Below are 72,089 nucleotides of genomic sequence, written 5' to 3'. Positions count from 1 at the left end.
TAACATAAATAATGAATCTCCACAGATAACCAATCTTAGTTGTCTGTTGGATGGAAAATCTTGTTTCTCTGGTTCTGGTGTGTGTTACCTATTTCTTCTTTGTAGTTAATCTCTTTGAGTATTTTCTCTAGCACTGGTTTTGAAGACATAAATTCCTTCAGTTTCTGTTTGTCATGGAAGCTTCTTATTTCTCCATCTAATTTGATAGAAAGTTTTGCTGGGTAGGAAATTTTTGGCTGGAAGTTGTTTTCTTTCAGAGTTTGGAATATGTTACTCCAAGCCCTTCTGGCTCTCATGACTTGGTTTGGGAAGTCTGGAGTGATTCTAATTGGTTTGCCTCTGAAGGTCACTTGGCCCTTTGTTTTTGTTGCCTTTAAGATTCTCTGCTTGGCTTCCACATTGGTCATTTTGACAATTATGTGGCGTGGGGATCCTCTTCTCCAATCCTGTCTAAAGGGAGTTCTATAAGTTTCCTGGACCTGTGTATCAACCTCTTGCTCTATGTTTGGAAAATTTTCTGCTATTTCTTCCTTGAAGAGATTGTTGATCCCTTTGGTTTCACTTTCTTTTCCCTCCTCTATTCCAATTATTCTTAGGTTAGCTCTCTTAAAATGGGCCCATATTTCTTCAATATCAGATTCCTGCTGTCGGATATTTTTTCCTAGATTAGAAACTATGCGTTCATTTTTGGAATGATCATCTTCTAAGAGCAAGATTCTGTTCTCCATGTGGTCTAATTGGTTGTTTGTGCTTTGAATTGAGGCCTTTACTTCATTAATTGCATCCTTTATCTCTTTTTGGCTCTCTCTGAGTTCTTTTCGAAGCACCTCTATTATTTCTACAGTTATTTTCCTGATTTGATATTCTAGAAATCTCTGATTTTCTGTTTTATCGGGTTCTGATGTTGTGGGGTTGTGGGCATTCATTGCTCCAGTATTATTCCTCTTTCCCATGATTTCGGAAGTTTGTGCCTTCTCTGGGTTCTTCCCTTGGGTCACTATGACTTCACTTAAGGTGTTCTGGATCTCGAGTCAGTAGTATCTCAGACCCCACTACTCCTTTACTGGGTTGTATCACAGAGTCTCCGACCCAGAGAGTCGATAGAGGCTGCTTTAGACTGTGGGGGGTGCCATGTTGCACGTTCTCCTATGGTGTGATATCTCTGCCACCGCCCCTCCCCCACTGGGTCAAGTCCCAGGGAGTACAGTACTGGGATTTCTCCTCTGTGGCCCGCAATTTGACTCACTGTTCTTGAGTACGCAGATGTAGCTGTACTGGACTCAGTGAATTCACTGCTGCTGCCGCCGGTGGCAATATGGCGCCGCTGTCACACCCTCGGCCATGAGGCTGGCGTATTTTTTCTTCTCTGGTTTTGAGTTCCACTCTGAGTTCCTGCAGCGTGTGCTGAGCTCAGCCACTGGGAGCTTTAGCTGCTCTCTGCGCCGAAAGATCCCGCCTGGCTGTTCCGCAGCGGCTTACCTCGGCTTGCTGTAGCTGTCCGGTGAACTCGCCGCTGCCGCCGGCAGTATGGCACTGCTGCCGCATCCTCGGGCGTGAGGCCGGTGTATCTCCTCTGTGGCTCTGAGCTCTGTTCTCAGTCCGCTTTCTCTCTGGAGCCTGGTGATTTTTTTGTTTCTCTGGTGATGGTGTTTTCTGGCTATGAAAGGCACTGATTTTGTGGTAATGGAGATTGGTTGTTAGCGGGGCTCTTAAGCCCCGCTTTTCTTGGTCCCAGATATTATTTTGGATCTGCACTCTTGCCTGGGATCTCGTCTAGCCCCGTATTTTTCTTTCTTTTCTTTTCTTTTCTTTTTCTTTTTTTTTTTTTTTTTTTTTTGTAGTACTGGGGATGGAACCCAGAGGCTTTCTACCTCCAGGCTACACTACCAAACCTATTTTTTATATTTTATTTGGTAACAGGGTCTCACTAAGTTGCTGAGAGCCTCACTAAGTAGCTGAGGCTACCTTCAAACCTGTGCGATCCTCCTGTCTCAGTCTCCCAAGCGCGGGGATTACAAGTATGCGCCACCACACTCAGCTAAGCCCTGTAGTTTAAATGCTATTTCTCTGCTAATTATTCTCATAATTCATGTTGCCAGTCATATCCTTTTTGTAAGCTCCAAACTCATATATTTAGCCACCTACTTAAAATCTCCACTTGGATGCCTAGTGAGAATCCCCAAGCTTAACACGGCCAAAACGGAACCATGGATTAGAAAGAAAAGGGATTGAACAGTAGTAAAATAATCAGAGGCATATTCTTTGAGAATTCTTTTTTTTTTTTCAATACTAGGGATGGAACCCAGGGCATCCTACCTCAGAGCTACACCCCCAGCCTAATTCTGATTTGCATCTCCCTGACAGCTCATGATGTAGAACATCTTTTCATGTATCTATTGGCCCTTTGTATCTCTTCTTTTGTGAAGTGTCTATTCAGTTCAGTTGCCCATTTCTTGATTGGGTTGTTTGTTTTGCTAGTGCAGAGTCTTTTGAGCTCTTTGTATATTCTGAATATTAGCCCTCTATCCTGAGTAGTGGCTGTTCATAGCAGCATAATTCGTAATAGCCAAAATATGGAACCAACCCAGGTCTCCATCAACAGATGAATGGATTGCAAAATTATGGGAAATATACACAGTGGAATTCTATTCAGCTATAAAGAAGAATAAAATCATGACATTCGCAAGAAGGTGGAAATATCTGGAGAACATTATGTTAAGTGAGATCAGCCAAGCACAGAAAGATAAGGGACTTATGTTTTCTCTAATATGCCCAAACTAGGGAGCACTGGAGATACCAGAGGGACTCCAGATAATGGAGGGGAAATCTCAGCAAAGCTAGAATGGAAGGATAGGAGAGGAAAAAGGCTTAGGTTGATTAATGGAGGAGCTATACCCGAATATGTGTAAAAGTATACATGTAGCATGGTCAACCTGGACACTCATTGTTGGGAGGGGGAAGGGAAAGTGGGGGGGGGCACCAAGCACAGTCTAAATGTATGCCATTTCCAATATGTTCTACTTATAAATAAAAGTAAAAATATTTTAAAAATAAAAATAAAGAAAATGTGGTTTTTATGCACAACAGAGTTGTACTTAGCCATAAAGAATACAATTATGACATTTTCAGGAAAATGGTTGAAACTTTTGCAAAATTAAGCCAGACTCAGAAAGTCAAGGATTGTATGTTTTCTCTCATATGTGAAAATTGAAAAATGAAAAGAAAGCAAACTCATCAAAATAGAAGAGAGATCAGTACACTAGAACGAGATCAGGGGACAGAGGGAGGGAGGGAAGGAAACAAGGAGATGGAGGAATGGAATAGGCCACATTGTGCATTGTACATGAATGAATACATCACAATGCGTCCCATTATTATAGATAATTATAATGCACTAATAAAAGTGCCAAAAAATAAAATGTAGTATATATCCCCAGCAGAACATTATTTAGCCACAATGAAATTTTGTCATTTTCAGGAAAATGGATGGAAGTGGAAGACACCATGTTATGTAAAATAAGAAACACAGAAAGACAGAAACTAAAAAAAAAAAAAAAAAAAAAAAAAAAATGACCTGGAAGTGGAAGGAAGACTATAAAATACTGAAAAGTAGGTCAGGGAAGGGTGGGGCCACAACACTCAGTACAAGTTCAAACATCTAATAAAATGTTATACAAAAAAAATCATTGTGATGCCTTGTTATGTTAAATTTCACCTTGCAAAAAGTTAACAAGAGAAATTAAAGCTTTTTTTTTTTTTTTTTTTTTTTTTTGGTGGTGGTGGTACTGGGATTCCTGGAAGCCTTTCTACCTCCGGGCTACACTCCCAGACCTATTTTTTTTTTTTAATATTTTTATCTGGAAACAGGGTCTCTTAAGCCAGTGTGGCTGGCTTCGAACCTGCGCGATCCTCCTGTCTCCGCCTCCCAAGCACGGGGATTAAAAGCGTGCGCCACCACGCCCGGCTAAAGCACTCTAAATACTTAGAAACCAAATAGAAAGTGCATTGAATTTAAGAAAAAGATTGTTGTGATTTTGAAATATATACAACTTGTGTTTATATATTTCAAAACAGTCAATTCAGTTCATATACTTAAAAGCAGGTTTTAGTGTCTAAATGTGCCTGTTTCTGGCTTTGCAACTTAGCACATATTGTTCTGAATAATTATTTACGTGTTTGGCCTCAGTTTTCTCAACTAAAGTGGAAGGGTAGTAATACAAGTATCAATTTCATCATCACAATTCTCATCGTGTGCAAGTTCCCAGGAATAACACTCACTTATTAGTTGATATTACTATGCACATTCAAAAAGATTATATCTACGCTGGTCGTAGTGGTGCACACCTGTAATGCCATTACTTGGGAGGCTGAGACAGGAGAATCATAGGTTCAAAGGCAGCCTCAGCCACTTAGCAAGGGCCTTAGCACCTTAGTGAAACCCTGTTTCAAAATAAAAAATAAAATAAAGGCTGGAGGTCTAGCTCACAGGTAGAATGCCCCTGAGTTCAAACCCCACGACCACAATAAATAAATAAATAAATAAATAAATAGCATTATCATTTGTTAGCCATCATGGTTTAAATTGGACATCAGAATAAACTCTGTGCCATTCAAGTTAGGGTTTAGGAAAGAGATAAGGAAAAACAAAACTTGGAAGAAAAGAGAAATTGACCTGATGTCTGGGTATAAAGTATAGAGACTAACAATGCCTTGCATATGACACTTCAATTTCAAAACACTTTCACATGTTTTACCATGATAATCCCCACCTTTACATAAAAAGTAGCTCTCTTTATTGATAAGAAACTTGGGTCCAGAGTAGTTCCATGAATACCCAAGGCCACACAGCAGTCTTAGGTGCAAAGGTGAAGACCTGCCTATAGAGCTCTGGACCCCAGTTCTGCTTTTTCTACATCATAAAAGGAGTTAAGGAGTAGCCAGGCATGGTGGTGCACCCTTGTAATCCCCACACTTGGGAGGCTGAGACAGGAGGATCTCATAGGTTCGGCCTCACTTGGCTTAAGAGACCCTGTTTCCAAATAAAAATATAAGAAATAGAGCTGGGAGTATAGCCCAGAGGTAGAAGACCCCTGGGTTCCACCCCCAGTACCACCACAAAAAAAAAAAAAGTCAAGGAGAATGCAGTATTGATTTTTTAAAAGAAAACAAACAAACAAAATGGCACATATATTCAGGAGATAAAGAGAAGGATTTATCAAATAAATCAAATTTTTTAAGAATTTCATTTTTATTTATTATACTAAGATTTCTAGCTATTTCCAAAATCAAGCTTTTTTTCCCATGGAATTGCCCTTGTGTTCATCAGAGAGGTTTAATCATTTGTGAAGAATAAAATGGCCCTATCTTTACCCAACGCCATCGTAATCACTTGGGTAAATAGTCTGGAGCCATTTGTATTATTCCTCTGGGATAATGGGTTCAAAGTCATAAAATCTGGAAATATTTTACCTCTAGAATGCTGCTACAGACATTCCTCATTCTGAGTCTCAGCTGTCCCACCCATGGCCACACCTTGCTGGTCACACCGTGCTAGAGCAAGGTGAAGAACCTGTACTCGTGGAACTGTAGGAGATTCTGAAAGTCCGCTTCTCCTTCCCCTCCCAGCCCTGTGGATAGCGACGGCACCGCCCCTTCCCTGGCCGCCTGCTCCACTCATAGAGTGTCCCTCATCCTGACTAGTCACCCTGTCTGTACTTTGTCCTCCTCCACCAGTGGGGAGCCCAACATCAAGAAGTTCACCAGAATGACCCCTCATGGTTACAAGAGAGGGCAGGACAGACCTTCTCGTAAGGCAATTAGAGATCTTAAATGCCATCATGCCAGCTTTGAGAGTCCAGAAAGTTGAACACATTAAAATGCTTTTGTAGCCAGGCATGGTGGCTCAGGCTTGTAATCCCAGCATTCAGGAGGCTGAGACAGGAGGATCCCGGTTGGTGGACAGCCTCAGCTACTTAGTAAAGCTCTTTGCAACTCAGTGAGACCCTGTTTGAAAATAAACAATAAAAAATAGAACTGGGGCTGTAGCTTGGAAGGAGAATGACCCTGAGTTGCATCCCCAGGACAGAAAGAAAGAAAGAAAGAAAGAAAAGAAAGAAAGGAAAGAAAGAAAGAAAGAAAGAAAGAAAGAAAGAAAGAAAGAAAGAAAGAAAGAAAGAAAGAAAAGAAAAGAAATGCATTGTAATGAAGATTAACAGCATTGGTCAACAACATTGATGGCTGTTTTTCCTAATCCTCTCAATCTCCACTGGTCCTAATGCTTTATAGACCAAAACCAAACAAGAGTCACAGAAAGAGTAAGAAATTACTGAGCTAAAACTTAGAGCAGGGGCTGTGTTTATAGCTCAAGGGAAAAGCATCGCTTATTGCACTCCCTGGGATCAGTCTACAAAGACCCAGGGGAAAAACCACAAAAGGACAGTCCCTTTGCTATTTCTCCATCATTTCAATAGCACTTAAGTGACGTGACATGTCCAGAAACACATAATTGGTCAATAGATAACAGTTTCATTTTCAGCATTTGAGGTTTGTCTCCAAAGCCAGGAATTTACATAAGTTCCTCTCAAATGCCAGTCGCTGGCACATAACACTCATATTTGAGCTGAAACCTGTACCACGCACACTGTTTCTGTCAGCAGGAGTGTGGTCTAGTGAGTGGGACCTAGTTCTGAAGTCCAGCAGCTTTGTGGCTGTGGCAGCCTACTTGATCTATGCCTGTTTCTTTATGTTTAAAACAGGGCTAAAGGCCGGGTGTGGTGGCACATGATTGTAATCCCCACGCTTGGGAGGCAGAGACAGCAGGATCTCGCAGGTTCAAAGCCAGCTGTGCTGGCTTAAGAGACCCTGTTTCCAAATAAAAAGTATAAGTCTGGGAGTATAGCCTGGAGTTAGAAGGGCTTCCAGGAACCCCAGTACCACCAAAAAATAAAATAAAATAAAATATGAAACAGGGCTAAAGCTGAGCATATTGGCATATGCCTGTAATCCCAGCACTTGAGAGGCAGAGACGGGAAGATCACAGGTTCCAGGCTAGTCTCAGCAACTTAGAGAGACACTCAACAATTTAGCAAGACCCTGTTTCAAAATAAAGAAGAAAAAGGCTGGGGGTGTAGCTCAGAGATAGAATACCCCTGCATTCAATCCCCAGTACCAAAAAAAAAAAAAAAAAAAAAAAAGCAGTGTCTAAAAAAATAGCACTTACCTAATGGTGTTGTTTTGAGGATTAAGTTAATATATGTAAAGCACTATAGTAAGTGTTCACTGGATTAATGTTAATTCGTTTTATTTTGAAATCAGGCTTTTGATGTGTAATTATGCTTGTAATCCCAGTACTTGGGAGGCTGAGCCTCAGCTACTTAATGAGGCCCTCTGTAACTTAGTGAGACCCTGTTTCAAAATAAAGAATAAGAAAATTGGGCTTAGGGTGTAGCTCGGAAATAGAATGCACCTGGGTTCCATCCCCAGCACCATAACAAAAAGTTTAAAAAAAAAAAAAGAGGAGGTTCTTTGTTTGTTTCTTTAGTAGTATGAGGGGAGGAATTGAACCCAGGCGCACTCTGCCCCTGAGAGCTACTCCAGGCCCTATTTTATTTTTGATTTTGAAAACATCCCCCTAAATTTCTGAGGCTGGCTTTGAACCTATAATTCTCCTGCCTGCCTCAGCCTCCCAAGTCCTTAGGTTACAGATGTGTGACACTGCATTCTACTTCTGAGCTACACCACCACCAGCCCTATTTAATTTTTTTTTTTAATTTTGAAACAGAATTTCACTAAAATAGGGCAGTCCTCAGTAAGTTGCTAAGGCTGGCTGCAAATCTGTGATCTTCCTGTCTCAGCCTTCTAAGTACTGGGATAACAAGTGTGCTTTACTGTGCCTAGCTTTGAGGAGGTTTTTATAATACAACAGTGAAATTACAAGTAATTGTGGAATTACAATAATAAATACACATTATTCAAATAAAAGATGTTCATGTATGTACCCCATGAAATCATTTCTCATCCCTACACCCTACCTCGGGAGCATGACCCTACAACCCAGAGAGAAATACTGAATGTTAAGTATTTAATGTTTGAAGGAAATTATAAAGAAAGTAGTTATAAGGCACTTAGATATATGGAAAATTAGGAAAAGAAAACTAAACAGTGAAGTGGAACATAATGGAGCAGATACCAAAGCCATGGAGGGAGGGAGGGAGGGAGGGAGAGAGAGAGAGAGAGAGAGAGAGAGAGAGAGAGAGAGAGAGAGAGAGATGCCAGCAAGATCTCTAGTTCCATGGATCTAGTGAATTGGCCAGGGAAGGAGATCCTAAAAAACACAAGTGGCTTCAGAATGGACCTTCAGGCTGTCTCCTGACACTGGGGTCAAAGCGTGTGAGGACACCGCCATGAGGACAGGAATCCAGAAAGAACCAAATGCACGATCATGGTGCAATGGGTGTAAAAGGAAAAGAGCCATTGGGCAAATAAGCAAAGCAGAGGAAAGCAAGAGAAGTCACCAAGAATCAAAAGAAAACAACAACAACAAAAAAAAAACCTCTCCCTGTGCCACAGCTGTACAAACACTGGACAGCACAGCAGGAGAAAGAAATATTCAAGACAAGAATAAGACCAAGAAACTCAAAGCATGAACTCAGCAACCTAGGGCACAGGCCAGGGAAGGGCCCTGGAAGCCACCTGGCCCAGCTCCTGCCATTGACAGAGGGAGAAAGGAAAGCTCTGGAAGAAAGACTCCCACAGACTCAAAGCCCAGCTCAGGGCATCTGGCTCCAAACTCAGGTCCCCTGTTCCAAACATTTCAGCAAAACACAAAATCATTCTTTAACTTGAGGATAAAGGAGATACCACCTGAATGATGAAGACAGGCTCAGACCAGACTCCTAAAGAAGCAGTCACTTAATGTTCTTCTTATAACTGTTTGCCTCTCTATGATAGAGTTGACAACAAACTCAATTTAGAACAAGCTGCACAAAGGTTGGAAAGATGGAATGGAAAACCAAAGGAAGGAAAGAAGGAGGAAAGGGGGAAAAGGAGCAGGTGAGGAAGAAAAGAAAGGAGGAAAGAAAAGAAAAAGAGAAGAAGGGAGGAGAGAGAAGGTATGCTGAGAGAGAATGAAGAAAAAACGGAGAACTGTGGAATGGAAAAGATGTTATTAATCAGGCAAAATAAATCCAGGGTTTCTGGCACTTAAGATTTAAAAGATAAGCTGAGTGTGGTGGCACATGCTTGTAATCCCAGGCCTTGAGAGGCTGAGACAGGAGGATCTCAAGTTTCAAGGCCAGCCTCAGCTACTTAGTGAGGCTCTCTGCTATTTAGTGAGACCCTGTTTCAAAATAAAGAATAAGACTTCCGGGAAGATGGCAACTGAGAAAAGCAGTGTTTATGAGTCCTGCTAACACTCAATCTCTATTGCCACAAAATCAGCACTTTTCATAGCCAGAAAACACTATCAGCAGAGAAATAAAAAATGTAAACACAAGGGACAGAGAAAAAGAAGACTAAAAGAACAACCAGAGACCAGAAAATAAACCAGCCTGCATTGTGGAGCCGCACTGACGCCATCATGCCTCACAGCACCAGGCTCCAGAGAGGAAAGGTAAACAAGGAACTGAAGTGAGTAGCTGCGATTCATTCGGGTGTAATTCAGCAGTTCTTTCCAGTGGCCAAGCTCACCATGCCTTCCAGGAACTCAGAATGAAGCTCAAAACCAGAAAAGAGATACACCAGCCTCACAGCCGAGGGCGTGGCAGCGGTGCCATATTGCCAGCAGCGACAGCGAGTTCACCATGCCCGCAACAGCTCCAGATCAGCACACACAATAACCATAAGTGAAATTGCAGCCCCTACAGGAGAAATCCCAGCACTGCACCCCCAGGGACTTACGCAGCTTTGATAAACTCCCTGAGTCTGAGATTTTGCAGTCCAACCCAGTGAAGGAGTAGTGGTGGCAAAGATACCACACCCTAGTTGCAGCTCCCTGTGGGAAAATGCCCAGCTTGGCAAACCCACAGTCTCACACAGCCTTGATTAACTCCCTGGGTCTGAGACTTTACAATACAACCCAGTAAAGGAGTAATGGTAGCTGAGATTACCACAGACTCAAGATCCAGAGCACCATAAGTGAAGTCGTGGTGACCCAGGGAAGAACACAGAGAAGGCACAAACTTCTGAAATCATGGGAAAGAGGAACAACAATAGAGCAATGAACGCCCACAACCCCATAATATCAGAACCTGATAACACAGAAATTCAGAGATCTCCAGAAGATCAAATCAGGAATATAACTGTAGAAATAATACAGGACTTTCTAAAAGAATTTAGAGAGAGTCTAAAAGAAATAAAGAATGAAATCATTGAAGTAAAGGCATCAATTCAAAGTATAAACAATCAATTAGACCACATGGAGAATAGAATCTCGCTCCTAAAAGATGATCACTCCAAAAACGAACGCATAATTTATAACGTAGAAAAAAAATCAGACAGCAAGAATCTGACATTGAAGAAATATGGGCCCATTTTAAGAGAGCTAACCTAAGAATAATTGGAATAGAGGAGGGAAAGAAGGTGAAACCAAAGGGATCAATCATCTCTTCAAAGAAATAATAGCAGAAAAATTTCCAAACATAGAGTAAGAGGTCGGTACACAGGTCCAGGAAACTTACAGAACTCCCTTTAGACAGGATCAGAAAAAAGGTTCCCCACACCACATAATTGTCAAAATGACCATAGTGGAAGCCAAGCAACAAAAAAAAAAAAGGCCAAGTGACATTCAGAGACAAACCAATTAGAATCACTCCAGAATTCCCAAACCAAGTCATGCAAGCCAGAAGGGCTTGAAGTATTCCAAACTCTGAAAGAAAACAACTTCCAGCCAAAAATTTCCTACAGCAAAACTATCTTATCAAATTTGATGGGGAAATAAGAAGCTTCCATGACAAACAGAAACTGAAGATTGAATTTATGTCTTCAAAACCAGCGCTAGAGAAAATACTCAAAGAGATTAACTACAAAGAAGAAATAGGTACCACACACCAGAACCGGAGAAACAAGATTTTCCATCCAGCAGAAAACTAAGCAAAGAAGAATAAACAGTATTTCAAACATAAATAAAATCTTAACATGTTAGGAATTAAAAATTATCTCTCAATAATCACACTGAATGTAAATGGCCTCAATTCCCCAATAAGAAGGCATAAAGTGGCAAAATGGATTAAAAACCAGAATCCATCCATCTGCTGCTTACAAAAAACACACTTTACAATAAAGATAGTAACAAACTCAAGGTAAAGGGCTGGAGCAAGGTAATTCATGTTAAGTAGCCATCCTAACAAATGTGAAGTAGTATTTCACTATAGTTTTTATTTGTATTTCCTTAATGATTAGTTATATTATGATAATGATGAATGATATTCATATGTTCATTGATCATATAAAAATCTTTGGAGATTCATTATCTATTTTAGTCTTTTACCTATTTCTAAATTGTATTCTTTGCTTTTATTGTTGCTAATTTTTAGGATTTCTGTTTGGAATATTAATATACCTTCAGATACAGCATTTGGAAATATTTTAACTAGTTCTATCTTTTAATTCTGTTTACATTGTCTTTGGATATACAATATTTTTCTATTTTTTATGAAGTTTGTTTGTTTATTCTTTCGTTGCCTGTGCCTTTGGAATCATATCCAAGAAATCACTGCCAATTTCAATGTTGTGAAGTTTTATTACCCAGGTTTTCTTCTAAAAATTTATAGTCTTAAGATTGACATTTAGGTCTTTTATCTATTTTGAGTTAATATTTGTATATGGTGTTAGGTAAGGGCCCAATTTTATTCTTTTTCATGAAGTTATTATTTTTCAACAATATTTAGTGAAAAGATTATTATTTCCCTCACCAAATGTTCTTGGAAACCTTGTCAAAAATAACTTGACCATATATGGAAGGAAAAAAAACATATCAAAGTTAATCAGGAAACCAAGCATGGGAAGGAGGGAGGGGGAGGAAGGGGTTAGGGATTGGGTAGGGGCTGATTGGGTGATGTGTATGTGTATATATCTCCACAAGTTTTTTTATCCCATTAAGATGTATGACTACAATGCATCAATAAAAAATTATTTAACAAAAAAAATAAAGTAAATAAAATAAATGATAAGAAAAAATAAAGAATAAAAATTGGGCTGTGGATGGAGCTCAGAGGTAGAATCCCCCTGGGTTTCATCCCCAGTACTGCAAAAAAATAAATAAATAAATAATAATAATAATAATAATAATAATAATTTAAAAGATTAAAAAATACTTCAAAATTCCTAATATAATGCAAATGTTCCACCATTCCCCCAAAGTTTGACTTGCTATAAAAATTATATAGGAAAAATTATCTATTTGAGTTCATGTTTCCTCTGGTGACATGAAATTCTGGTCTCGGCCTCCTTATGTGTCAGACTTTTAGGATAGAATAAGAATTTATACTGATCCAGGCATGGTGGCGCACGCCTGTAATCCCAGTACCCGGGAGGCTGAGACAGGTGGATCACGCAGGTTCTAAGCCAGCCTCAGCTAATTAGTGAGGCTCTCAGCAACTTAGTGAGACCCTGTTTCCAAATAAAATATAAAATAAGTCTGGGAGTAAAAGCCTCTGGGTTCCATCCCCAGCACCAAAAAAAAAAAAAGAATCTACACTGAACATTACGCCCCAAGTTTTTTGTTGTTGTTTTTGTTTTGTTTTGTTTTGTTTTGTTTTGTTTTTGCAGTGCTGGAGTTGGAACCCAAGGACATTCTACCTCTGAGCTACACCCCCAGCTTTATTTTCTTTCTTATTTTGATTCAGGGTCTCGCTATGTTGCTGAGGGTCTTGCTAAGTAGCTGAGGCTGGCCACAGACCCAAATGATGTGTTTTCCCTGGCTGCCTGGGCTTACTGACTCGTCCCACCCCAGGCCCATCAGGCAAGCTTCTGCCACTTAGGCCTGATGCTCCCACCCCACCGGGCCTCCCCTCAGGGAGCCGCTGCACAGCAGTGCTGAGCCACAGTTCTCTGTGCCTTATTTGCCTTTATCTTTCCTAAGATGACCCTGTAAAGGGCTCTCATCCTGCTCTGTCAACTATTTCCCTTCCTTGTTCCTAATACCCAGTTCCTGCTTTTTCCAAATGAATCCCCTAAGAGTTGACATGCATTTCCCACATTCTAGAATCCAGATTCTCCCAGATATTGACAAGGCATACAGAAGTAAGTCTCATGTTACAATTTAATGAGGTGAGAACTTGCAGCTAAAGGTGGTTTGACTACATGCCTAAATACTTAGAGATGCTCAGAAGATGATCAGCCCAGAGAGAGGATCAAGACCACAGCTCTGTCGCCAGGCACGCCTCTAAAAGCACAACTTGCCTTCCAAGGGCTGGAAGACGTCACCTGGACCAAGGGAATAAGCTGCTCAAAAACATTAAAAGCCCAGGGTTAACTGGGTGTGGTGGTACACACTGTAGTCCCAGCTTCTTGGGGAGCAGAGACAGGAGGGTTGCAAGTTCAACACCAGCATGGGTGACTTAGCAAGAACCCTATCTCAAAATAAAACAAGTAAAAAGTCCAGAGTTTTTGCTTCCGTGGCAGTTAATCATGCAAACCCTTTTTATGACTAGGCAATTATGAATTCTAATGAACAATTTTTAGATAAGAGGGATAATTAATGACCATCCATATTTCAATTCCAATCACTAAACCATGATGGTTCTCTGGAAGTCATTCTCTCTGATCTACTGAGCTTCACTCTTTGTTTTATCTTTCTCTCTTTCTTTCTCTCTTTCTTTCTCCCTTTCTTTCTTTCTTTATTTCTCTTTTGGTCTGGAAATTAAACCTAGAGGTGTTTTACCTCTGCATTATACCCAGCCCCTATTTTATTTTTTATTTGGAAACAAGGTTTCACTAAGTTGTGTGTGTTTCTATTTCCAGGAACAATTTCACTGCTCATATTGGCATTTCCCTTTTCCTGTTGCAGTGTCTCAAGGATAGCTGTGCTGAAAAGAATCCAGTTGCTAATACTATAAAGAAAAGAAATATTAGTGGAAACTTAGCCATCAGGTCAAATCTTACAGACTTGATCTTTGAAGAGACAGGCTTGTGGTGCTGACTGGGATATGACTCTCTAGAAAGGATTATTCTCCATCACAGATAAGCAAGCAAGCTTTCATTAAACATATATGTGTGCCAATCCCTGGGCTGGGTGCTTCCCAGATCCTGAAGTAGACATCTCTGAACAGTGAATAGGGTCATGGTGCTGGACTCAAACAGACCTTGTTTCTAATCTCAGATCAACTGCACTCAAGTGAATCATTCAAGCTCTCTGATCTCTTATTTCCCTCATTAGTAAAAGAGGAAACTTACTTTGAAGCGGTTTTATGAGAAATAAATTAGATCATATGAGGCTGAGAGTGTGGCTCAGTAGTAGAGTGCTTGTGCAGCATGTACAAGGCCTCCTGTTCTATCCCCAGCACTGCAAAACATTAGATCATATATACAAGTACAAGGGATATGAAAGAGCTGAGTCAATGTTATTATTATCATTACAATGTAACTATATTCTCACAAAGCATGATGGGGTACACCTGTAATCCAGGTTGAGATAGGAGTATTGCAAGTTCAAGGCCAGCCTGAGCAGTTTTCCAAGACCCTGTTCCAAAATAAAAAATAAAAGGGCTGGGGATGTAGTTCAATGATAAGCCAATTCCCCCATTGCCACAAAAGAAAAAAAATAGATATAGAAAATAAGAGGAAATATAATATATATTTCCTCTAGAAACATTCTATTTACTTAAAGAGACAAAATATTCCAATATTAAATGGTTTAGAAGTAGCAATAATTGTCATTGGAATTCAAAACTGGGGAAAACATTTGTGAGATGAATACTGTTTTTAAATAGCTTATTCCTAATATTATATAAATAACATATACTCAAAAACTTAGGGGCAGTGGGAGCAAAAAGTATAAAGAAGAAATGCTTTAGTGAAATTAAGTCAAAACCCACATGTACTTAAGACACACAAAGTGTCCAAGCTATGCCAATGGTATTGAAAGTTTAGGTGACTTTCTAAAGAAAGTAAAATTATCCAAAGAAAAGCATAGATGGATACAGTTGTGTAATAGAATATTATATAACTGTAAATAAAGATGGGTAGGTCTTTGTGTTTAAAGAAAAAAACTAGTTGAACAAAGCATATGTGATTGTTTTATGAAGCATGTTTTCCTTTGAGGTTTGGAATTCTCCAGGACATCTAGCACATTCCTTCCCTATTTTATTGCTATTTAGTCATTTTAAAATGTTCTAGAAAGGCAAAAGGAATATATAAGAGATGGTGAAAGAAAGCAGGAGACATCTCAAATCCCTAAACAAAACAAAAGGACATTTTCTTATCAAATGAGCAATCCGGCTGAAAACATCTGTTTCCAATTCCATGCCCTGAAATGAATGTGGGTGGGGAGGCTCTGTCCAGGGCAGTGTGAAGAGGAGATAGGACCTCTGTCCCCCACCAGCCGCTGATGTGGGCAGCCACAGATAGCTCGCTCAGAGCGCTCCTGTCATTCGAGTGCTGGTGACTCAGTGAGCAGCGCCTGCCCGGCGGGCTGTGAGCAGAGCTGACCCACACTTCACTCTTGGTTCACTTGTCCATGTGTTCAACAACACTGACTGACGTGTAGACAGCAGGGATTCCTGGGGGCTGGATGGAGCCTCTCAGGTGCTGCGTGAACATCCACAGTGAGTGGCACACGCTCTAGACTCGCTCTGCCTCCTCTTCTAACCCCATCAGAGTGGTAACTGCCACAGAGATGGCTGAAGTGGCAGGACAGTGCTTCCTGTGAGTCTGAAGGAAGAAATACCCTTAGGCTTCTGGAAGGTCTTCTGATCGTGATACTTAAATTGTTTTTAAATAATCCCCTGATGAGCCAAACGTGGTGGCGCACGCTTGTAATCCCAGCATTGGGGAGGCTGAGACCAGAGGATCGTGGTTCGAGGACAGCCTCAGCTACCTAGTGAGGCCCTCTGCAACTCAATGAGACCCGGTTTCAAAATAAAGAATAAGAAATAGGGCAGGGGGTGTAGCTCGGAGGTCGAATGCCCCTGGGTTCCACCCCCAGACCCACCAAAAAAAAAAAAAAGTCCCTTGATGCAAGGATATCAGAGGCCAAATAAAAGCTTGTACTTGTTCATATCCTAAAATCAGAAAGCTGTGGAGGCAGAATTGATATGAAGGAGCTCAACAACAGCTGACTTTTTTTCTTTTTCTTTCTTTATTTTTAATTATTTTATTTTATTTATTTTTATTTATTTATTTTGCGGTACTGGGGATGGAACCCAGGGGCATTCTACCTCCAAGTTACACCCCCAGCCCAATTTTTTAATCTTTATTTTGATGCAGGGTCTCACTGAGTTGCAAAGGGCCTCACTAAGTAGTAGCTGAGGCTATTCTCGAACCACGATCCTCCCGTCTCAGCCTCCTGAATGCTAGGATTACAAGTGTGCGCCACCACGCCCAGCTCTACAGAGTTCCTTCTTAAGTTTCTCTTACTGAGAGACTCATCTTCCCCCAGTGTGAAGTCTCTTTTTGCTGTGTTTGGCTCTAAGCCCCACTTGTTCACCCACAGGTGAGCTTCTTGTGTCTAGCTGGAGAGCATTGACAGAAATGGAGGTGCCCCGGATTCTGCTAAAGTGCTCGCTGAACCCTGGATTCAGTAACTCTTAATGTAGGACTGGTCACAGGTCAAATCACCTGTGTCTGACTGGGAAGTAGGGTCCTTTTGGAACTTAGCCGTGATATTCCTCATAAAGCCCTTCAACATTGCGTTGATCTTGCTCTTCTAGGAATAGAGTCTCTTGGGACTTTTCTGATAGATGATCAGGTCTATATTTTTCCTTGGTAAAGAGATAGAAAATGTCATCTGCCTTCAAGCAGTTGAAAATCTAATTGGAGCTGGGCATGGTGGCACAGGCCCATAATCCCAATATTTAAGAGACTCAGACAGGAGGATCACAGGTTCGTGGCCAGCTTCAGCAACCCAGCAAGGCCTTCCACAATTTGGAAAGACCCTGTTTCAAAATGAAATAGTGCTAGGGGTATATAGCTCAGAGACAGAATGCCCCCAGGTTTAATCCCTGGCACCACTAAATAAATAAATAAATAAATAAATAAATAAATAAATAAATAAAATCTAACTGGGTGTTAGTCTCTACTGCACATTTTGACATTTCCATTGTGAGTAGGAATAATCTGACTGGAATTTTACTTGTTAGCGTTGACATCTTTTAAAAGATTCTGCACTTACAGAGTATTGGCAGATGCAGGCCTTGTGCTGAGCACTCTGCCTTAAGTCTGCACAATAATGTCACGAGGAAGGAACCGTGTCTCACCTCTTTACCGGTGGCACCAGTGAGGCCTGAGACTTTTTATTCCTTCACAACATACTTCCAAGGGTCAAAGAGAATATGGTAGGGTTGGGATGTGAACTCAGACAAAATGTTTAAAACCCTATACTTCATAGCAGGCATTTCATAATGCATATTAATTTTTACAGTAAACATTTCCCTGTAAAGCACATTTCTATGGTCAAGCCTAGGTCATACCATGAAGTAAATCAGGTCTCTCCACTCAGGAAGTGCTATGTAGTACAATTTTTATGACAGAAAGTGAAAGCTATAAAGCAAGAATTAAGCATCGTTTCTTCCCAAACTATTGTATGTGTCCTTTTTTTTTTTTTTTTTTCAGAATGCCTTTGAACATCAGATTACAGCCTCCAACTCATAGTACTCTAGCCTGAGCTTCTTTAGGGCCACAGTCTTCTGAGGTAGATAAGAGACCTGGGTGTTATTATCACCACTACCAGCCTGTATCAAGGCCAGACACTAGGAGACTTTACTTCTTCCCCTCACAGGCCTCCTCCTTCAGGAAAACACAGGCAATTGCCATCCATTTCTTGTGGTCATAAATCCCATGAAAATATACTTCTACATCTCCAAACCCAAAGGAATCAGTGTGCGATGCAGACTATCTTGACGCTAGATTATAGTTCACTCTGATGGCCCTAGCATATCCTTGGCCAAGTGACAAAAACAGAAGGTGGGAAATCCACTTTCTTTCTGCTTCACAGCCAGACAGGAGAGATATGGCTCCCCTCACACACAGGATGTGTTACTATCAGAGTGTATCCTTGAGTCAGGACACCAGAGGCCAAAGGGCCACAGTCTGTAACCCACAGGAAGCTGCCTTTGGTACAAAGTGGCATGCTAACACGGAAGAAGAAGAAATGAGCAAAAAGAAGCCAGAAAGGAAATAACTTGGCAGATGTCATTGAAAATATTAAATGTCTTTTTGAAATGCAAGAAACAGCCAGGCGTGGTGTTTCACACCTATAATCCCAGCACTTGGGAAGCTAAGACGGGAGGATAATGGCTTTGAGGTTAGTGCATGGTAACTTCGAAAGACCTTGTTTCAAAAGAAATAATAAAAAGGACCAGGGTGTATCTCAGTGACAGATTACCCTTGGGTTTAGTTGCCAGTAATACAAAACAAACAGATAGATGGAGAGGGAGAGGGTAAATATATATTACAACTGTGGAATACATATTTCCCAATTCATATAAAACTCCATTTACCAGCCCCACAGAAACCAGCCTGACACCCTCCCACATTCTAAGTCCCACAGGTATCTCTGTGCTTTTCTTATCTGCTGGAGAAGGCAGAGCCTGAGGGCTCGGGTGAAAGGGCCTCAAGGCAGGTGGAAGGGTCACTTTCCCTATAGCAGGAGGGTTGGCAGGAGCAGGTTTAGCAGGGGCAGAGCCTGGCCCCAAAGCCTCTCGAAGGCCCAGGCTAAGTTGCCCAAGTGAAACCTGAGAGATGGAGGCAGGAACAGAAAGGGAAGGGAGCCGTGATGACTGGACAGGAGGGGAGACACCACATGACACAGAGCTGCGAGGTTTGAGCCGCTTTGGAGGGATTCGCTGGGGAGTATGGGCAGGCCGCTCCCACTGAAACCAACAGAGAAGTGTCCACCAACAGCTTTAAAAGTGGGGCAGACCCACAGTGAATCTGGAGCCTGCAGGCAAAGGCGCCCTCTGTCCTTAGCACAGCTAGCCTGGCTCAGGATGCCAGGCACAGCAGGAGACATGCGGCAGACACTCGGGGTGTGGGTGAAATGCTCTGCACAGAGACAGAGTGCGTCAGGGAAGACTGTGCCTAAAACTGCTTTCCAATAATATTTCATTCCTAGCATTGCCCCAGTTCACTCTTGGATTGGCTGCTGAAGAAGGAAGTCCATTTGCAATGCCTCCTCCAGGTCTCTTGACTCACTGAAGTGCTCCCAGGACGCAGTGGGATGCCCTACAGAAGAGCCAGGTGAGAACAAGAAGCGTGTGAATGCCGTGGACATGGCCATCCGTCCTCACAGGCATTACCTGCTTCGGTCCGACAGTCCTGCAAGGTGGGCAGCACAGTTTTTCACCATCAACTTGGTTTATAAATGAGAAAACAGAAACTCAGTTTGAAGTTGTCAAAAGTCTATAACTGTCAAAAGAACAAGAGCTTTATTTAACACAGAACAGCTGATTAGTAGCAGATCCCTCTACTATCCATACACTTTTCTCTTTGCTTTATATGTCCAAGGACGCATGAAAATTGCATTTTCGTGTTCTATAGGTTTATATCATTTTTAAAAAGTACTGGTAAGACCAAGGGTTGAACCTATCATTCCATGGGTGTTTATTGAGCCACTACTATGTGCCAGGTATGATTCCGCATACATGACAGGAGATGACGGTGGTGGGCTATACAAAGCCTTATTCTAGTGGGAGAGACAAGAAATTAACAGATGAGTTCTTAATGATGGTACTCACTGGTTATCCCAGTACTTGGGAGGCTGAGACAGGAGGAGCACAGGTTTGTGGCTGGCCTCAGCAACTTAGCCAGGAAATTTAGTGAGATCTTGTTATAAAATAAAAATAAAATAGGGCCGGGGGTACAGCTCACAGGTAGGATGCTCCTAGGTTCAATCTCCCGTACCATAAACAATATACATATGTGTGTGTGTGTGTGTGTGTGTGTGTGTGTGTGTGTGTGTGTGTATGAAGTGATAGGATTGTGAAGACATATTCTGCAGGGTAGGAGAGAAAGAGTAAACGTCGAGTAATCAGAGATGTGCTTCTTCGTATCCTTGGCTCAGTCATTGGCTCCATTGTGCAGACTCATCGTGGAAAGCAGTGGATAGTCATGAAATGATGTGTAGCCCTCTTCTATTAGAGACACTATCCAGGACTTGTAACATGCACATCTGAGCACCAGAACACACCCCAACACTCACTGCTCCAAATCTCAGGCTATGCATAGCTCCCCTTACACCCCCACAAAGCTGTACTGCCTTACTTTGCTTCACATGTAAACTATAAACTCCTTATAGGGAAGAATTGCTTGCCCACAGTTTATAATAAGTATATGCAGAATAATCAATTGATTGTAAAACAAAAACAATTTTTAAAAAAACCTGAAAGACTGCTCCCCTGATTCAGATACTCATGAAGATTGCAGCCAACTCTACAGAGAGACCACCAAGTTTACATGGCCTCCCCAAAATACACCTAGCCTCTCCATCACTCCCTAAGTCTCAAGAAATTCCCCTTCTATACACACCCTACTGAGTCACTGAGGGACAAATATGTTCCACTAGAAAACCAGACCGGTGTAGCTTACATGAATTTGTGATATTTTTGCCAAGGTAAGGTATTATAGTTTGGGTCTTAAGTGTCCCCCAAAGGCCCATTTGTTAAAGGCTTAGTTCCCAGCTTGGTACTATTGGAAACGCTAAAAGGTAGGGCCGAGCGGGAGGTTTTCCCATCACTGGGGGCCTGCCCTTGATGGGGATAGCAGGACCTCACTCCTTTCTTCTTTCTCTTTTGCTTCATGTCCATGAGACAAGCAACTGTGTGTTTTGCCATGCACTCCCCACCAAGATACACTGCCTCACTAAAGGCCCAAAAGCAGCAGCTCCAACTGGTCATGAACTGAAGCCTCCAAAGCCATGAGCCAAAATATTCCTTTTCTCTTGATAAGTTGATTGTCTCAGATATTTGTTATAGCAACAGAAAGCTGACTACCACAGCAGCCCGGTGACACTGCAGGTGGTTGAAGGTACAGATGGGGTGTGAAGAAGAGACTCCAAAATGGGAAACAAGAATTAGGCCTAAAGTATCAAAACGAAATCAAGGAGTTCCCAAGTCATAGGTAAGTGACAAAGATGAAATTAATTCAGCTACTTCGGGTTATCAATTTGATTTGTACAAACATCTAGGTCACAGTTTTTTTTAATTTTTTATTTACAGCACCACTGAACATTTTTTACCTTCAAAAGGTATTCATACATACATACATACATTGTTGGGGAATTCACATGCAATTAGTAATGAGTTATTTAAACTCTGTATCTTAAAGTTTTCACAATCCCTCCAGATAGATGCAATGATCACACTTTGGCAAAAATTGCCAGTGAAGACAGAAGAGGGCTTTAAGCAACAAAACTCCACAATATGTAACATAACCTCAGACCTCGGCGAAAAGGTCCCTCTGCCTTAAAAATCATCCTTCCTGGATGGTTCTCATCCAAAATCAGAGCAGGTTCAATGTCTCTGACCTGGATTTCTAAGAGATCACAGCTGATTATTTAGCAAACGTTCCAGAAAGTTCCATGTAAAGCAAAAAAGTTTACAAAAAAAACACCTGGCGAAGTGCCAGGAAATGATACATCTGTGCGCACTGAACTCCAAATTCATAAGAACACTTGGCTTTCAGAGAGTATTATGGTCCAATGAAGGTTCTATTGGCAAAACCGGTTTCCTGCTGTAATAACCTCGTTCCTACCTCTGACCACTCAAGTTTAAATACACTCAGAAGCACAGGAAGGTGCCGATCGATCCCAGAAAAGGCGGAGCTACAGAACGAGCACGCAGTCTGAGATCATTTGCCTACATGTGAAATCCAAAGTCAGGAAATATACCCTCATTTTTTCTAAACTTATCTTTTTTTTTTTTTTGGCTGTCTTTAGCTACAAGGACATGAAAATGCATTTAAAAGCAAGATGCTTTGAAATCCAGTTGGTGTATTTTGCCCTCTGAGAGAAGGTAGATAGGATTTGTCTACAGGATTAAATCATTAATAAACAATGAAGAATTTTTTAACATCTAAACTGGTCACAAGCACTAAGATGAGCTGCTTACCCATAAAAAGAAACATCAACAAGTTTAAAAATCAAACATTTTAAATATGAAGGAGAAGTAAACACCTTCACCTCAAGAATCAGTTGTGCTGATGTTATCCAGTTTTATCTAGTAGTGGGCTCATCAAATCGAAGATGCTGAAGAGTTGAAGAAGTGAGCACAGAATGGAGACTGCAAATGCTTTTTTTTCATTCCTTTCACTGTCCTAATGACTGATCTCTACATTGTGACTTATAAGGAATTTTTTTCAAATTGTGTTTTTTCTTTAAAATGCCCAAAATTCCTCTATCAAGACAACCATAACTTCTAAGAATAGTTTGAGCTCATCTTTAAAAATATTCCTTGGCTACTTAAAGCTGTTTAATTTCCACAAACATTTGGGTTGTAGCATATGCTTAGCATGCCCAAGGCCCTGGGTTTGCTCTCCAGCACCAAAACTAAAATATTATTTTAAAAAGCAAATCCTGCAGAATTGATGATGTTAAAGGTACTCTTGGTCCTTCATGAACAATTTGCTAAACTATCTTGAGTTTTAGCCAGAGGTTCAGGACCAGGGGAAACATTTTCCCTGGGGGAATTTGCAGCAATGTCTGGGTGTTGCAACTTGCTTGGATGCTACTGGCATCTATGAATAGAAACCAGGGATCGTGCTAAACACAGGACATCCCTACATATCAGGAATTAGGCAGTTCAAACTGCCATAATATTAAGCTTGAGCAACCCTGGTTTAAACACAGCACAGTCTTCGTCAAGAATTTTCTTGACATTTAAAACACCCATCCCTACTGCATTTTGTAGTTTACAATTTAACACCACTGGTTTGCTCAAACAGTGGCAAAAAAGTAACTGAGTATGATAAATATTTTTAATTCTTCCTCAAATAATGCCTCCCTGTTTTAATGGCATTTTATCAAAAAGTTAGGTAAGGACAGTATTTTTTTTCTGTCAACAATGGATACTAGCTTTGTGGGTAATAATGGCAAAAATTTGTCCTCTATTTTCTAAAACAAGGTTGGAAGTTGAAAAATGAAGCCATCCTAGTCCTTCTAGTACTAAAATAATGTGAAAAGAATTTGTGTACGTCTAAAGCTAGTACTTTAGAAGAGCCTTCCTGCTCTTCTTTTTTTATAGAAAAAGTGCTAGAAGGGTAGACAACCAGGTCAGCATGCAGAGCGACTGGTCCTGACCGGACACACCAAGGACATCACCAACTTTATAAAATGTGTTTCCAGGGGGTGGATGTTTAGCTCAGGGGTAGAACCTTTGCCTTGCATGTTCAAGGTCCTGGGGTTTGATACCCAACACTGCAGGGAAGGGGACAGTAAAAAGGAGGGAGTTTTCTGAAATGAACTTAAGCACACAGGAACACAAACTAGTGGCTTTGTATTTCTATAACCTCAAAGAAAAACTGTTGTTTTAATATTATTGCCACCAAGCAGGGCTGATTCCAAGGGCAAAAGAGACCTCTTGCATTTCGTTAGGAGAATTAAAAGGCAGGACAATTGAAGAGAGAGGAAAGACCAAAAAATTTTTTTAAAAAGTGTCATACAGCAGGCATCATGGTGCCTGAGGTGGTAAATGCAGTCCTCTAACCCATTACAAAATACTCACTTACTCAGCTTGTTTGGACATTATTAAATGCACTCAACCACGCTGTCTTAAAAAGGTATTGTTTCACTTTGACTCGTTTGTCATTTGAATGCTAAAAGCATCAATCAGGATCATTATTGAGGACAGATTTAATATGAAAAATAGAAATTTTGTCTTACTATTTACCCCATTTTTTAGCTTATAAGATGCATATACACTAATGTAATCAACTCCAAGAAATTTAGGAGTTTTAGGTATTTTTCTATTTATCTACTCAGGGCAAATTTAACAGATAATACATTTTTGTGGAATAAAAATTTCTTGTCCTGCCGGGCATGGCAGCACACTCTTGTAATCTCAGTACTTTGGGAGACTGAGACAGGAGAATCACAGGTTCAGGGCCAACCTTAGCTATTTAGTGAGGCCCTCTGCAACTTAGTGAGACTCTGTTTCAAAAATAATAAAAAATAGAGCTAGGGGTATAGCTTGGAGGTAGAATTCCCCTGGGTTTAATCCCCAGTACACACACACACATACACACACACAATTCTACTGATCATAGCTGCTTACTTATCAGCTTTCAAACAAGATTAAGGGGGAAAATATTTTTTTATAGAAGGAATCTGTGTTTCTCAGGCTAGACTCAAACTCCCCTGGGCCCAAGCAATCTTCCACCCTCAGCCTTTTGATTGACTGGGACCATGGTCGTGCACCAATGTCTCTAGCAAAAGCAAATTCGTTTAAATGTTTGTTCTGAACAAGGTGGCTGCTGATTCTGTTATCATCCATTAATTCTGATGAAACCTATGCAGATTCTAAATAGCATTTACAGCCTAGGAGACAATCATTTTCAGTCAATCTCTCAACCCCCTGAAGAAGATACCAGTTCTCTCATTAAGGCACCTCCCATTTCCTCATACCTATGAGACGGTTTGTCTTGAATACTGATGCCTAAGCAATGTGATCAATATAGGAGAGAAGTGTGCCCGCTCCATTATAATTCAGTTATAATTATATATAAACCAGATTATAATAAATTTATTTGAATTTGGTAATGTGGGTCAGAGATATAAGATAAAATTCTAGGCTCTTTGAAACACATTAAAAGCAGCAGTTAAATTTTTTCCCTTGGACATCAATTTTTTCCATTAAGTTACTAGATGACAACTACAAAAAAAATTTCACAACATGTCTAATTAAAGAAAAGGTAGTCTTGCTTATGTGTTTGGCAGGAATAAGCACTCAGTGTCATGTATTCTTCTAACTCCTAGTAAAAGCCACATAGTTCAATGTGACCACACAAAAGACGGCTCTAAGGAAATTTGGACAAAGAAGTAAGTCATCATCAAACAATATACAACAACAATCCCTACTGGAGACTCTAAAAGACAGTGAATAGGTACTTAAGTAGAGACATCCCCACCTTCCAAATCAAAAGAATGTATCATGTTTTTGAACATGCTATAGCTACAGGTCAGTTCCCAGCAGAAAGTAAACATTAGTCTTCTCTCTTTCATCTGATAAACTGAAGAAACAGTCAAGACCCATTTTTTTTCTCCCCACCACACTAGATCTTTACCTCCTCTAATGTTCTGAGAACATTTTTATACCTTATTAGGTATTCATTTTACATTTTTCTAAAAATTACTCAAAGAAAAAAATACTTCTGCAGCATGATAAATATCTGACTTTCTTCTCATATGGTCATCCTGAGGGAAACATAGCTACTATGGTACTTTGAATCCTGTGGCCACGATCACTGAGTCCCAGCCTTCAGCATCCCTGATATACCGACTAGTGCAATTCACCTTAGAAAACGCATGTTCAAACTACAACTGTTGGAGAGAGAAAACAACATGAGATAAACCCAGGGTGACGGAAAAGGGGTTACCAGTCACAGGAAAATCAACAGACATGTTCCGCTAAGATCCCAAGCAGCCAACTACTGAACACAGAGGGCGGACACGGCAAGTGGGCTCACAGCCCCCAGCCCCCAAGGCTCTTTCCACAAACCGAGCTGGTGACTCCAGAGTGCCTCGTCTATACGGTCTGATTCTGTGCAGGTATCAGGTTAAAAATGTGTACTGTTTTCATGACACTGGTCCTCCTGAGTTTTGTTAAAAGTCTGTCCATGGTCACTCAGGCAGCCATCCAAAGATACCTCAATGGCCACTTCCTGTGCGTGTCTTCTGCTACCGTAGCTCTCCAGCGCTGGGCCACCGTTGTGCTCTGCACAGCCGTTGATGTGGGCCAGAGGCAGAGTCCCAGGGGGACAGCACAGCTGCTTGGCACAGGTGCTAGAGACACAGGGGGAGCTGCACAGCAACTGCAGGTCCTTCTGCTGCTCTGGGGATTCCTTCAAGTCAACATTTTCAAACTGGATGGTCACATTGTGGATACCCGCGTTGTGGAAGATTTCTCGGACTTTTGTGCTGGCGTCTTCATGTCCCCGGTCCTTCGGAATCTTAACGTGCAAGGTGGCAATGATCTTCCCGCTTATGAGTTCCCAGATGTGCACTTCGTGCAAACTGCTGATCCCAGGCACAGTAGAGAGTTTACTCACTAGAACAGAGAAGAGCAGACAACAGCCAAGCATGAAACACGGGACCGAGTGAGCGGAGTGTCTCTCTGAGCAAGCTCCCCAGACTGCTGTGCGGTTTCTGACAGGAAGAAAAATCACCTGCCCCGTGTGAGCACACAGCCCCCATCATCGTCCTCCTCCTCTCTGAATTCCTATACCGTGCATTGGTGGCCCATTAAAAAGTAGTTCGAAAAATAAGCTTAACATCAAGAAAAATAAATATCCAGGGGTGCTGACTATTCAAGGGGATGAACATCCTAATGGGCTTCTTTTGAGAGCAGAAAGTGAAATATCTGTTCACCAACAATTTTAGTACTAGGAAATTTAATCCAAAGGGAAGAACTAAATATTTATGTACAAGAATGACCTGGGTAATGTTCTTTGTACTAATGGGGGAAATGGAAACAACAATGAAATACTTAAGCCTATTTTATAATAGAATATGGTATGACTTTTAAAAAGCAACTTGCACATTTAAAAAGATAAGGTTTGTTTGGTTTCTTTTTTTTTTTTTTTGGGTGGTGGTACTGGGGGTGGAACCCAGGGGCTTTCTACCTCCAGGCTATACTCCCAGACCTTTTATATTTTTATTTGGAAACAGGTTATCTCTAAGTTGCTGAGAGCCTCACTAAGTAGCTGATTCTGGCTTCAAACCTTGTGGGATCCTCCTGTCTCAGCCTCCCAAGCGCTGGGATTACAAGCATGTGCCACCCCACCTGGTGAGATAAGGTATTTTCAAGTGAAAAGGCAAACAGCCAAACTACACATGAGGCATGATCTTTTTTTATTTTATTTATTTGTTTGTTTGTTTGTTTGTTTGTTTGTTTTGCTGTACTGAGAATGGAACCCTGAGGCATTCTACCTCCGAGCTATACCCCCAGCCCTATTTTTATTCTTTTTATTTTGAAACAGGGTGTCCCTGAGTTGCAAAGGGCCTCACTAAGTAGCTGAGGCTGTCCGCGAACTGCAATCCTCCTGTCTTGGCCTCCCAAATGCTGGGATTACGAGCGTGTGCCACCACGCCCAGCTTTTTGAGGCATGATCTTTTGAAGATTTGTGTTCAGAATATATAGAGGAAAAAGCTAAGAGTGACAATTTCCATGGTGAAATTATAAAAAGATATATTATTTTATTAGGCGTTTCTGTTATTTCCCATGTTTCTAAAATGAGAATATATTTAGAGAAATGAGTAGTGCTGATAACCAAAGACACTGCAATCGGCTCCAGTGAGAATCTGTGTAGTCACTGGCAACCTGTGTGAATTTGGGTAATTTAACTGGCCCTTCTGCGCCTTAGCGTGACTCAGTTTCCTAATCTGTAATTAGGAATACTAATAATACTACCTCGTGGGATTATTCTGAGGACTGAAATGAATTAATGTAATTAAAAAACTTGGAACAGTACCCAGTGTGTAATAAGTGTTTCATGAAAGTGTTGCTACTAGCCGGGCGTGGTGGCGCACGCTTGTAATCCCAGCATTCGGGAGGCTGAGACCTGGAGGATCACGGTTCGCGGACAGCCTCAGCTACTTAGTGAGGCCCTCTGCAACTCAGTGAGACCCGGTTTCAAAATAAAGAATAAAAAATAGGGCAGGAGGTGTAGCTCGGAGGTCAAATGCCCCTGGGTTCCATCCCCAGACCCGCAAAAAAAAAAAAAAAAAAAGTGTTGCTATTGTTATTACTATCCTTTTAAAATATGTTAAAATATATATATGATTTTATTAAAAGGCATAGCCAGAGCCAGGCAAGATGGTGCACGCTTGTAATCCCCACGCTTGGGAGGCAGAGACAGGAGGATCATACAGGTTTGAAGCCAGCCACGCTGGCTTAAGAGACCCTATTTCAAAAAAAAAAAAAAGTATAAAATAGGTCTGGGAGTGTAGCCTGAAGGTAGAAGGGCTTCCAGGAACCCCAGTACCACACACACAAAAAAAAGGCATAGCCAGTAAACTGTTTATTACAGACTGAGCTGTGTATGCTTATCTTGTTTCCCCAAATGGGAAGCCAGCAAGATCCAGGAATGCAAAGTCCTGGGTTGTTCATCTGGTCTCCCTCCACCTCCACTGTCTGTGCATAGTGTCCTGAGAGTTGCAGTGATCTGCATGGGCACAAAATCAATTAACTAAAAAGCAAGGTCTACAATATGAACCATCTGTTTTCAGAATAAAAGAGAATAAAAGCCAAGTTCTTGGCTGAAATGGCCTTATTTGAGTTGAAATAAATCTTTAACATGAAGGTAAATAATCCAGAAAAACTAAAACTGCAGAAAAATCTAAAAACTGCAGAGAATCATGGGTTACAAAGGGCCTTTGGTTCTTGGAGCTGTGAATTATCTTGCCAGGCTAAAAACCACATGATGGCTGTTTCTGTCACATGATGATTTCAAATATTTCAGAATTCGTGCATCCAACATTGCTCTGCCGTAACGCTGGACCTTTGGCATTGAGGACACTTAACTGGCAGTGGTTCTAGAGATCAGAACCCAGTTACTTACTCAGCTCTTCCATGTTGACTCCCTTGGGGACCATTTGCAGAAGGATGACGGCAGTCTCTTTGATGAGTGGAAAGGCAGAGGACAGGATGATGATGACCATGACGATGGTCAGGCTGGGGTCGATGTAGCACTGCCAGTTACAGGGGTCCTGGGCTCCCAGGGGAAGCACATAGAATATGATGGCCGTGACGACCACAACCACGGACCCCAGGGCATCTCCCATCACATGCAAAAGAACGCCTGCCAAGAAGACCAGAGGAAAGATGGATAAAGCACAGACCAAGCTGGGGAACCATGTGACACTCAGTGGCTTGAAGTTTAAGTATATGCATACTTCTTGTTATTTTCTTTCTTTTTCAGTTGCAACAGCAAAACGGATCTGAATGAAAAAAATAATAATAATAGCAACTGCTCTTCAAAAAACAAAACCTCAGGCCATGCTCCCAGGACCAAGAGGAACAGCCTAGGAAGAATCAGGGCTAGATGTCACCTTCAGGAGGAGTGACCATGACATCTCAGAGGGTCACATCACTACCAGCCACCCCTCCAAGGGCACCGCGCCAGAAAACAGGGACTGTGCAAATGGTTTCTTGTTCTTTCAGACAAGCCCCTGTGCTCTACATTAGTTTGGGCTTTTTTATATGCTTTCATTGGTGCACTGTAATTCTACATCATAGTGAGGTTCAAAGTGATACAAACACATGCACACAGCACTTGGTGTGTTTCCCACCGATCCTACTCCGCTCCACCTGCCCTCTGTGTACGTATTAGTGAGATCGATACGACACCTTTATATGTGGATGTAACATTATTTGAGCTCTTTCCTTCACCAGTTCTTCTCCTCTCCACCTCCCTCCCCCAACCCCTTCTGCTATTCTGCTGGTCTTGCTCCTCCATTGTTTAAGGACCCTTTTGTTTTTTTATTTTCTCTCTAGCTTCCACATGGGAAAGAAAACATATGACCCCTGACTTTCTGAGACTGGTTGATCTCACTTGGCATAGTATTCTCTAGTTTCATCCACTTCCTTGCACATGATATAATTTTGGTCTTCGTTATGGCTGAGTAATATTCCGCTGTGAGGAGACATAACTAACCTATATCAAAAGAGTATTTCCTAGTCATCTCTTTGTATTCTTAGCCTTCTCTCCACCCTGATCCATCCTGCCTCTTCCCTGTAGGCATCTGTCTACTTCTCACTTAGCCTGTGGTCATTTCGATAGCATTGGGCTGAAGAAAGCCTCAAAAGCAGGGACTCTGGCAAAGTCCTGCACAAAGAGCCATTTTTCACAGTCAAAACTAAAATTGTATTTGATCAAATAAGAATAAGATCAATCAAATGAAAACAAGACAAATCAAATAAAAACAAAATATATGATAATAAAAATAGTTAATAGTAGTAGTATTATGGATACCTTTCATTAAGGGAACTGTTTCTAAAGGTATCAATTATGATATAGAAAATATGCAGTCTTCAGCAGAGGAGATCTGAGTGCCCAACTGATTGTCAGACATAGATAAAATGGGAATCAAGTAAATTCAGTAAAAAAAAAAAACTCAAAAGAAGGATTACAGAATATATGATTAGAGAAGGATTAGAGAATGCAAACACATTTGTTTAAAGAACAGCAATGAGCCGGGCGTGGTGGCGCACGCTTGTAATCCCCGCGCTTGGGAGGCAGAGACAGGAGGATCGCGCAGGTTCGAAGCCAGCCGCGTGCGCTGGCTTAGGAGACCCTGTTTCCAAATAAAATTGTAAAAATAGGTCTGGGAGTGTAGCCCGGAGATAGAAGGGCTTCCAGGAACCACAGTACCACCAAAAAATAAATAAATAAATAAATAAATAAAAATAAAATAAAGAACAGCAATGAGAACCTTGTTATTCAAAGTCAGACTGCGGCAGCGGCAGCATGGCAGAGGTTGTCACAAATACAAAGTCTGTTCTCCCATAATCAGCCTGGTTCACTATTCACCTGACCCGGAAAATCCCACAAAATTAAGCAAATCATGAAGTCCAAATCTTTGTGTCACTTTAAGAACGCCTGCGAAATTGCCCAAACCAACAGAGGCATACACACTGAAAGCCACCCACAATCCAAAACAACTGTCATTTTATTTTTTATTTTTCTTTATTTTTTGTGGTACTGGGAATTGAACCCAGGGTCATTCTACCTCTGAGATGAACCCCTAGCCCTATTTTGTTCTTTAGTTTGAAACAGAGTCTCACTAAGTTGTGGAGGGCTTTACTAAATTGCTGAGGCTGGCGGTAAACCTATGATCCTCCTGTCTCCGCCTCCCAGGCGCGGGGATTACAAGCGTGCGCCACCACGCCCAGCTGAAAGGTGTCACTTTAAAGAAGAAACATAGCCCGGCGTGGTGGCGCACGCTTGTAATCCCCGCACTTGGGAGGAGGAGATTGGAGGATTGCGCAAGTGCGAAACCAGCCTCGCTGGCTTAAGAGACCCTGTTTCCAAATAAAAAATATAAAAACGGGTCTGGGAGTGTAGCCCAGAGGTAGAAGGGTTTCCAGGAACCCAAGTACCACCAAAAAAAAAAAAAAAAAAAAAAAAAAAAAAAAAAAAAAAAAAAGAAAAGAAAGAAAGAAAGAAAGAAAGAAAGAAAAGAAAAAGAAAAAGAAAAAGAAGCAACGCGTGCCATTCCAGTGCAGCAATGGCGGCGCTGGTGGGTGTGTCCGGCCAGAAGTAGGGCTGGACACAGTGTTAGTGGCCCAAAAGAGAAGGCTTAAAAATAATTTTTAAGCCAGGGTGGTGACACATGCTTGTAATCCCGGCATGTGGGAGGCTGAGACAGGAGGATAGCAGGTTTGCCGCCAGCCTCAGTTACTTAGTAAGGCCCTACACAATTTAGTGAGACCCTGTTTCAAAATAAAGAATAAAAAAAGTCGGGCGTGGTGGCGCACACTTGTAATCCCTGTGCTTGGGAGGCGGAGGCAGGAGGATCACGCAGGTTCGAAGCCAGCTGCGCTGGTTTAAGAAACCCTGTTTCCAAATAAAAAATATAAAATAGGTCTGGGAGTTTAGCCTGGAGGTAGAAGGGCTTCCAGGAACCCCAGTACCACAAAAAAAGAATAAAAAATAGGGATGGGGGTGTAACTTGGAGGAAGAATACCCCCCCGGGTTCCATTCCCAATGCCACAAAAAAAAAAAATGTTTAAGCTTGTCAGCACACTTGCTTAAAAATGCAAAGTGTGATGCTGAACTTAAGGGCTTAGATGTAGATTCCCTGGCCACTGAACACAGCCAGGAGAACAAAACCCCCATGATGTACCACAGAATTTACCAAGCCCTTGGTCATATTAACCTGTACTGGAGCTCTCCTGCCAGTCCAGGAGATCCTCACTAAAAAGGAACATACTGATCCTAGGTCAGAAGGGAGGGTATAAAATTGGCATAAAATGAATAGAGAAAGAGAAAAAAAAAAAAAGTAATGATGGTGCAAGCTCTCCAGTCCCACCTGATACACCAGTGAGAAGGCCAAGGCCCCGCAGAGCCAGGCTACTTGTCAAACAGCTACTGAATCCAAACTTTCATTTTAACAAGACGCCAGGTGATCTAAATGCTTGTGGAAGGTTTCAAAGCACTGCTCCCCAGATTAAGAAAGGCCTGCTTTGTCTTTCTGTATATTGCACAGATTCATTCAGTAGAAGAATTCATAATACTCCAAATTTTTAACAACTCACTCATGGCTAAGACTGAATTGTCTCCCACGTAAGGTGCTTTAATTGAGCTAATTCCTCCTGGTGGCAACACTTGCAGGATTCTGAGGAACAGTGTGGTTGAAATGGCACTCTGTAAACATACTAAACATAATTTGTGGCCACTTTTCCCCAGAAAAATACAGGAATAAGCCAGGCATGGTGCCACACGCCTGTAAATCCAGCATTCAGGATGCAGAAACCGGTGGTTCACGGTTCACAGACAGCCTCATCTACTTAGTGAGACCCCTTGCAACTCAGTGAAACCCTGTTTCAAAAAATTTTTTAAAGAATTTTAAAAATTAAGCCGGGCGTGGTGGCACACACTTGTAATCCCCGCGCTTGGGAGGCAGAGACAGGAGGATCGCGCCGGTTCAAAGCCAGCCGCGCGCGCTGATTTAGGAGAACTTGTTTCTAAATAAAAATGTAAAAATAGGTCTGGGAGTGTAGCCCGGAGGTAGAAGGGCTTCCAGGAACCCCAGTACCACCAAAAAAAAAAAAAAAAGAATTTTAAAAATTAGGGCTGGGGGTGTTGCTCAGAGATAGAATCCTTGGATCCAGTACCAGAAAAAAAAAAAAAAGACCCACATAAAACATTCTTGTTTTCTAATTCTGTGCCTCCCTCTTCCCTAAGCCGTCCCCAGAGGTCCTTCTCCTGCCTGGACCCTCTGAGCCACAGAAGGGAGGGAAAGGCTGCTCTCCCGGAAGTTATTCTACACACCTGTCCCTCCAGCAGGAAGCAAAGACAAAGGCTTTGACTCCCTCCAGGACAGTACGAAGTGCTTCCTACAAGCAGGAAAGCCTAACATTCCCTAAGCACGCTTGACTCATCCCCAACCTGCGCCGTCCCCTATTCCTGACTGTTTCTTGCATGTGAGCCTCATTTCTCTCCACGAGATTGTGGCAAGAGGATTAGAGTCACACCCTGCAGTTCCTTGTTTATTTATTCATTTATTTATTTATTTTTACTTTTTTAATGTGGTACTGAGGATTGAACCCAGGGTATTCTACCTCCAAGCTATACCCCTAGCCCTATTTTATTATTTATTTATTTATTTATTTATTTTTGTGGGCCTGGGGATGGGACCCAGAGGCATTGGACCTTCGAGCTACATCCCCTGCCCAATTTTTTATTCTTTATTTTGAAACAGGGTCGCACTGAGTTGTGGAGGGCCTCACTAAGTAGCTGAGGCTGTTCACGAACCGCCGTCCTCCGGTCTCAGCCTCCCAAATGCTGGGACTACAAGCGTGCGCCACCACGCCCGGCTTATTTTTTATTTTAAAACAGTGTCTTACTAAGTTGCAGAGGACCTCACTAAGTTGCTGTGGCTGTGCACAAACCTGCAATCGTCCCATCTCAGCCCCCCAAGTACTGGGATTACAGGCTACCATACTTGGCCATTTCTTTGTTTAAATTCTTGCACTGGAAGCATATGATGTAAGTACTCAATAAGACAGCATTTTCTGGTTAGTAAGTCTTAACTCCTATGACAGAGTAACTCCTGTCTTTTACACATGTATGTATGTAATATGTATGTATGTATGTATGTATGTATATATGTATGTATTTGGTACTAGGGATTGAACCCAGGGGCATTCTATGTCTAAGCTCCACCCCTAGCCACTTATATTTTTTTTATTTTGAAACGGTCTATGTTGCTGAAGGTCTTACTAAGTTACCACATGCTGGCTTTGATTTTGCCATCCTTTCATCTCAGCCGCCCAAGTACTGGGATGACAGGCATGTACCACCATGTCTGGTATGTCTTCTACTTAATGAAAATAAATTAATAATAATAATAATAATAATAATAATATTAATAATAATAATAATAATAGAGGTAGAACTGTAGCTCAGTGGAAGAGTATTTACTAACGACACAAGGCCCTGGGTTTCATCCCCAGAACCACAAAAAACTAATAAAAACAACAATAATAATAATGATTGTAATGCCAACCAACATAGGTGCGCTAGGCATTTTTCAGCTTATTTTTATATTAACTTTTCTTAGGGACTCTCTTTATTTCACGAATGAGGAAAGGGAGACACAGAGTGGCTCCGTAACTTGTCTTGGGTCACACAGCTAGAAAATGTTAGTGTCGCTATAAGCTGGAAGGTCTGACTAGGGGTCCACTGTGCATCCTGCCCCATAGAAGTTCTAAATTCCCATTGCAGGTTTTCCTCCTGATAAGTACCACTGAGTTCCTAAGAATTATAAACAAGAGAGTGGCTTTCAAACTTGTGTTTCCATAGTCCCTACTAAAAATTTCATTTTGCATCCTAACATACACAAAGACACAAGTTGAAGAAAATGATTCATGAGAGAGGAAAAAAAAAAAAACCTATCCTTACATACAACTTATTACTATTTGCTAGTCTATTTGAATTCTAATTAACTTTCTAAACATTAATCATACTATACCAAGTGGAGTTTAGGACTCAAATTGTCTTGACCTTCAGTTCAAAACACTGTTGAGGACTAAGGTAGCTCAGGGATGAGCGTTCTCAGCATGCACAGACCCTGCGTGCAATGCCCAGCACCCAAGGAAAACAAAAGCCCCAAGCTGTGGCAAGTTTCAGCACATCAGTGCAGTATGCATGTATGTCTGTAGGTATTTTGCGGTGCTGAGAATCACACCAGGGCCTCCTGCAAGTGCCCTACCACTGAGCCACAGCACCACCTACCCACCCCATGCCTAAATTCTTAAGATGTAATAATGCCTTGAGTTTTCTGGCTTCCCACGCAAAGATGAAGAAAGCGTGGTCATTATCCCCTGGCATGACTCTTTCCTTTTTATTTTTAAAATTTATACATAAAATGATACTCTTTATGGGGTGCCATGCAATATTTTGTTTGTTTTGTTTTGTTTTGTTTGCAGTACTGGGGATGGAACCCAGGGGCGTTGCACCTCCAAGCTACACCCCCAGCCCTATTTGTTTATTCTTTATTTTGAAACAAGGTCTCACTGAGTTGCAGAGGGCCTCACTAAGTAGCTGAAGCTATCTGAAAACTGAGACCCTCCTGTCTCAGCCTCCCAAATGCTGGGATTACAAGTGTATCCCACCATGCCCGGCTACTATGTGATATTTTGATACATGTCTATCAAATAATGTTCAAGTCAGGGTAAACATATCTGTCTCATCAAACTGTATTCCTTTCTTTATGGTAAAAACGCTCAACATTCCTTCCTGTAGCTTTTTTTAAATATCCAGTCATCGCTGCTGTGTGCAGTCACTCCCTGAGCCAAGGGTACTGTCACAGGTCTGAGGGCGAGCACATCAGACACTCTCATGGAAGAAGGCCTCTCAAAGAAGGCTTCTCAGACACCTGAAGAAGGCATCTCCCACAGAGCACTCAAGGGAGGCTGCAGCCACTTCTGGGGGGCAAGAAAGCCTGGGATGTTAAATGTGGAGTCCCAGACCTGGACACTGTCTCGTTATACTTACAAATGTGCTTTGCAAAGGCAGAAAATCTCTGCACTTGGCCTTTGCTTGCTAACTTTGGGGAGAAAATACAAAACACAAAGTCAGGCACAGTGATGCATGCCTGTAATTCTAGTACTTGAGAGGCTGAGACAGGAGGATCATGGGTTTGAGGCCAGCACATGGTAATGTACGAAGACTCTCAGAAACTTAGTGAGATCCTGTTTCAAATTTTTAAAACAAATAAGCTGGGCATGGTGGCACACACCTGTAATCCCAATACTTGGTTTGCTGAGAGAGGAGAATCACAGGTTCAAAGATAGCCTCAGCAACTAGTGAGGTTTCAGCAACTTAGTGAGACCCTATTTCAAAATGAAAAAATAAAATAAAGTAGGGCTGGAGATGTAGCTTGGAAGTAGAATGCCTTGGGTTCAGTCCCTAGCACCATAAGCCGTAAATAAGTAAGTGAGTGAGTGAGTGAGTGAATGAATGAATTAAGCTGGGGTGTAACTGAAAGGTAGATATTGCAAATTGGTAATTTGAAATTTGACAAGTGTCCCAGCTTAGAAAAGCAATGAGTCCTGCTGAATTTGTTGAATAACTACAAACACAGTTGGTTTGTACTGAGCATTTACAAGTGATCATGAAAGGATGCTCTTTCTAGAAAAAAATCAAGAATTGTAAGGACACATTCAAATAAATGAAAGGGATGTGTTTGCAGGTGATATCAGGACCACTATTCATCTACTTATGTTTATACTGAAAGAATTGTCCTCCTGACACTATGCCACATGTTAATGGTTCATGTTTGACCCTATCAAGTAAAATCAACCATTACAAAACAAATAGATGAGAATTTTAGAAGGATTATGCTTTCTCAGTGCTTTGCAGTAGGAGACAGAGTATATTTCTTGGAATTCATTTTCTTATTCCCGTTGAAATGAGAGAAAGAGTAATGAAAATTAAATGATTTTTGTTCAGCAGGTGTTCCCTCTGCAGACCCAGGGAGGGTAGCAGCCCTGCTTTCTAAAGCAATGGCTGAGATGCTAGAAGCATAGCTGTTCGAGGGATACGTGTACCGGATGAGAACATCCCTGTTTGGAAGACAGAGGTGGGGTGTGATTATGCAAAGAGCCAAAAATGTGGCGGAAAAGCCGGGGCCACCTCTGCTGCCAGCCAGGGCAACTTGAGGAAGTGGCCAGACTCTGAACCCCGTGTCCTCATCTGCGAAGTGCAAGGGTTAAAGTCTATTTTCTAAAGTCGAAGGGTAAAAGTCCACTTTTCAAGCCCTAACATTTACTCTGTGGTCTCCTTCCCTTCATTGTGGCTGCAAGGTGAGAACACCGAGCCTAAGGTGGAGCCAGTCTTGTACTGAGCCCGAGACCTTCCTAAGTAAAGGGGCTCCTGTGAACCACAGCAAGGCCGCTCAGCGGAGTAGCAGGAATCTGGATGTGCTGGTGGCGTATGCCTGGAATCCCAGCTACTTGGGAGGCTGAAGCAGGAGGATCACAAGTTTGAGGGACAGCCAGGGCTATTCAGGGAGACTCTGTCTCAAAATATACATATACAAGCCGGGCGTGGTGGCCCACTTGTAATCCCGGAGCTTGGGAGGCTGAGACAGGAGGATCGCGCAGGTTCAAAGCCAGCTTCATCTGGCTTAAGAGACCCTGTTTCCAAATAAAATATAAAAAAACAATAGGTCTGGGAGTGTAGCCCAGAATGGAACCCCTTTGGTTCCATCCCCAGTACCACAAAAAATAAAATAAAATAATTATATATATATATATATATATATATACACACACACACACACACACAGTTTACAGGTAGACGATAGAGAAAATAAGCTACCCTTTATGATAGCAGTATCCAAGGCTGGACAAAACAAAGCAAAGTAGTCCCATGGCAGAGATCTGTGCCTTTCTGGAGCAGGCAGCATTATCACACTGTAACTAGAGCAAAGATAAATCATTAGCAACTAGTTTTCCCTCGGAATCGATGCAGCGATTAAGCAAGCAGCAGGGTCATAGTCTGTGCAGGTAACTGGTCTACTTTCAAACACATCATTGCATCATTGAAAGTCCACATCAATGAAGAGCCCAGCACAGTCCACAGGTACCCGAGAAAACGATTTCAGAATGGCTCCAAGTCAGTCCTACCTCTGATATTCAAGGCTTCCGATTTTTTCTCCCTTTTCAGTGACTCTTCGGAGTCATTCTGGGTGTTCAGGGAATCACCTGCATTCAAAGAAGAAACCTTGTGTTGTGTATAAGTTCTACAAACAAAAAAAACCAATGGACTCAAAATAAAGTTTTGTTATTTTAAATTCCTACTTAGCATATGGGGCCCCACCCCAGCCCCCCAGCCCCTGCCAAAACCCGGCGCCAGCACAGCCCAGAGCAGAACATTTCAGTCCTGAAAGAGCCTTGTGGTCCACCCTTGGCCTTCATTCCCCACTCCCCTTCATGTTAAACAAAAAAGGGGGCAAACGGGAGCCCAACCCCCAAAACCCACAATACCGAAGGGGCAGAGGATGGGCAAAGGGGGAAGGAAGAAAAACAAAGTTCAGACAGCAACCAGTGCAGGGGAGGAGGGACGCTCTGTTGCCCAATAATAAGAGCTGAAGAAGAGCTGAGGAAAATCAATATTGCACACAGAGAAAATGCAGGGAAGGGAAAAGAGAGAAGGGGCCTAAGAGGGCCAGGAAGGGAAGGAAAAAAAAAAAAAACGAAAAGAAATTGTGGGGTATACGCTGATAGGAGGATGGAGGTAATGGCGCAGTAAAAGGGGAACACACACACACACACACACACACACACACACACACACACACGGAAGATAAAGAGGGCGTGGGGTGAAGAGCAGGGGACCGTGCGGGAGGGGTAGGGAGCGCGGGGCCAAGGCGCGAAGGGCAGAGCCCTGCAAAGGATGCAACTGAAAGGCACCTGCTACGTTTGAGAACACGGTCGCCCCCTTCTCCTGTTTCCTTTCGACTGAGGCCACCCGGAAGGTCACCGCTGAGTCCATGCGGGGGGCTGTCGTGGTCGCAGCGCCCCGGGGCCCCCCAAAAGGGCCAGAGGGGTCGCCCTGAGCCAGCTGCGGCGGCTGCTGCTGCGGATGCTGCAGGGGGCGCCGGCCCCGGGCGCAGCAGGCGAACCAGGCAGCGCAGTCCTGGAAGATGAGCAGCCCCACCACGTTGACCGCCAGCCCCAGGGCGCCCACGATGAGCACCAGCTCCGGGTCGTCGATGCGCTCGGGCCGGGCCAGGCGCAGCACGGCCTCCACGAAGATGGTGAAGCAGAGCGCGGTGAGGAAGACGGCGTTGGCCAGCGCGCCCAGCACCTCGGCGCGCGCGTAGCCGAAGGTGGCCCCCGGGCCCCGTGCCGGCCGCCGCGCGATGCAGCCCGCGCCCAGCCCCACGCACAGCGAGATCAGGTCGGACAGCATGTTGAAGGAGTCCGACTGCAGCGCGATGGAGTTGCCCACGTAGCCCGAGACCAGCTCGGCCACGAAGAAGACCACGGTGAGCACGAGCATGAAGAGGAGGCGGCACGTCTTGCCCGAGTAGCGGCCCATCTCCGCAGCCCCGCGGCCCCGCAACAGGTCGCCGCCCGCCGGCCCGCGGGTGATCAGCCAGCAGAGCGCCCCCGGCCCCGCAGGTCCAGAGTTTAAAGGAGCGGCGGCGCCTCGTATCTACCGGCCTTACCCCACCTCCCGCGGCCCCTGTCCCCTCCCACTCGCCGCCTGGCCCGACCTGGCAAGTGGCCCAGTGTCTCCTTCTAGGAGAGACTGGGGCCCAGAGGGGAGCTGCGGATGGGAGAGCCTGTGTGCCTGTCAGTTTCTACAGACCCCCCCACGCAGAGGCGGGGTTTGCCCAGGACCCCGCTTTTGCTTTTGTAGGCCTCCCCGCTGCCGGTCTATTCCGCTGAGTCGTAATGATGAAGACCTTGATTGCTGTGGGTGTGTCGCTCAGGTAGACGTGGTCACCTCTGCCTACGTGCCCAGCCGCTGGTAGCAATATAGATTCCACATTAACCTGAGTCCTGTTAACCCTGGGCCAGCCCTGAAGGGCACTTCCTGCTTTTTATGTTGTTAAACGTGAATGCGCCCCTCACTCAGCCGCCCCATAACCCCCTTTCCACTACCACCGGGAGAAAGCCATTTAATCCTGCTCCTGCAGTGTTCTGGAAGACCCCAGGGTTCTTCTCCGTTACTTTGTGGCACAACAGCCTCGTGGTTCCCTTCTGGATTTTCACCATCAAACCCTGCTCCTTTTTAAATTTTGTTTCGTTTTGTTTTTTAGTACTGGGGATTGAACCCAGGGGTGTTTCACTTCAAGCCTTATTCACTGTCATAGTCTTATGCAGCACAGTCTCCTTTTTCAATGCTCTCTGAGGGCCTCTGAGAGCCACACCCTCAGCTCTTTTTATTTTTCAGTTTGAGACAGGATCTCACTAGGCTGCCCAGGCTGGCTTCTAACTTGTGATTCTCCTGTCTCAGCCTTCCAAGTAGCTGGGATTACAGACATGTGCCATCGGCCGGCCAGCTTTCTGTAGGGAAGCTGCAGGCACTCGTTAGAACCCCATCCCACTTCTGAAGCATGGACTCCCATCCAGCACTCAAAGACTGGTCTGCTCTGTGTAGACATAAGTCCCTTGGCCACCAAAGAAGCCAGAGCTGGTGGCCCCCGTGTACTTGCATCATCCTGGCCAGTCCTGACAGCATGGCCTGATGCTCTCAGTTCAATCGACCCATCTACATGGTTTCTTCCAAATAAAGATTCTCTGGTTAGCAACAGGCCTCATTCCAAGTAAAAGTTATCCCAAAGGGAACTGTCTCCAGGACCTAAGAGAAGCTGAGGAGCAGACCCTTGAAGAAGGCCCTGCTGCGGGTCTGTTCAGAGACTGGCTGTTCAGAATTTTGGGGAGGGGAGTGTTGTTTTCCACTCTTATTTCACAAAGGATCTGCAGGTGAAGTCCGGTAATCTCTATTCTCTCTTCTCCCCCATTTCCCAACCCCTGATCTTTAACCATTCCTGGGGGGCGGGGGACACATGCTTTGGCTTAGAAATGAATAAAAATACTAAAATAATAAAAATGTCTCAGTGTGTGTGTGTGTGTGTGTGTGTGTGTGTGTGTGTGTGTGTGTTTGCAGGTCTGGGGATAGAACCCAGAGGCATTGGACCTCCAAGCTACACCCCCTGCCCAATTTTTTTTTTAATTCTTTATTTTGAAACAGGATTTCACTGACTTGCAGAGGGCCTCACTAAGTAGCTGAGGCTGTCCACAAACCGCGATCCTCCTATCTCAGCCTCCCAAATGCTGGGATTACAAGGGTGTGCACCACCACGCCCGGCTTTGAATGTCTCATTTAAAACACACACACACACACACACACACACACACACACACACACACACACACTCCAGGAGCAAGTGACATGCACCTGTATTCCCTGCTACTGGAGGCTGAGGCAAGAGGATCACCTGAGCTCAGGAGGTGGAAGCCAGCCTGGGCAACATAGGAAGACCCTGACTCAAAGGGAAAAAAAGCCACAGAATCCATTAGCAGAACACTCTAACTTCTAGTTATGGTCTCATAAAGCATACCCTTGTCTTTTAGAGATATTTAGGCACCCCTGACAATCATGCTGCAGCAACATTGATTGCAAGGTCCCACCTTCTACCACGAGATGACCTCCAAACTCAGAAAGCTTATTAAACATTCCCTTTCCACCTCCAGGAAAATATCCCTATGCTGAGAACTTGAGGAGATCGATCATTCAAAGTATTATCTAAAACTGAATAGAAAAAATGATTGATAATGTAGAAGTAGATGCAGACCAGTGAAAGTGTTGAAGCTGTGTAGCCTTGGACAAGTTCTTTAATCATCCTGGCCTGCTTTTACTGCTGTAAAGTGAGAATCATTATAATAATGAGGTGAGGATACAATGAGTTAATATGTATAAAATGCTTACTATGTGTGTAAAGTATTCATAACCGTGTCTGGTACATAGTAGGCACTCAAGAAATGCTTTCTACTGTTACCGCCACTAGTCCTAGGGTTAGTACTACATCACTGTGGAATAGAATCACCACTGCACAACGGATGACACAGTCTAATACACAAGAGAGTTACACTCAAGCATGCCTCCTTCCCAGTTTCTGGAGACTGTAGAACCTCTAAAGCATTGACCAGGACAGCAAGCAAAACAGTCAAGACAAGAAGGCAGGGCCTTTTGCAAGTCCTCTGGCAGGACCCAAGGATTCCTTGCTGGTTGTATTTCTTTGTCATTCAGAACCAAAAGGAAAACTGGAAGTCAGTAGGAATACTCTCTCCTGCCCACTATAGAGTCATTCCTCCAGCCAAGACAGGTAACAAGAACTGTGTATGCCCAGCAGTGGAGATGTAGAACTAGAAAGCTGGGGGCTGGGGAAGAGTCTGCCCAGGGCCCACCCAGCTCCTGACCTGAAGAAACGGTGAGTGCTGTCAGACAGTGAGCAAAATGCACCATGAAGAAATGTCCCCCCCTATCTCTCTCTCCCTCTCTCCCTCTCTCCCTCTCTCTCTCACACACACACCTAAGTTTTAGGCTGCCGTTTATTCTTTAGGACATTATGGGGTTTTGACAGCTTTTTTTGATTGAGCTCTTACTTTGCCTCACCTGGTGCTTTACAGGTATTTTCTCATCCACTCTCACAATACCCCTGGAAAACACTTAAAAATTAGTATATACTATTTCATTACAAACTAGTCTATGTGTGAAAAACCTAAAGCCCTTTGATTTTACCTAATTTGGCCCAAATCACACAATTTGTAAATGACAGGCACGAGATCTGATCTGAGCATCAAATGCTAAAGCTTCTGTGCTTCCTTCATCTTCACTAAGTTGATCGTCTTTAAGGCTTTTGTTCTAAACAAATGAAAGGAGTTTCAAGTATACTTTTTGTTGTTGCAAAACTTGATGCACCATAATTTATAGATTCAGAGATTATGACACTAAAAATTCTATCCTGGCATCTGACTCAGAAATGATCAAGCTAGTGTTTTGTTGTTGTTTTAAAAACTAAAAAAGCAGCTGTTTTTGTTTTCCCTCTCTCTCTCTCTCTCTCTCTCTCTCTCTCTCTCTCTCTCTCTCTCTCTCTCTCTCTCTCTCCTCTCTGTCTCTCTTTTTGTACTGGACGTTGAAACCAGGGACATTCTACTTCCAAGATATACCCCCCAGCTCTTTTCATTTTTTATTTTTAAATAGGGTTTCCCTAAGTTGCTGGGGCTGGCCTTGAGTTTGCAATCCTCCTGCCTCAGCCTTTCAAGAACTTGGGTCATAGGCATGGGCCACCACACTCAGCCTGTTTTTTGTTTTTGTTTTTGTTTTTGTGATACTGGGGATGGAACCCAGGGGTATTCTACCTCTGAGCTACACCCCAGACCTATTTTTTATTCTTTTTATTTTGAAATAGGGTCTCACTGAGTTGCGAAGGGCCTTGCTAAGTAGCTGAGGCTGTCCATGAACGTGATCCTCTGTTTTTCACCTCCGGAATCCTGGGATCCTCTGGTTTTCACCTCCGGAATCCTGGGATTACAAGCATGCACCACCACGCCCAGTTCTCAGCTTGTTTTTGTTTTCATTTGGGGGATTCTAATGACAAAAGATGATGTTCTCTTTAGGAAAGAGAGTGTTGTCCAAAGCATTTATTTATTTATTTATTTATTTATTTATTTATTTATCTATTTATTTATTTTGGTACCAAGGGTTGAGCCCAGGGGCATTCTAGCTCTAAGCCACACACTTAAAAATAAAAAAATATTTTATTTTTTTACTTTAAAACAGGATCTCAAGCCAGGCGTGGTGGCACATGCTTGTAGTCCCAGCACTTGGGAGGCTGAGACAGGATGATCGCACCAGTTCTTTCCTAGAAGGGAGGCTTCGCACCAGTTCGAAGCCAGCCTCAGCTACTTAGTGAGGCTCTCAGCAACTTACTGAGACCCTGTTTCCAAATAAAGTATAAAATAGGTCTGGGAGTATAGTTTGGAAGTAGAAAAGCCCCTGGGTTTTACCCCCAGTATGACACACACAAAAAGAATATGTATTATTATGTAATATGTATGTGTGTGTGTGTGTGTATATATATATATATATATATATGTATTTTGTATCTAAAATTATTGTACTCCAAAAGTATATATTTGACTCTTAAAATTTTAGAATACATTAAATTTCAGAGACTCTTGACACGTTTTTCTTTTCTAATAATATAGGCATAGGATACAAAGAAGATAAACACTAGAGACTGGTCAACCCCACTTTCCACGAGTCCTCCTCAATAAGGGGGAACAGATCACTGTGGGCTGCAGTTGGTCTAGGAGGCAGTTCTAATATGAATTCAGAGCTGTCTGCCAACTTGCCTTTACTTAAAGGCATCTGTGGGGCTTCTCCAAAATGCTATTTGTTCTTGCAATGAAAGATTATATCTAAGCTTAGTGAGACCCTGACTCAAAATTAAAAAGGGTGTGGGAGACAAGGATTAAAACTCAGAGGTAGAATGCCCCTGAATTCTATCCCCAGTATCAAAATATAAATCAAATAAAGTGAAAAAATTTTACAAATTTTTCCTCTTTTACAAATCTAAACTCCAACCTTCTCAGTTTTCATGGCTATTATTTCTTTGTGCAACCTATTGTATTGTCTGTTAGTCACATGTCAGAAGAAGAAAGAGAATTGGAGTATCTAAATGAAAAACATAACCTTACTATCATCAGAAGTTGAGAGACAATTGATAAACATTGAAATGGGGTCCAGAGGTGAAATAAGATATTTAACCTTTGACACAAAGCTACTGTACACCACAGACCAGCCACCAATTCTGAGCCTTGTTGTTTTGAGCATCAAATAAAAGAATAAAGCTACAAATAAACAGAAAAATACAAAGCACTGCTATGCTGTAATTATGAAGCCATGCACCCATAATCTACACAAATTCTAGAAAGTATGCACAGTAGGAGTTGAAATGGATCAACTGAGATTTTAAATTTTTGATCACCTGGAACTCTCCCCTTCTCCCTTCTAGGAAAGTATTCTGTCTCTTTGAACACAGAGATGGTGCTCCATTTTGAGTATGTCCTCCAAACACTTAGGTGCTAAAGGCTTGTTCTCCAGCCTGTGGAACTATCAAGAGGCGCTGGAATCTTTAAGAGGTGGGGGAGGTTAGTGGAAGGAAGTTAGGTCATGGAGAATGTGCCCTTGGTGGGACGGTTGGGATTCTGGCCCCTTCCTGTCTCTCTCTTTGCTTCCTGACTGCCGTGAGATGAATAGTCCTTCTCTACCACACGTTCCTGACATGATGTACTATGCTGCCACAGCCCCAAAACAACAGGGCCAAGCAAGCATGGATGGAAACTTTGAAAATCATGAACCAAAACAAACCTTTTCTCTTTGTAAGTTGATCATCTCAGGTATCCTGTCACCGTGAAGGGAAGCTTAATAACACAGATGGGCATGTACTCTACAAAGAACTGCCCACAGTTTCTCAAGTTACAATGCTTGGTTCAAGAGATAGGCACTTGAGCCAAAGCAGGCCAAAGTGCTTCCCTCATAATTTTCAAAGTGGGTTTGGGAGAGGGGAGCTTCATTTCTGGTCACTAAGATATGAGGATAGTCCTATCTCCTACTACTTTTCCCCCCAAAACACTTCAATCTGTAGTAGGAGAGGAAAGAGAAGGAGTCCAAAGTCAGTGAAACAGAATCCCTAATGAAACTCAAGTCTCTGGGCCCAACTTGATCATATAAATTAATACATTTTGTGCCAAGCACAGTTTGAATGTATGCCATTTTCATTATGTTCCACATAAAAAAAAATTTAATGTTAAAAAAATTTTTTTAAATCAACTTAAAAAAATTAATACATTTTTCCTTTTTGTTTAAGCAACTTTAAGTCAGATTTTTGTCTCTTGCAACCAGATACTGCTAGTCAATCCTTGGTCAGAAGCCTATGTCTTTTATGAAGGGCTAAGAATTTTCTTTTCTTCCCACTCAAAGCTCATAAAGATATAAACTTAATCCTTTAAAAATAATAAAATGGGAGCCAGGCGTGGTGACGCACGCTTGTAATCCCAGCATTCAGGAGGCTGAGACCGGAGGATCGTGGTTTGGGGACAGCCTCAGCTACTTAGGGAGGCCCTCCGCAACTCAGTGAGAACAGGTTTCAAAATGAAGAATAAAAAAAAAAGGGCAGGGGATGTAGCTTAGAGGTCAAATGCACCTGGGTTCTACCCCCAGACCCACAAAAAAAAAAAATTAAAATTAAAAATAAAAAAAATAAAATGGGGATAGGGAGGGGATGGGGTGGGAATTGGGTAGGGGTTAAATCGGTGATATGTACATGTATGTACACACAAGTTTTTTACCCCAATATAATGTATGAATATAATGCACCAATAAAAATTTAAATAATAATAATAATAATAATAATAATAATAATAATAATTTAAAAATAGACAATCAAAAAGAACCTTTAGCTGGGCATGGTGGTGTACACTTGTAATCCCAGTACTTGGGAGGCTGAGACAGGAGGATTGCAGGTTTGCAGCCAGCCTCAGATACTTAGTGAGACCCTGTTTCAAAATAAAAAATAGGACTGGGGGTGCAGCTCAGAGGTAGAATGCCCCTGGGTTCAAGCCCCAGTACCACACACAGGGGAAAAAAGGACCTTTTTTTACTTTAATTCCTCCTCAATGGTGGGGGAGTTATTCCTGATCCATTTCTCTTCTCCCCCCCAGAGGGGGGAAAAAACTTTTGAAGAAGTCATTTCTCTCCTCACAGCCCCTTCTCTCCCTCACCCACTTGTGTCCACCATCCACTGAACAGCTTTGCTAATCTATCCCATGGCCCTTGCATTCCCAAATCCACTAGTTTTGTATCCTTGTCTGGCTGGGATTACCAGCAACAGTTGTTCCTGAAGACCTTGCTTCTCTTCTTGAAATGCTCTCTTCATTTGACTTTTGAACACTTTACTCTCTTTGTCTTTCCTTATATCTCACTGACAGTTGCTTTTTTCACTAAATCTTTAAATGTTGGGGCATGCCAGGACTCGGTCCAAGTCTCACTCTTCTCTCGCCATGATTATTGCATTGGTAATCTCCCTCAATTTTATGGCTTTATTTTATATTCAGATGGAGTTCCAAAGATAGACCTCCAGTTGGGCTTCATCAAACTTGAATTCAGTGCATACTGAGCATCTCTACTGCATAGTCAATAGACATTCCAGACAAATCCCATCAGCTTCCTATCTCAAGAATATCAGCATTAGCCTCACTGATGGGATCAAAAGCCAGAGCTCTTCCCTAATTCTTCAACTCAAACCATCAACGTGTCTAGTTCACTCTACTTCTGACATATATTGCTAGTCATCATTTACTTTTGTCTCATCATCTCCACTGTTCGCCGTCATCTGTCACCGGAATCATTGCAAGAATCTCATCTCAGTTTTTCATTCACTACAGTCACCACCCAGCAAACAGAGAGAGAGAGAGAGAGAGAGAGAGAGAGAGAGAGAGAGAGAGAGAGAGAATGAATTGTGTGTGTGCTCACGTGTGTGTTAATGGGAATTAATTGTGGTACAGGGCATTCTACCTCTGAACTATACTCCCAGCCCTATTTTATTTCTTAGTTTGAAATAGGGTCTCCCCAAGTTGCTGAGGCTGGCTGTGAGCCTGTGATCCTCCTACCTCAGCCCCCAAGAACTGAGAGTACAAGCATACGCTACCATGCCCAGCTCAGAGTGGTTGTTCTAAAATATGTATCAGGTTCGTGTTGTCCTCTGCAAAATCCTCCCCTGTGGTTTTTTGTTTGTTTGTTTGTTTGTTTGTTTGTTGTTGGGTTTTTTTGGGTACTGGGGGTTGAACCCAGGGCATTCTACCTCTGAGTTACACCTTTTTTATTTTTGTTTGTTTGTTTGTTTGTTTGTTTGTTTGTTTGTTTGTTTGAAATAGAGTCAAAGTTGTTGATGGCCTTGCTGAGTTGTTTGTGGCTAGCCTCAAACCTAAAATCATCCTGTTTCAGCCTCCCAAAATACTGAGGTTACAGATGTGTGCCACTAAGTCTGGCTCTCCCCTGTTACTTCAAATAAAACCCTGACCTCTTTCCCTGGTGTACAACAGATGCCTAGCTGCCCACCCCGAGTCCAGGTTCCCGTTTCTTTTAATTGCAGAGCCCTGATTCTTAGTGTGTTGCTGAGCCCTCCCCTAACTTGTATTTTGCTCTCTAACTAAAGACTACAATGTCTGTCTGCTCTTGTAGCTAGCTGTGGCCATGTGACTGTTTGGACGTAGAAACTATAAATGGAAATGTTATGTGGTACTTCCAGGAATTTCCTTAAATGCAAAAGGCATGCCTCTTTGCCATTTTCTTTAGTGTGCTGCCTGGAGTGTGAATGTGACAGCTGTGCCCCTTATAGTTATCTAAGACCATGAGAATATGTCTTGAACCTAGGGCAGCCAAGTCATTTTGGGGTGTTTGCTGCAGGGGAGATCTTGGATTTCCAATGATCTTGAAGCCATATACATCAGCGAGGAAAGCCTTCCCTTCACATTTCTTTCACACACAAGAGGAAAAAAATTCTATCATGTTTAAGTTATTGTTATTGGCGGGCTTTACTCCTGGTCAGATGCCCGGAAGCCTGATACACGTGGCCCTCAAGTTTGAAAAGCCTCTGCCGCCTCCTGGCCTCCCCACGCTCTGGCTCCCACCTGCCAGCCACACAGCTCTTCTTTCTGTTCCTCAGACATGCTGGTCTCATTTTGCTTTTGCTGTTCCCTCGGGTTGCAAGGGTCTCCCCGCTGTCCATGCGCTTGGCCGCTTCTTGTCACCGAGGCCTTGACTCTAGTGACTGTCCTCGGAAGTCCCCCTGACCACCGAACCCGAACACACATCCTATTAGCAGGACTGCATTTCCCTCATTATCTTCCCAGCTCCTGGAATTGTGCTGCACACATTTAAAAGTCAATGTGTATTACTTCTCCGCCTTTTCAAGTGTAGGAGTCAATGTTTGGGGGCTGGATGAAGGAAAAACTAAAAGAATGGATGACCTGATGTGATGGGGTGTGGTTCACCTGCTTTTCAAATGAAATGGAGAGTGATGCTCAAGGCCATCACTGAAGAAAGAAGAGAAGCTAGGTGTGGTGGCACACACCTGTAATCCCAGTTCTTGGAAGGCTTTAAAACAGGATCACAGGTTCTAGGACAGCCCCAGCAAATTAGTGAGACTTTTGGCAACTTAGACCATGTTTCAAAACAAAAATTTAAAAGGGCTGGGAATGTAGCTCAGAGCAGAATGCCACTGGATTCAGTCCCCAGTACAAAAAAAAGAGGGGGGGAGGGGAGAATCGAAGAAAAATACATTTAAATTTGAACAAACTGAGCCTGGCGTGTAGCTCAGTGGTAGGAGGTCACCTGCCTAGCATGTATGCATGAGGCCCTGGTTTCCATCCCCAGAACTCAAAAAAAAAAAAAAAAAATTAAAAAAAAGAAAGAAAGAAAAGAAATCTCACTTATTTATTCCAGCACTACCTAGACAAATTCAATTCAGCAAATATTTGTATAACACCTGCTATGTGTCGGGTGCTGGAAGGCCCCAAAATAAATTTAAATTTATTTAAATTTAAATTAAATAATTTAAAATAAATAATTTAAAATATTATTTTAAAATAATTTAAAATTAAATTAAAATAAATTTAAATTTCACAGGCCTTTTGAAGGGAGGATAAGAAACAAGAAAATCCTATGCAGTTTGATTGTTGGTATACTAAAATATGATAAATATGATTGACTGCCTTGGGATACGTGTAACGTCACGACCAGGCCATGGCCACGTCATAGAAGGGCTATGTGTGCTAAGCTAAGGAATTTAAAGCTTATTCTGAAGGAAACAGGAAGCTATTGTGAAGCATAGATTCCCAAACTTATTGGCTTACCTAAGCACCATTTTTTTTTTGTTTGTTTGTTTTTGTTTTTAGTGGTACTGGGGTTCCTGGAAACCCTTCTACCTCCGGGCTACACTCCCAGATCTATTTTATATTTTTATTTGGAAACAGGGTCTCTTAAGCCAGCGAGGCTGGCTTCGAACCAGCGCGATCCTCCTGTCTCTGCCTCCCAAGCACGGGGATTACAAGCATGCGCCACCACGCCCGGCATACCTAAGCACCATTTTCAAGGGAAAGAAACAATTACTCGGTTTCCTTGGGTGCTTCTGCTTCCCTTATTTTTATTTAATGACCCCTAATTGCATCTGAGACTACACTGCCCCCTGGATTATCCCAGCATCCCCTCTGGGGTGGTATTGCCAACTTTGGGAATCTACACACCAAGGGGTTGTGATCACAGGAAAACCATAATAGGGTTTATCTTTCAGAAAAACAAGGCAGCTGGAAGCTCGGAGTATAGTTGAGGTGGACGTTGCTGAAGGAGGTGGCAAAGCAGAGGGAGAAGCTTTGCAGCCACCTGGACAGGAGATGCTGGCGACTTCTACTAGTGAAACAGGAGGGAAGAGGCAGACAGGAGGAGACCGTGGGTGTAGAATTTGCAGTGCTCAGAGACTGAGTGCCTATTCCGGGAACAGAGGGACATGCAGACAGTGGAGTCTGTCCCCAGGGTCGGGCTTGGGTGACTGGGGAGCAGTGCTGTTCATCAGAATGGGGGCGGGGGCGGATGTCAGAAGCAGCCTCGTGGTCATTCACCCAATCATTTGTTCACCATGAAGAATCAAGTACATCATATGGCACCGGGGATACAGCTCGTGAGACACACACAGCCTCTCTCTCCTGGAGGGGCACCAACCCTGACTATACTACGGAAGAGAAGGCAAGAACAAGGGGTACAAGTGAGGATGCAACATACTCCAGGACCAAAGAACAGAGTTGGAGGTGGCTGAATAGATGAGGCTCCTGACTCAAGGGTCTGTCAGCGGCTCCTCAGCCAGGTAAAGAATTGGGACTTACAGAGCAAACTATTGAAATATGAAGCAGGGGCGCGGGGGGCGAGTTGTTAGGTCAGTCAATTAAAATTTGTCATATTCTAGGCACTAGTCCAAAAGAAGAATATAACAGAGAACAGGGCAGAAAAAGAACCTGTACTTTCAGATCCTAAGGAGTAGAAGGGGTGGCTGGAAGTAAAAGAAAAGATGAATAAAAGAATGAAGTTGAGAAGAAGGGAAAGAGGGAGGGAAGGAGAGAGGAAACCGGAAAGGAAATCATGGAAAACATCAACAAGCGCTGGCAGCTCCTGGTCCGGCATGGACCAATTTCAGAGGAGCATGAGGAGCTCCTGATCAAAAGGGTCAGGGCTTCACACCATAGACCATGCAGCACTGCATTATCTGATGTAATCCTCAGACCAAATAAAAAGGTCAGGATGCAGCCGGGCGTGGTGGCACATGTTTGTAATCCCAGTACTTGGGAGGCTGAGACAGGAGGATCCTAGTTCTTGGACAGCCTCAGCTACTTAGTGAGGTCCTTTGTAATACAGTGAGACGCTGTTTCAAAATAAAGAATAAAAAATAGGGCTGGGGGTATAGCTCGGAGTTAGAATGTCCCTGGGTTAGAAAAAAGTTAGGACACGTAATATATACATGTATCCAAACATAACATGGTACCCCACAAATAGGTACAGTTTTTATGCATCAATTAAAAATTATTTTTTTTCATACAGGGGATTGAACCCAGGTGTGTTCTATCTCTGAGCTATACCCCAATATATATTTTATTTTTTAAAATTTGAAACAGGTTCTTACTAAATTACTGAGGGTGTCCTTGAACCTGCAATGCTTCTGTCTCAGCTTCCAAGTACTGGTCTTACAGGCATGTTTTACCACTATGCAAATTTTTTAATTATTTATTTATTTACTTATTTATTTTTGTGGCACTGGGGATTGAACCCAGGGGCATTCTACTTCTGATCTACACCCCATCACTATTTTGTATTTATTATTATTATTATTATTATTATTATTATTATTATTATTAGGGTTACTGGGGTTCCTGGAAGCCCTTCTACCTCTGGGCTACACTCCCAGACCTATTTTATATTTTTGAAACAGGGTCTCTTACGCCAGCGCGGCTGGCTTCGAACCTGCGCGATCCTCCTGTCTCCACCTCCCAAGCGCGGGGATTACAAGCGTGCGCCACCACGCCCAGCTTGCATGGTGGCGCACGCTTGTAATTTTTTGAAACAGCATCTCAGTAAATTGTGAAGGGCCTCATTAAGTAGCTGAGGCTGGCTGCAAACCTGTGATCCTAATGTCTCAGCCTCCCAGGTACTGGGATTACAAGCGTGTGTCACCAGGCCAGGCTTATTTTTTATTTTAAGATAGGGTCTCACTAAGTTGCTCTCGAAGCCTTAAAATTGTTATTCTGCTGCCTCAAAACCTCCTGAGTACTTGGATTATAGATGTGTGTACACTGCACCTGGCAATAATTAACTTTTTAAAAGATAAGTGACTGTCCTCATTTTAATGGAGAAAACAGGTTTAGAGAAGCCAAAGCTTGATCAAGTTTTTAAAGCTAGAGAGAGTAAAATGACACCATGAGCTTCTGAGATGAATATTGACTCTACAGTGAACAATTTCGGCAGCTTCTGTCATTATGTGAGACATCTCAAATGTTGGTCTTCTGGAGTTCATCGGATGTCATTATTCCGAGAGGTTCTCAGGATCACCTCATTCTTGCCTGTGCATACCACTTCACAGTTAAGGTATACATCATCCCTACACTTGGCTTTTATCATTGTTGCTATCACTATTGTGATTCTTTATTTAAGGAGGCTGAGATAGGAGGATCCTGGTTCTCGGACAGCCTCAGCTACTCAGTGAGGCACTTTGTAATGCAGTGAGACCCTGTTTCAAAATAAAGAATAAAAAATAGGGCTGGGCCGGGCGTGATGGCGCACACTTCTAATCCCCGCACTTGGGAGGCTGAGACAGGAGGATCGCGCAGGTTCGAAGCCAGCCTCAGCTACTTAGTGAGGCTTTCAGCAACTTAGCGAGACCCTGTTTCCAAATAAAATATATATTTTTTTAAAAAAAGGTCTGGGAGTATAGCCCGGAGGTAGAAAGCCTCTGGGTTCCACCCCTAGTACCACCAAAAAAAATTAATTAATTAAAAAAATAAAAATAAAAAAATAGGGTTGGAGATGTAGCTTGGAGATAGAATTTAAGCCATCATAGTAAGCATTCTTGTGCATATATCATTGTTTACTTTTGGGAATATATGTTCTTGGGCATACTGAGTTGAAGAGTATATATATCTAAGCATATAAAATTATATAGAGTTGTTGGCAAATTGCCATTCAAAATATTATACCAAATTATACTTCTATCAAAAGTGTGTGGGATTATATTTCTTTTATTTTCTGCTGCTAGTGTATAAGAATGTAACCTTTATATTAACCTTTTATCATCTTACTTTACTAAATTTATTTATAAGCTCTTAAAACTGTTTCATAGATTTCCTGACATTATCTAAATAGACAATTATACCATCTTCAAAGAAAAACAGTTATATTTCTTCATTTTATTTTTATCTATGGCAAGGCACAGTGGATCACACCTGTAACCCCAGCTACTTGGGCAGGCCGAGGCAGAAGGAGCACAAATTTGACTCCAGCCTCAGCAAGACTCTGTCTGAAAATAAAATAAAAATGCTCAGGGGTGTAGCTCAGTGGTAAAGTAGTTGCCTAGCATGCTCTGGGAGTAATCCCCAGTACCACAAAACAACAACAACAACAACAACAATAATCAACATACATGAAGTTCCATTTCCACTAGGATTTTATATCATTGGCTGTTTTTTTTTTTTTCCTAATGTTCTTTTCCTTGGTACCTAAAATAGTTAGATTCTGTCCTGTGCCCATGAACCTGGGAGCAATGCAGCCACCATTCCACATTCAAATTGGCTTTTTGCTCACCAACAGCTTTCCATAGAATGGCTTTCCTCTTTCAGGGCTCGTTATGACTCACATTTTGGTTAACTGGATTTTTATCTATTTTTTTTTCAAAGAAGAGTTTTTAAGTTCTACATATATATTTGACAGTACCTTTATGGTGCTTTTTAGAAATGAACAAAACTTCGATTTGATATATAAAGTCCTTAGGTTCGTGTTTTATCTCTGGAGACTGTGTATTCATCTGTTCACTGTGGCTTGGCATTGCATATTGCTATGAAGAGTATGAATCTGGCCTGATATTTGTTCCTCTGTAGAAAACTGTGATACCTATGGATTCTTTTTTTTTTTTTTTTTTTTTTTTTTTTTGCAGATCTGGGGATGGACCCGAGCTACACCCCCAGCCCTATTTTTTTATGCTTTATTTTGAAACAGGGTTGCAGTGAGTTGCAAAGGGCCTTGCTAAGTAGCTGAGGCTGTCCATGAACCATGATCCTCCTGTCTCAGCCTCCCAAATGCTGGGATCACAAGCGTGAGCCACTGCGCCCCACTTGAGTTCTTTCTTTACCCTTGATATTCAGAAACTTTTCCAAGATGTATACACTGATTATTCCATATAAATTTTCTATTATTTACTTTGGTGGTACTGAGGTTCCTGGAAGCCCTTCTACCTCTGGGCTACACTCCCAGACCTATTTTTATATTTTTATTTGGAAACAGGGTCTCTTAAGCCAGCGCAGCTGACTTCGAACCTGCGCGATCCTCCTGTCTTCACCTCCCAAGCGCGGGGATTACAAGAGTGCACCACCACGCCCAGCGCTAGTTCCTTTTTAAACCTTTTCTTTGTAGTATATCTGTATGGTTCCCACATTGTGTCATGTTGTGGCTGTTAATTATAACTTGTTGAGTGGGGCACACATATCAGAGCCTAACACTGTGGGAAAGGGTAGGGAAGGTGATCTAAGCTATCGGTATCTGGTGATGTCAAATTGGATCTGTTGTCTCTGAGATTCTTTACAAAATATTCTTCTTCCCAGGGAGATAAACAGATCTAGCTGACCCATGCTCTGCCCAATTCACATTGGAGCCTCCCAGCTCACTGTGTGTGTGTGTGTGTGTGTGTGTGTGTGTGTGTGTGTGTGCACGCGCACACCTATTAAGAAGACCCTCCATTCCCAAAGTGTCACATTTCCACAAGGGTACCTCCACCAAAGAATCACTCTGCCTCTGTCTACTTCTTCCTTGACCTCTCTTAGAGGTACTTCTCTGACTGTAGGCTTGGGAGAATGAGTAAGGCAGGCCCAGCTAACTGCTGCTGGGATTTCTTTTTCAAATTTGCCTTTCCACAGACACCTGTACTTTTAGTACATGAGGGAAGCTGAGGCAGGTCGGCCCTTGGGAGGGCGGTCTGGGACTGGGTGGATGAGTTTGATTCCAGAATGAACTATGACAAAGCTCTTTGTCCCTGTACATGTCAGATTATATATATATATATATATATATATATATATATATATATTTTTTTTTTTTTTTTTTTTTTGTGTGTGTGTGTGTGTGGGTCTGGGAATGGAATCCAGAGGCATTTGACCTCCAAGCTACACCCCCTGCCCTGTTTTTTATTCTTTATTTTGAAACAGAGTCTCACTGAGTTGCAGAGGGCCTCACTAAGTAGCTGAGGCTGTCTGCGAACCGCAATCCTCCGGTCTCAGCCTCCCAAATGCTGGGATTACAAGCATGTGCCACCATGCCCAGCGAAAACACTGGTATTTTATATTTCACTGTCATCCTTTATCTATCAGTTGCTTCCAGACTTAGGAGAGTAAGAAAAAGGTATTGTTTATGACTCTCAAAAGCTCTAGCATATGGCGAGTTTGCAGGAACCTTCAGAAAGATAAAAATGACTATCTATAAGCCAAAGAAACACATGGAGATTGAGATTCTGGTCTCCAGGGCAGCAGCTGTCAGCTTTAAATGGTTAAGTAAAGGTATTTTGACCTTGGCAGGTCACAGCAGTTTACTGACTACCAAAGAGTCATTGTTTGAATAGGTAGGAGTGAGTTTTTAAGACTCATTTTTATTATATGCTTCAGTCTTGGGTACAAAGAAAATGAGAGGGAAAGTAATTTGCTCTCAGAAACAATGGGCAGACTGAGCTAGAGGAAGAAAAGAGTTTTCCGGAGGCTAGGAAGATACAAAAAAGACAGGAAATGCACACCTACCCAAACACTCTTCAAAGGGGGTTAGATGAGATCAGATCAGGGACTGGAAGCCACAGAAGTCTCTCAGAGGCAGAAAAGCAAGAGTTCTGAGGGCTGATAAGGATCTGGAGCGCACACTCCCTACCACTGAAAGGAACCCCGTCCAGGAAACTAACAGCCCCCCTGCTGAAGCCGTGGAGACCGTCTACACTAAGTGCAGTCAGGCACATAGCACCACTGTACGCTGGGTGTGTGAAGGGCAGGCCATTTGTTCCTTCAGTTCTCAGATCTTCAAGTCAAAGGAATATCCTCAAGGAGCTGTTTATGAAGAGTTACTTGTACCTGAGATACCTCATTCATGTTGGACCTGTTTCAGATAACCAGATCCTGGGCCTTGAGCTGATGCCATATTGGATGGGATTTTAGGAATCTTGGGGAGGGATGAATACATTTTGCATATGGAAGTGCTGTGACTTGTAGCCAAAAGGGCAATTGTGCGAAATGTTCCTCCAGACATGGCTATAACCATATCTCCTCTTCCACATGGTCTCCACCTCTCTGCCCACCGGGGATTGAAAACAGGGTCATTCTGCCGGGCGTGGTGGCGCACGCTTGTAATCCCCGCGCTTGGGAGGCAGAGACAGGAGGATCGCGCAGGTTCGAAGCCAGCCGCGTGCGCTGGCTTAGGAGACCCTGTTTCCAAGTAAAAATGTAAAAATAGGTATGGGAGTGTAGCCCGGAGGTAGAAGGGCTTCCAGGAACCCCAGTACCACCAAAAAAAAGGGTCATTCTACCTTTGAACTATACCCTCAGGTCTTTTTGTTTTTTGCTATGAAACAGGGTCTTCCCAGGTTGCTGAGAGCCTCCATAAGTTGCTGAGGCTGGCCTTGAACCTATGATCTTCCTGCCTAGAATTATAGGAGTAAGCCACCATGCCCAACTCTACATGTTCCCCCTTGAGATGGCCCTAGTGCTCCTTTTTCCCAGAGCTGGGGTCTGTGGCTTGCCACTCCTTCCATCTGGCCTATGGTCCATAGACTCTGAGTTTGGGTCAGAAAAGGCAGGGATGCTTCTAGCTCATTGGATGGACACTCTTACTCTTGAAGCCTGAGTTACCATGTGCAATGCCCCGAGGCCACTCCAGTGTGAGAAAACCAGACCACATGGAGAATTCATATGTAGGAGGTATGGCAAGCCCTTCTAGACACTGAGAACTGCAGGTCCATGGGCCAGATGTGTGAGCAAAGGACCCTTCACTGACTGCTCCATTGCCTAAGCCACCTCCAACCTCTGAGTCTTCCCAACTGAGGCCGCAGACATTGCAGAAGCAGATGGGCTATTCCCACTGGGTCCTTTCCAAATCCCAACCCACAGAGTCCCTGAGTGTAAGGAAATGATTGTGGTTTCACACCACTATATTTGGGGTGGTTTGTTGTATAGCAAATGGAAGAGAAACACTGTCTGAGCATTGAGATGGCCACACAAAGTACCTATAACATTTGAAACCAATTCGGACATGGTGGCCCATGCCTATGACCACAGTAATTGGGACACTGAGACAGGAGGATTGCAGGTTCAAAGCCAGCCTCAGCAACTTAGCAAGACCCCATTTCAAAATAAACAATAAAAAGGCCTGGGGAGTAGCTCAGAGGTAGAATACTCCTTCCTGGGTTCAATCCCCAATAACAAGAAAGAGAAAAAAAGAAAGAAAATGGAACTACTATTTAACAGGAGAAGCCCAGAGAGGGTTATCATAGAGAAGTTAAGCTTTTATTAGAAGGACTACAAAGCAAAACAGTGTGTAGAGTTAGGAATCTAAGGACAGAACCAGGGAGGACAAGACACGATAAAGAGGATCTGGACAGGACAGTGACCGCTGGAGTCCGGGCCTGGGGTAGATTTTTTCTTTAATTGGAAAATGCCTTTCAAGTGAGATTACCCAACTCAGAAAGGTGAGAGTTGACAGGATTTGTTTGAATAACAGTTGCTTTTGGCAGATCCTTAAACATTGACTTCATTTCTCTCACTGTGATGAGGGGAAAAAATGTTTAAAAAACAAATGTCTGACTCAGAAAACAATGGCAAAGTAAAGGAAGACTGTCCAAGAAAAACCCCAGTTTTCCATGTGGGAGAGGAGGAAAGGGACCAGCTGTAACTGTGTTAAACCACTCGCCTGCCTGCCTGCCTTTCTCCTTCGTTCTTGAATTTGGTTCAGTATATTATACTACTAAATCTGTTGTTCTGAAGGTTGAGACATGCTTCTAGTATTTTATTTCCTTCTGTGTTCACCTCTCAGGAAGACTTCGTTGGATCATTAATAGTTTCTCTGTTATTTTTGTTGCTTTGCGGTACTGGAGATTGATTCCAGGGGCATTCTACTGCAAGTTACACCCCTAACTCATATTTTTTACTCTTTATTTGAAACAGGGTCTCACTAAGATGTGGAGGGCCTCACTCATTAATGGTTTAATCTGATTCTTAAGTTAGCCTCTAATTCCTTCCTTCCTTCCTCTCTCTTTCTAACACCCCTCCCCCTCGAGAAAATGCCACAAATAAAATCCAGAATCTGGTTGGATGCACACCTGTAATCCAATTACTTGAGAGGCTGAAACGGAGGATCACAGGTTCAAGACCAACCTTAGCAACTTAGCAAGAAGACCCTCAGCAACTTAGCAATATCCTGTTTCAAAATTAAAAGGAAAAAGAAAAGGCTGGAGCTCTAGCTCAAAGGTAGACTATCCCTGGGTTAAATCCTCAGTGCCAAAAAGGGGGGGGGTCTGAATATTAGGATGTTGTTACTGCAAAATTGAAACTCTGCAAGTAAATGGAAATGTTTCTAATATCATTCATTGGGAAAGGATCCCACATGTTGGGCGCAGAGGGAAAACTCAGTAAACTACCTAAAATACACCTTCTATGACAAGTGCTCTGCTAATGGAGCTAAAGACTTCGCAGATCTTAGGCCTGGCCAGGTCTGCACACGCTGGCTGCCAACATGGAAGAAACAACCAGGAAGGCTCCTTTCCTTGGACATTGGTGAGTCTCTGCCATGCTCCTTGTTAAGTGGAATGAGGGCCTGAGGACCTAAGTTCACCTGTAAGTGCTCTGAGTGGGGTAATATTATCAAATTTTCAGAACTTTAAAAATATATATGAAAGGAAGCTTTAAAAATAATCAGTGGTCGCTGGGCGTGATGGTGCATGCTTGTAATCCTCGTGCTTGGGAGGCTGAGACAGGAGGATTGCACAGGTTCGAAGCCAGTCTCAACTACTTAGTGAGGCTCTTAGCAACTTAGTGAGACCCTGTTTCCAAATAAAATATAAAATAGGGCTGGGAGTATAGTCCGGAGGTAGAAGGCCCTTGGGTTCCACCCCCAGTACCACCAAAAAAAAAAAAAAAATCCAGTGGTCAAAAATGAAGTAAAAGTAAAAATCCAGAAAGGTAAACTAAAGCCAGAATCTGACTTAAGGATATCTGTCTTAATTGACCATATACAGCATAAGAGACAAAATTTAGATTCATCCAAGATGGTAATTCCTATTAAAGATCCCCTTATAAAGCCAGATACCTTGGTGAAAGATTGAAACAAAACAAACAATTTAATAAACAAACAAGAGCCCATGGCCCCAAAGGAGACAGGAAGGAAACATGAATATTTTATTTTATTTATGTGTTTTTATTTATTTATTTTTTTTTTTTTTTTTGGTGGTACTGGGGGTGGAACCCAGAGGCTTTCTACCTCCGGGCTATACTCCCAGACCCATTTTATATTTTTGGAAACAGGGTCTCACTAAGTTGCTGAGTGCCTCACTAAGTAGCAGAGGCTGGCTTCAAACCTGCGTAATCCTCCTGTCTCAGCCTCCCAAGTGTGGGGATTACAAGTGTGCGCCACCACGCCCGGCAGAAACTTGAATATTTTAACCTCGGTTGTGGATAGAGAGAAAACTATCTCCCATGGGAAGTTGAAGCTACAATATGTCCTTCATATGAGAATGCAGTCAAAATCCATGCTGCCTATAAAAATGATAGTAATGATAACCTCAGTAATGAATGTTTGAAGTCATGACCAGTTAGTAATATCCTTAGACACCTAACAGAAGCAAATGGAAATGTGACTGTAGGGGAGCATGAGGAACATCTTTGAGGTAAGGTAATATTCTGTGTCTTGACATTAGCAATGGTTACACAAATCTACACATGTGATACAATGGCATATAACTAACTATAAATGTGCATTAGCTCTTTGAATTATCTTTGAAACTTACTGTGATTCTAAAATTATTTCAATATACAGCTTAAACCCCCTAATGGACAAACTAAAGAACACCAAAAAAAAAAAAAAAAAAAAAAAAGGAAGCTGTATATGGTGGTGTACACCTATAACCCCAGCTACTCAACAGACTAAGGCAGGAGAATCAGGAATTTGGGGCCAGCCTGGGCTACATAAGCAATATAGTGAGAATCTTTCTCAAAAAAATAAAATAAAAAAAGAAAAGGAGTAAATGAAAGTCAACCTGAAAAATCAACTAGAATGACCTAGGATATTCCCAGATAAAAAATATGAAAGAAGTTATAAAACATGAAAGACAGAACAAGATATAACACAAATTAGACTACAGAGGGAGAAGACAGAAAGATACAAAACTAGAACAGATAATATCTAAAAATCTTCTGAAACTTATGAATGATATAAATGCTTCGACTTAGGAAGCACAATGGTTCCCAGGTAGAAAAAAGAAAAAGAAATTCATACATAGAAAGACTGTAACAAAACTGAAGAATAGCAAAGGCAAAGGGAAGATCTTTACAAAGTGTGAAACATGAAAGTCTGTGTGCAAGGTCTTTAGGCAAGGTTGAATGCTTGAAAAAAAATGGCTTCCACTCTACTGAAAAATAGATCAGGCTAAAACTATTGAAGGAACCTTAATTACAGGCATATAACACCACATTCAGCTGGTTGAGCCTCTGATGATTAAGGATTTTGATTCTACATTATAAAAAATAAACCATTTCAAATAAAAAATAAAATAATAAGGATTTTTATTCTTTTGGGGCTTAACTTCTAAGGTCAAACATACTTAATTTTTAATTTTAATTTTTCCTTCATAAATTTTATATTAGGAAGGTATTCTTATTGCTTAAATGAGAGGCATTTTTATACTGCCAACCTTGAACTATTAGAATATCTCGATGCTAGCTGGGGAAGGGGGTATTATATGCCTGTATTCCAGTACTTGTGAGGCTGAGACAAGAGGATCACAGGTTCGAGGCGAGCCTCCGCAACCAAAGGAGACCCTCGGCAACTTTTCAAGACCTGTCTTAAAATAAAAAATAATCCGGGCATGGTGGTGCACACTTGTAATCCCAGTAGTTAGGAGGCTAAGACAGGAGGATCTGAGGTTTGCGGCCAGCCTTCTGAGACCTTGTTTCAAAATAAAAGAACAGAATAGGTTTAGGGTGTCACTCAGAGGTAGAGTACCCCTGGGTTCCATCCTCAGTACCAAAATAAGTAAATAAATAAATAGCACTGGAATTTAATTCAGGGGAAGAACACCACGGGGTTCAATCCCCAGTATATCAAAAAAAAGAAAAAAGAAAAAAAGATGATCTTAATGGTATATTTCATGTCACTCTGTAGTCTCTGATGAAAAATATTAAACAACTGTGAGAACTCAGAGTTAACTTAACTACTATATCTGCTTTTCTCACCCATTTCAGTCACCAGGCAGATATTGATACGGCCAAACACCGGACCCAAAGAAAACAGCCAAGGGAAGCAGTGGTTGCTCTTGAGAGCAGAAGCCTATGGAAACGCAGCAGTATTGCCCCTACACTGTTGGTCTAGTCCTTCATGGGGAGCCACCGTGCTGGGGAGGCCTTGCCTCCCTCGCCTTGTGTTTTCATGTGGGTCCTCCACTAGGGAAGGCTCTTTCTGACATCCCTCTCCCACCCAACTCTGTGTAAGACCTCACTCTTGGTGTGGGAAGGTCTTCTCTTGTTGGTGAGTTTGTTTCTGAAGGACAGGATAAGCCTCACTTGGCTCCCCCGGGCTTTCCCCTTCAAATTGCCTGCCCGTGGAGAACATGTGTTTTCTGTTCCTGAGCTCATCTCTGCTCCTGCCATTGAGCTCTGCCTGAACGAGGATGGTATGTTTGATCAGTGGTAGAGCACGTGCCTAACATGGGAGACCTCCTGGATTTCAACCCCCTAACACAACGAGATGAATAAAAGATAAAGTCGATAAACTATTAAGAAGCCTATTATGCCATCCAAGCTACATTTTCCAATACAGTTTTTGCTTTTTGACTAGGATTGAACCCAAAGGCATCCTACCTTCCCCAAGCTACACCCCCAGCCCTATTTTTTATGCTTTTATTTTGAAACAGGGTCTCACTAAGTTGCAGAGGGCCTCACTAAGTAGCTGAGGCTGGCCACAAACCTGTGACCCTTCTAAATCAGCCTCCCAAATACTGAGATTACAAGTGTGTGCCACCACACCCAGCTTCCAATACAATTTTCATCAAAAATTATTTTCTTATTCTATTATTTTTGTCTCTACCTACTACCCCTTATTTCTCTCTTACAGACTCATGCATAAAGGTCATCTTATTTGCCACTGAAAGTCCCAACATAATGCCATTTGATGCTGCTCAGCAGACATAGAGCCGGTTGCTGGCTCCCCTTCTCCCTCCTGCACAAGCAGGGCTCCTCCAGCCAGTTCCTCCCTCAGTCTGACTCCCATGCTGTTCTCTAAGGAACTAGGCCCCACCCTTCTCGTGCTCTGCAGAGTTGAGGCTCATCTTTTCTCTATTCATTCCTGGGGATGATAGATACCCTTTGAGAGTTGTCACAGCAAATAAAGAACAAGGATATATTTCATTTTAAAAAAATCACTTCCTCGTAGTTCTCTTGAGATACCCTTTCATGGACTTTGGAAGATATTCTAAAGACGAAGCATTTCTGGATATTATTGCCTCCCATAAAAATGACGACAACGCGGGTTCACATCAACATCATGAGGCAGGGGAAGCCTGTGGACTGCTCCCCTTAGGCTGCAGCTGAGTCCTCAGAAAACATCTACCAGCTGGTTAAAAAAATAGCATCAGACAGTTGTACACAATGAGTTTTAAAAACCAAAATGGTGTCTCTCAAAAGAGCAAGAAGAAACTGCAAAATAACAAATATATTCTTCTATTACATTGTGTAAGCATCTAACCAGCAGGAAAATTAAGTCTGGCACAGTGGCACAAACCTATAATCCTGGCTACTTGGGAGGCTGAGGCAGAAGGAGCCCCAGAGCTTGGGAGTTTGAGGCTAGCCTGGGTGACATACTGAGACCTTGTCTCAGACAAACAAATAAACAAAGAAAATAAAAAGAAAACTAAAACTAACTAACTAACTAAATAAATAAATAAATAAATAAAAAGAAAACTAAAACATTGCAGAGTGCGGAGGGCAGATGGCTCACTGCAATCCTCCTGTCTCTGCCTCCCAAGTACTGGGATTGTAGGTCTTCGCCACTTTGACCAGCTAAATAATACCCTTCTACATAATGCTATGTTGAAAACTTTATGAGTGTGCTAACATTTATGAGAGGACTTTGAAATAGTAAGTTTACTTTTACTCCCTTCCTGGCAAATTTTAACATCAATTTCTGATCAGTTATAAAACATTGGTACCTTCAACTTCTTCATCTATATCTTGGAGGTGAATCTAGTATATATGGCCTACATTTGCATTATTTTAATGTGTGGTGAACTAATATAATATTCCCATTAAAGCAATATAAATATATCACTTCAATAAATTAAAATAAGAGCCAGGCGTGGTGGCGCACACTTGTAATCCCCACGCTTGGGAGGCTGAGACAGGAGGATCATGCAGGTTCGAAGCCAGCCTCAGCTGGCTTAAGAGACCCTGTTTCCAAATAAAATATAAAATAGGTCTGGGAGTGTAGCCCGGAGGTAGAAGGCCCCTGGGTTCCATCTCAAGTACCACCAAAAATAAATAAATAAATAAATAAATAAATATAAAAATAATAGCCTTTTTCCCTTGGTGTGGTACTAGGGATTGAACTCAAGCGTGTTCTACCTTCGAGCTACAGCCCCAGCATTTTATTTTTTATTTGAACAGGATCTCACTAAGTTGCTGAGGCTCACACTACATTGCAGAGTGCGGAGGGCAAATGGCTCACTGCAATCCTCCTGTCTCTGCCTCCCAAGTACTGGGATTGTAGGTCTTCGCCACATTGACCAGCTAAATAATACCCTTCTACATAATGCTATGTTGAAAACTTTATGAGGGTGCTAACATTTATGAGAGGACTTTGAAAAATAACGTATCATGAAGGTATTATTATTTAGCAAAAGAAGAGAATAAGGACTCTTTCTTTCTGTCTCTGTCTGACTATGTTGCCCAGGCTGTTCTTGAACTTTTGAGCATGAATAATCCTCCTGCCACAGTCTCCAGAGGAGCTGAGACCACAGGCACCCACCACCATGGTGGGAGGCTTAAAGAAATAGGTATAATGATACCTGAGTTGAGGCTCAAAGTGGTCAATTGTCTTCCCCAATGTAAAACATGATGAATGAGGGAAGAGGATGCAGAACACGTATTTTCAACTATTTGCTCCGTGCCTTTTCTGGTTCCCTGTACTGGAGGTGCTACTAACCCATCATCACTTAGACACATCTTGCATGGACAAATGGATCTGGATCAACAATCCCTAGTACCACACTAAGCGAAAAAAGCTATTTTTTAAATCTTAATTTATTAAAATGATATATTTAAACTGCATTAATGGAAATATTATGTTAATATGTCATGTATTAAAAGAATGCAAATGTAGACCATATACTAGACTTATTTCCAAGATAGAGATGAAGTTGAAGATAACAAATGTTTTTAACTCACCAGAATATGATAAATGATAAATAATTATAAGAATGTTTGCCATGGATAAGGTAGGTGGGCTGCCAGTTCATGACTGTGAATAGAGTGAGGGGCTCGTCCAGAGAGGGATCTTACTATCATCTCATTCTTCCCCTTCAGCCCTTCAGCCCTTGGACAATCGCTACCAGCTGTATCCACAACTGGCACCATTCGTTGAGTGTTCAGTGTATGAAAAGTGCCACCAAGCACTATACACAGGTGATGTGCTTTCATCCTCACAACGCCTTTATTAGGTAGAGATTTCTCACTTCACAGATAAAGGGGCTAGGGTTTGAGAAATTTAAGTAACGTTTTGGAGATCACTTACCTACTAACATTAGGATTCAATTTATAGTATATTCATTTGTAATTTTTAATATGTTCTTTTGTGGTTATCATCAAATAACTCTTCACTGCCATATTTCTTTTTCTTTGTTTGGGCCAACAAGAGTAAGGTCTTTAATTAAGGACCTAGACTTAATATAATTTCTTTGTACTCTACTATTAACTATGTTAGTGAATTTGTCTCTGAACCTGTTTTCTTAACTAAAATATGGAAATAGCAAGTGTTCTTTCTAGTTAATTATTTTGCGAAACATAATTCTCCAAATGTATATCATATGGAGTATAATTATTCTTTCTATAGTCTCACAGTGCCTGACAACTCTGAAATGCCAATACTCTTTGTGTGTGTGTGTGTGTGTGTGTGTGTGTGTGTGTGTGTGTAACTGAGGCTTGAACCCAGGGGCATTCAATCGCCAAGTTACACCTCCAGCCCTATTTGTGTGTGTGTGTGTGTGTGTGTGTGTGTGTGTGTGTGTGTGTTGCTGAAGATTGAAACCAGAGCCATTCTACCTTCAAAATATACCCAGTCCTATTTTATTTTTTATTGGAAATAAGGTGTCACTAGGTTGATGAGAGTCTCACTTCTTGCTGAGGCTGTCCTCGAACCTGCGGTCCCCCTGTCTCAGCTTTCAAGTACTAGAATTACAGGCATGCACCACCACATCCAGCCTCCAGCCCTATTTTTTAAAATGCTTTATTTTTATTTGAAACAGAGTATCACTAAGTTGTGGAGGGCCTAAGTAGCTGGCCACAAACCTGCAAACCTCAGCCTTCTAAGTACCAGGATTATAAACCTGTGCCACCACACCCATTTTTGTATTACAATTCAAGAGATATCAGCCTAAACAGCCTCTGGTCTCTACCTTCTTCTTTTTTTTCTTTCCTTTTCCTTCCTTCCTTCCTTTCCTTCTTTCTCTCTCCCTTCCTCCCTTTCTTTTCTTCTTTCTCCCTTTCTTTCTTTCTTCACTAGAATTGATTTCACAAATGAGAAATGATGTCTATTTTTTCAGTGTTCCTTTAATCTTTTTTTAAGTGTGTGTGTGTGTGTGTGTGTGTGTGTGAGAGAGAGAGAGAGAGAGAGAGAGAGAGAGAGAGAGAGAGAGAGAGAGAGAGACTGACTACATATTGAACCCAGGCACATTCTATCTCTAAGCTATACCCTGAGCCCTATTTTATTTATTTATTTTTTATCTAGAAACAAGGTCTCACTAGTTTGCTGAAGCTGGCTTTGAGCCTGCGATCCTCCTGTCTCAGCCTTTAAGCACTGGTATTAAAGGCATGTACCATCATGTCCAGCTCCTTTAATCTTTCTTACTCACTCCTGTAACAGATCTAGGATCCTTTAATGGACAACAACTGAGTGAAGGGTTGAGTAAGTGGTTAGAAACACCCAGAAAGAGATTCATGGGGACTTTGTTAGGCATCACCTGTAGCATAGGTACCATGATCTGTGATATGTGAGTGCATTTTTGCCACTGAGTCCTTGGAAAGCAATAGTGTTAAATATAGACAGATTGTGAAGGAATGGCCTCTGGGAATTAAGCATCACGTTCCTTAAAATGATCTGATGGTGACTGTGCCCATCATCCCAGTCCTGCGTTGGAACTTGAAGGAGAGAGAATATAGGCAACGCGCACCTAGAAAGCTCTGCCTTTCCAGTTGGAAAGTTGCACAGCTTCCTCTGTTGTAAAACTCCATAGAATGTGCCCCTGAAGGAGAAGCAGCGAATTCCATCATGCCTTGCCTAAAACCCTCAGAGCCTTGCCTACTTTGCTTGTCTTGGGATAACATTTCCTCTATAAGAAAAAGAAATCCAGCCAGGCATGGTGGCGCACGCTTGTAATCCCCCCCCACCCACCCACCCGGGAGGCGGAGACCGGAGGATCGCACAGGTTCAGGTTCGAAGCCAGCCGAGAAGCCAGCTGTGCTGGCTTTAGTGACCTGTTTCCAAATTTAAAAAAGTATAAAATAGGTCTGGGAGTGTAGCCCAGAGGTAGAAGGGAATTATCAGTACCACAGAAAGAAAGAAAGAAAGAAAGAAAGAAAGAAAGAAAGAAAGAAAGAAAGAAAGAAAGAAAGAAAGAGAAAAAGAAATCCAGCCAGGCGTGGTGGCACACGCTTGTAATCCCAGCATTTAGAGGCTGAGACAGGAGGATTGCAGTTCAAGGACAGCCTCAGCTACTTAATGAGGCCCTTTACAACTCAGTGAGACCCAGTTTCAAAATAAAGAATAAAAAAGTAGGGCTGATGGTGTCGTTCCGAGGCAAAATGCCCCTGGGTTCCATCCCTAGTACCACAAAAAAATAAAAGAAAAAAAAGAAAGAAAGAAAGAAAGAAAGAAAGAAAGAAAGAAAGAAAGAAAGGAAGGAAGGAAGGAAGAAGGAAAGGAAGGAAGGAAGGAAGGAAGGAAGGAAGGAAGGAAGGAAGGAAGAAAGAAAGAAAGAAAGAAAGAAAGAAAGAAAGAAAGAAAGAATTTGCTTGCAGCCCAGTGTTTGCAGTATTGCCTGTGGGAGAGCCCTGTCCTCTCTCTAAGAGCCTGGGCAAGCAACTAATCAGCAGCATTTGATCAATAGATGTTTTAGATATACATTTATTATTTATAAATAGTATAAATGGTATAAAGCCTAACCTATCTTAGACAGAAAAAGATGCAAAATAGAGTAGAGGCTACCATGCTGGAAAAGTGAACTGCATGAAATTACCTTCAACTTAAAATAAAGGCTGATATGCAGCAAGGGAATTGGATCTGGCCCAGTACAGGTCAAGAGCACAGGGGGTTCTGCTATCTATCTATCTATCTATCTATCTATCTATCTATCTATCTATCTATCTATATTGGTTCTGGAATCTGAACCCAGAAGCATTCTACCTCTGAGCCTCATCCCTAGCTCTATTTTGTTTTTATTTTGAAACAGGGTCTCACAAAGTTGCCGAGGACCTCATTAAGTTGCTGAGGCTGGCCACAAACCTGCGATCCTCCTGTCTCAGCCTCCCAAGTACTGGGATTACAAGTGTGTACTGCGCCACCACACCCAGCTTGAGAAGTATTGTTTTTATGCCTCTTGTTGTTATCTTAACATGACAGAAACATTAGAAAGCAACACTTCCCAAACAAGAGCTGATAATTAGGACTGAGATTAGTCTGAGACTACAGTTACTTGCCAGTTCCCTTGTTTAATTATCAGTTCCATGATAATTAAGACTAAAATTAGTCCTAAATTATAACTACAGTTATATACTAGTTTCCATGTTTGTTAGAGTGGGACTTTTGCCTAAAATGCTTTTGTTATATGCAGGTAGATACCGTATTTCAGGAATAAAGGTAAAACTAGAATTGGAGGGGACAACTAAAGACACAATGGTAGGTTCAGTAATTGTGACACTTTCATTATCAACATTAACCATTTAAAATTATTTGCATGGTGGCGCACACTAGTAATACCAAAACTTAGGAAGCTGAGACAGGAGGATCTCAGTTTCCCGGACAGCCCTCAGCTACTTAGTGAGGCCCCCAACAACTTAATGAGATTCTGTTTCAAAAGAAAGAATAAAAAATAGGGCTGGAGGTGTAGCTCAGAGATAGAATACCCCTGGGTTCAATCTCGAGCACCCCCCCCCAAAAAAAATGAGGCCCTAGCTAAGTGATTCATTAAACTAAATAAAGATATAGGGTCTCTTTTTTGTTTGTTTCTATTTATAGTTAGCACATAGGTATAACATACAGTCCACCAATTAATACAGAGAAAGGGTAAGAGAATAGATCGACGGTCATAATTTATAATGGTAGCAAAGATGGAAAACTACAATACAGAATGAAAATTTAGCAAGCCATAGTGGCATATGTCTGAAATCCCTGCAATTCAAGAGGCTAAGGCAGGAGAATCACAAATTTGAGGTTAGCCATGCAACTTGGTGAGACACTGTCCCAAAATAAAAAGTATATATATATATATATATATATATATATATATATCATATATATGATATATATGATATATATCACACACTTTTGTACACACATACGTAAGTATACATATACCTACATACACACATACATACACACACACATTTTTTATGTTGTTTTGTGTTTTTCTGTATCAGGGATTGAATCCAGGGGCATCTTACCTTTGAGTCACACCCTCAGCCCTATTTTATTTTTTATTTTATAAAATAGGTTCTCACTAAGTTGCTGAGGCTGTCCTCAAACCTGTGATCCTCCTGTCTCTGCTTCCCAAGCACTAGGATTATGAGCATGTGCCACCACTCCTGGTGTGTGTGTGTGCTTCTCTTTCTCCTTCTCTCCATACATAAATATATATGTATATGTATGTGTATATATGTATATACATCATCTTTAAAAATACCTTTCATGCAATAAATTCAGAAAAGATGGGTCCATCTAATAAAAAGCATCTTTTATATTTACTGTTTTCTTCCAGCATTCAATTCAACCTTGTGATAAATGTATATACTTGGTACCACTTCTACTTCTCTCCTAGAGATACATGGGCGAATCATTTTCCTTTCTCTAAATAGAAAAGATGCTATAAAAATAAGTGCAAATATTTCTGTTCATAAAAGAGCTAAATTTACTGAACTGTCTCCATCTTTTTATTTTTTCTCTCCCCATTTCATGCAGCATTCCTTGAATATAAACCTAAGAATTCATCAGGCTATCTAACTGTCTGATACTTTGGTCTTTGTGACCTGCATTAACTGAACATATTTCATGGAGACATTAAGCTATTATTTTTAAATTCAAACATAACCATCTTACATCTAAATAAACAAAAGTGAGTCACTTCAGGATGACTGCTTGCAGCGCCACGTCCACTGTCATTCACATTGCTTCCCCTGTGGCAGTGGTTAGCACTTTCTTTCTTATCTGTATCAAGTGCTTTTTCCTTCTCTGTGAGTTAAACTTAAAGAAGATTTTCTCCCGTTCCAAACAAAGTGAACTGCTTCCACTCCATTTACGAGTAGTTTCAGACTGAAGGCAACTCCTCTGAGAAAGACCGATTATAAAGTCACGGAGACAAGGAGCCCACCCAAAAGACAGGGATTCTCCAGAGATTGGTGCCAGAGGCCCCTGGAGACAGCACCTGCCAGGACTCTCGCAAGTTAGCTACTGCAGTCCGAAGAGCTATTTACCTGTTTCAGTGTCTCCGTGAGGCGAGGGTGCTGTGCAGTAACAGCAGTCCAGGAAGATGACATAGTTAAGAATATTCAAGAACAGCCCGATAACTCCAGCGCTAAGAACCAGCAGGGGCTCCTCTGTCTTCTGGGGAGTGATATACCTCTTGATGGCTTCAACCAGAATGCTGAACATCAGGGCCACAGCAAAAATGGAGTTGCCAAATGCTCCCACAACATCTGCCCGAAGAAAGCCGAATGTGCTCTTCCTGTGCTGTCTTATGCTGCTGGCCCTCACGCCGAACAATCCTACGATCATGGACAAAAAGTGGGAAAGGATGGCAAAGGCGTCGGAGGCCAAGGAGAGGGAGTTGCCTATGTGGGCGATCACCAGCTCCATCACAAAAAGGAGGCAGCTGACCACACACATGAGGATTAAACGGCAGCTTCTTCCCGAGTATCGCCCCATGGTGGCTCACTGCTCTGACCACGTCCCTCGCCCTGTCTTGGGAAGGCTGAGCTCTTAGGAGAGCAAAGACAGATTTAGTGATTACAGCTCCTCCTGGATCACTCTCCCATTCAGCCTTTCAGCACTTGTCATATTTGGAAATCACCTTTTATAGTCCACTATAAAGCCATAAAACAGTTTAAAGGGCAATTAAGCAAGACATGTCATGTGAGCAGGGGATATGTAAATGGAACACGCTGGCTTCAGATATGGACTGGAGGGTTTTGTCTGTCTGCATGGCTTAATTACAGAGCTTCTGTGTCTTTCACTCATGTAGCCATGGCCTTCCCAGCTTCTTCTGCGCTATGTGCCCATAGCTTGCCCATGAAGCAAGCCATCTCACATCACAGCCATGTCTTGTCTACCTGGCATGTAAATAGTTTTAAATGCCACCTACTGCATGAAACAAAGAATATTCAAAGGGTTATGAATCTTGAGATCAGAGCCACAGTAAGAGAAAGCCAAGGGGAAACTAGGGTGATTTTTCCACTGTGTTAACATCCTGGAGCAAACAAGCCTCCTATTTCCATTCTTCGTAAATAAGACAATGTGATTAGGAGAGGTAAGGTGCCTTTGCTTATTTTCTACTTTCTTGCAGTGTTGGATATTGAATCCAGGGCCTCACACATGCTAAGTAAGTGCTTTACCACGGAGCTACACCCCTAGCCCATGATAGAGTACTTGTAAGCTTGAAGATCTAAAGATATAATCCTGGATTGTTTACGGAATAAAGCCAAATAATGATTTAATAGATGCAATGTTTTGTTTTCAAAAATTTTAGCATCTTTCAGACACTTGGAATCCTTGAGGGTTTAAGAGCTGTCCAGTAACTAAACCAGCAATGGCTTCTATTATTTTGGGTATCTTGCCTACTCTCAATCCTTTGATGAAACATGGGCTGGTATTACCATACAGAATCTTTTCTGAATTTAAAGTCTGACTACAATTGTTATTTCATGTGTCAACTTGACTGGCCATTTCATCAG

General features: G+C 42.2%; 1 protein-coding gene across 2 annotated transcripts; it reads right to left on the bottom strand.

Moving 5' to 3' along the window:
• Nucleotides 1-25,920: 25,920 nt before the first annotated feature.
• Nucleotides 25,921-71,064, bottom strand: SLC30A10 (solute carrier family 30 member 10; the record flags this gene model as incomplete). Of its 2 annotated transcripts, none has more annotated exons than XM_080699063.1 (4): nt 25,921-26,411; nt 28,924-29,163; nt 38,220-38,297; nt 70,614-71,064. In XM_080699063.1, the coding sequence occupies 4 exons, from the start codon at nt 71,062-71,064 to the stop codon at nt 25,921-25,923; spliced, it is 1,260 nt and encodes a 419-aa protein (XP_080555189.1). The 2 variants fall into 2 exon arrangements, with proteins under 2 accessions (XP_080555189.1, XP_080555188.1); XM_080699062.1 differs by lacking the exon at nt 70,614-71,064 and adding an exon at nt 39,006-39,636.
• Nucleotides 71,065-72,089: the final 1,025 nt, after the last annotated feature.

This window comes from Muscardinus avellanarius (assembly GCF_963383645.1).
Source record: "Muscardinus avellanarius genome assembly, chromosome: 7".
In the NCBI taxonomy this organism is placed as follows: Eukaryota; Metazoa; Chordata; class Mammalia; order Rodentia; family Gliridae; genus Muscardinus; species Muscardinus avellanarius.
The sequence above is the reverse complement of the archived record's forward strand: the minus strand, read 5'-3'. Positions and strand labels throughout refer to the sequence as shown.